This window comes from Panicum virgatum, chromosome 3N (genome assembly GCF_016808335.1).
Source record: "Panicum virgatum strain AP13 chromosome 3N, P.virgatum_v5, whole genome shotgun sequence".
NCBI lineage: Eukaryota > Viridiplantae > Streptophyta > Magnoliopsida > Poales > Poaceae > Panicum > Panicum virgatum.
Genome location: NC_053147.1, coordinates 39,710,626 through 39,782,037, shown reverse-complemented (window position 1 = coordinate 39,782,037; position 71,412 = coordinate 39,710,626). Strand labels below are relative to the sequence as shown.

Sequence of the window (71,412 nt, the reverse complement as noted above, 5' to 3'; positions counted from 1 at the left end):
GCACTCAGGGGAGGGGATTGGGGCGCGGGACGCCGTGCGCGGCGGCGATGGCGGGCGAACGCGGCAGGGCATCGCCGGGGTGAGTTCGCGCGGCCTCTGGGGTGCGCTACAGATTAAAGTAGCTAGCGCAAAAGTACGGCGGGGCCTTGGGGGTGCTCACCGAGGCTTGGCAAGGTCGGAGATGCGGCGTTGGTGGGTCGGCGGGAAGTCCGGCGGCGGAGGGTGCGGCGGATCCCGTGGAGCGGCCGTAGGGGTGCGGCTCCCGGCGTCCTGGTCCCGCGTACAGGTGCGCTGTCGGTCTGCGGAGGCGAACATCACCGGAGGTGTTGGATTGAGGCGGCGCAGGGGCTCACCGGTGTGGAGGTCGCTGCGGCGCTCCGCTCCGAGCAGAGGCAAGACGGCGGCTAGGGTTGTGGGTGGATGGGGGTGCGGAGGGCCACGGGCGGTATTTATAGGGCGGCGGAGCGCCCTTGGCGTGCGCGCTCGGGCGGGGAATCACAGCGAGATTCCCGGCCGGGAGTTGCGCTGCGCGGGGAAGACGGAGCCGCCATGCGGGACCGGGTCGTCAGCCAGAGGGGAGGGAACGCGTACGGGGAAAACGGGCCTGCCAAGCGGGCCCGGTTGGACAGAGAGACGGGGAGGGATGCGGGCGACGCGGTACGGGCGGCTGCAGGCGCTGGCGTGCGGGCACGGGGAGTGTGGGAGCGGGGCGAGCGGCCGTGTGGGGCGAGAGGGCGCTGGGCCAGCGCGGGGAAAAGCTGGGCCGCGGGGTGGACTGGGCTGCATGCGCGGCATGGGCCGGAGCGAGCCTGGGGAGAGAAAAGAGTTCGGGCCGAGGGGGGAAGGAGTGGGCTGCCTGCAGGGAAGGGAGAGAGTGGGCCGGGCTGGGTTTGCTTTCCTATTTATCTAGGTTTTTCTCTTTTCTATTTCTAAACTTTTCCATTCCTAATTGAAACAAGGTTTGAATTCAAATACAAATTTGAATTCAACCACACTCAAACATTGAAAGTATGCACCAGCATGAATGCATCATCAAAATTTAAAACCTATGATAAATTTTAATTACTTATAGAACAAAAATGTAGATTACATGCAAGTCTAACACAATAAACCTTAGAAATTTAAATAAAGCCAATTAAATTTATTAATAAATGCTGAAATTTAAATTAGGGTGTTACAGACCCTACCCCCTTAAAGAAATCTCGTCCCCGAGATTTAGCTGGGCTGGCTAGCAAAGAGATCTGGATAAGTCTTCCTCAGCTCATCTTCTCGCTCCCAAGTAGCCTCAGCTTCACTGTGGTGACTCCACTGAACTCTGCACATCTTGATGCGCTTGTTCCGAGTAACCCTCTCTGATGTCTCCAGAATCTTTACCGGATGCTCAGTATAAGTCAGATCTTCCTGTACATCTACACCATCCAGGGGTGCCTGCTCCTCAGGTACTCGCAGACACCGCTTCAGCTGGGATATATGGAAGACATCGTGAACTCCCGAGAGGCTGAGAGGTAACTCTAGGCGATAAGCAACTTCGCCTTTCCGCTCTAGCACCTTGAATGGCCCCACATACCGAGGTGCTAACTTCCCCTTGACATTAAATCTGCGGATTCCTCTCATCGGAGACACCTTCAGATACACATAATCACCGACACTAAAAGTCAGGTCTCTCCGTTTGCCATCTTCATAGCTCTTCTGTCTGCTCTGTGCAATCCTCAGATTTTCTCGCACAGCCTGAACCATCTGCTCTGCATCATCTATGATCTCCGGGCCAAAGAGCTGCTTCTCACCAATCTGATCCCAATAGAGAGGAGTCCTGCACTTTCTGCCATACAATGCCTCGAAAGGGGACTTCTTCAGACTGGCCTGATAGCTGTTGTTATATGAGAACTCAGCATAAGACAGGCACTTATCCCAACTAGTACCGTACTGAATAGCACAAGCTCTCAGCATATCCTCCAACACTTGGTTGGTTCTCTTTGTCTGCCCATCTGTCTGAGGGTGATAAGCCGTACTGAAACGCAGCTTCGTATCCAATGAGTCAAGGAGCTGCTCCCAGAATCGAGAAGTGAACTGAGACCCTCTGTCAGATATGATCTTCTTGGGCACACCATGCAAGCAGACAATCCGAGAGATGTACAACTCTGCGAGTCTAGCACCGGAGTAAGTAGTGTTCACTGGAAAGAAGTGAGCAACCTTCGTCAGACGATCCACTACTACCCATATGGAGTTGTACCCTTTCTGAGTACGAGGCAATCCAACAATGAAGTCCATAGTGATTTCCTCCCATTTCCACTCTGGAATCTTCAAAGGCTGTAACAGACCTGCTGGCCTCTGATGCTCAGCCTTGACACGCTGACAGGTGTCACAAATAGCCACGTACTCTGCCACTGAACTGCTTCATCCCATACCACCAGAAACGTTCCTTCAGATCATAATACATCTTCATGCTGCCCGGATGAATAGAATAAGCTGTATCATGGGCCTCACTCAGAATCAACTTCCGGAGATCCTTCACATCGGGCACACAGATCCGGTTCTTGTACCACAAGGTACCCTGATCATCCTCTCTGAAATGAGGAGCCTTGCCCTTCTTGAGCAACTCATGAATCTCCTGCACCTTTTCATCATCTTTCTGATGCTGCCTGATCTCTGACTCTAGAGTCGGTACTGCCTCAAATGCTGCACTGGAAGTATGATGCAAGAAGCCCAGACTCAACTGCTCGAACTCCTCGCATAACTCTGGAGGCATCTGGAAAGCCACGGCCATGTTGACATAACTTCTTCTGCTCAAAGCATCTGCTACAACATTGGCCTTGCCCGGATGATAGTGAATCTCCAGATCATAGTCCTTGACCAACTCTAGCCATCTTCTCTGCCGCATGTTCAGCTCATTCTGCGTGAAAATGTACTTGAGGCTCTTGTGATCAGTGTAGATATCACACCGCTGTCCATACAAGTAATGCCTCCAAATCTTCAGAGCATGCACAACTGCGGCTAACTCAAGATCATGAGTGTAACACCCTAATTTAAATTTCAGCATTTATTAATAAATTTAAATGGCTTTATCCTTTTTCTAAGGTTTATTGTGTTTAGTATGGCATTTAATTCAATTTTGTTCCTTAAGTAATTAAAATTTTGTCTAAAGTTAAAACTTTGGTGTTGCATTCATGCTGGTGCATAATTTTAATTATTTGAGTGTGGTTTGAATTCAAACTTTGATTTGAATTCAAACTTTGTTTGAATTAGAAATAGAAAAGAAAAAGAAATAGAAAGGAACCCATAACCCAAACCCAAAACAACTCGGCCCATTTTTTTTCCTTCCCCGCGGCCCACTCCCGAGCCCAGCCCGGTCCGCCTCCTCCTCTCTCTCTCCCTTTCACCCGGCCGGCCCAGCTCGCCACCCCGCTCCTCTCCCCGCGGCCCAAGTCCCCGCTCAGCCCGCTCGCGACTGCGTCGCCCCCCCCCTTCGCGCCTGACCCCACTTGCCAGCGCCCAGCGCCCACGTAAGCCCCCGCTCGCCTCGCGCCCACCGAGCGCCCGCCCCGTCTCACTGCCTGGCCGGACCCACTCAACGGGGTCATCCCCTTCCCCTCGCCGCGCGCATGCAACGGAAGCCCACGATCCCCGCCGGGGATCTCGCCGCGTCCTTCACGGGGCACGCACGCCCAGGTCACCCGCCTGCCTTTAATTAGCACCCCACGGACCGCCCTGCACCCATCCACCCCACGCACCGCCCCGCAAACCCTAGCTCCGCCCGCCTCGCCTGGCCCCGCCGCGCAGAGCCCCTGCTCCGCCGCAGCCTCGCCGCCCCGCCATACCCCGGTCCACTGCTAACCGCGCCGCAGCATCGCCAAGACCCCGTGGCACTCCTGGAAGCCTCAGCTCCGAGTTTGCACCACGCCCCGCGCCGGGATTTCGACCTGACATCGCCGCCGGTGAGCCTCTGCGCCGCAGCGATTCCCTGCCTCCAGTGGTTCCCCGACCGCCCTGACCCCCGTGAGGCCCTCGTAGGAACTCCCCGAAGCTGCCCGTGGATCCCAGGAGCCCAGAGCGCCCCCGCGTCCTCCCCGTCCGCGACCACCACGCCATCGCCGCCGCCGAGCCCGACGTCGACGCCTCTGCGCGCCTTCGCTGCTCAATCCCGGGCTTAGGTGAGCATGCCTTGATTCCCTGCTCCCTTTTTCGCCTTTTGCCGTAGCCCGTAGCCCTGGCGTCGCCCAGAACACTCGCGCCAGCGAGCCTCCGCCGCGCTGACCCGCCGTCGCCGGTGCGCCCTCCGCCACAGACCTCCCCGAGCCCAGTAAAGGCCACGGGTGGATCACGCATGACGCGTAGATCCTCCCCGATCCAAGCTCGCTCGGTTTTGAGCCCTGGAACACCGGATTCGAACTTCTCCGGCGATGCGCCGCCGCGGGAATTGGTTTCCCGGCGACCCGCGCCGCCGCCGTCGCCCGCGGAGCACTTGAGCCATCCGATTTAGAACCCGTGGCTGAGATTAGATCCATCGCCCTTAAAACCCAGGCTATCAGATCTGGATCCAACGATCCAGATTGGCGCGTACCCCTTCGCCCTGGCTTATTTGCTAAAGAGACCCTGGGGTCTTTCAGATTCAACCCGCAGTCCTGTGCAGTTCAAAACTAATTACAGATCGGCCCAAAACTTTGCACAGACCCCCCTGAGCTTTCTAGAAATCAAACCCGCCATCCAGGGCCGCCGGTTTTGCGTGTTAGCCCTTAGATTTAATGGTTAATTACGTTTTTGTCCTCGGTTTTTGCAGAAAACCCCCTGGAACCTTAGTTTTCTTACAGATAAGCCCCTAGAACTTGTTTTTAGCCTAGATTATGCGTTTTAGCTCCGTTTTTAGCGTTCTTTATATCCACGTGATCGTTGTAACGCATAGAACAGTATTAGAATAGTTTAGTGCGCTGTTTTTATGTATTGATGTACTGTTTCTTAGCTTTTTGTTAGTGTTTGCTTGTATGCTTATTTCGTGCAATGTTTTGGCCATGTGTTCGTGAGTAGACGTTGATCCATCTGAGGAGCCCCAGTACCAGTACCCAGAGCAGCCGTCTTCCAAGCACTTTGAGCAGCAGCAGGAGCAGTACGAGGAAGGCAAGTATAACATGAACAACCCATCACTTTTAAATACATTTTCATACTGCATTTTAATACTGTATGCCTATAAGGACTTTCCTAGCCACTTTATATCCTTTATATATACCTTTGGGTTGCATTTTGGTTAGTTGCGCTAGGTTGCTGCGCTATAACATACTCTGGTCCTTTTTAATTAATTTGATTAATGGTTTACTTGAACTTAATTCTGAGAGTGGCCCTCGGTGCTTCGTGCTTGAGTGGCTCACGTCTCGTTAAAATATGGTTTTTGTAGAAACATGGTTTAGGGGGCCAGCACGGTGCTTAGTGCTTGGTTGGCCACTCTCCATAAGGATCGGTTCATAGAGCGACAACCTGGGACAACAGCGCTACCACAAGGCTAGAATGGGATAGACTTGGCATAATAATTAGATCTTTTTGGTTTGGAGTAACTTACCTGCGGGGTAGGGGCGGTAAGCTTCTATGGCCCTCGTGCTGAGTGGCCTCGTCTGTGCTTCGTGTCTTGACGCCCACTAGACCTGCTCCATAGTCGCCGATCCACCCTCGCGGTTACTCCCTACCAACGAGTTTCTTTGTAAAGGCCTCGTAGTGAGTCGCTAGTCATCTCACCTAAGGAAGTGTGATGAACAACTGGCGTAGCTCACGACTTGTGGGTAAAGATGTGCAACCTCTGCAGAGTGAAAAACTGGTATACTAGCCGTGCTCACGGTTATGAGCGGCCCAGATCCTCCTTTTGATTAGTGGAGCTATCTCCTTCCGACGAGGGGGGTGCTCCTCGGGGTTACATTGGTGGCTTGGTTTCGGTTTGGTTCTCAGTAGTTTCTTAGTTAATTCTGATTAATTACTATGTAACTGGGTTAATGGTAAATCATCAACTCGTAGTAAATAGCTTTAATAAAATTTTGCCAACACTTAAAAGCTAATGCAGTTGAGTCAGCCAGCCTAGAGCCTCATAGTTTGTGTTATACTTGTTGAGTACAAGTTGTGTACTCACCCTTGCCTCTTGTCTATTTTTTCCTCTTGGCTACGCTACTGCTGCTCAGTTCCTGCCGACACGAGGGAGTTCGTCCAGCGCTACCAGGACTACGAGGGCTTCTAGGTGTTCGTCTCCCAGTCGACGTCCCTGTGGCGCCCTGCTTCAGCTTCAGAGAGCTTTATTCGTATTTTGTAGTTCGCTTCCGCTGTATCAGACATTTTTGTCATTATTGTAATAAATAACATTCGTATTCGCTTTATTATGTCTTTTACATGATATGTGCTATGATATACTGTTCATTCTGTTGTATATACGTGTGACTTGATCCTGGCACGTATATGGTTGCTCGGTTTATGTTCTTTTATAAACCGGGTGTTACAGAGTGGTATCAGAGCCGTATCGACTGTAGGACGAAGCCTAGATAGAACTGGTCGAGTTTTAGGACTCCTTCTCTCCAATCCTTATCTGCTGAAACTATTTTACTATTATACCCCTTGACTTCTATGACTTTTACCCGTCTTGCCTTGATTTCTCTCTCTGAAGAATAGTTTTCGTAGATTTTGGCCTGAATCAGTCATCTGACCACCATGAGTTAGCTAGGTGACCCTTTTATAATAAAACGATAGCACGTTCTGCGACGCGTTGTGTTAGTCGAGTCTTTTGTTAAACTCGGCTAAGTCGTGAAAATTGTCTGCTTGTTATTATGCTACATGTTTGATTTGGATTTTTGAATGATTGCATAGCTTAGTAGTTTAATTTTGTGTAAAGAAAATCACTCTAATGTTAAAGTTAACTAATTAATAAAATGAGTTAGAACGTTGGGGGTAAAACAGTCCACTCTATCCTGTCTACTTTATCATGGCTGAGTCTTTTTCCGCAAAGAGTTATCATATCCATCTGAATTTATTCCTGCAATATCCTTACTCGTGAAAACTTTTGTCCAAAATCAGATGGTGAACACCAGGCGTGGTTCTGACCAGCAGGGGCAGAACAACCAGGGTCAGAACACCCAGGGGACCGGGATCCCGACGCCGCCACCTTTGACTCCGGAGCAGTACTTCCAGCTCCAGATGCAGATGATGGCCACCCTGAACAACACTGTTTAGGCTCTTCAGCAGGCTCACACTCAGCCTCCGCCTCCTCCACCACCGCAGCCTCGCGACAGGCGTGCTGAGTTCCTGAGGGGTCACCCGCCGACGTTTTCTCACACGTCCGACCCTCTTCAGGCTGACGACTGGCTCCGTGCAGTGGAGCGTCAGCTGGACATCGCCCAGTGCGATGATCGGGAGAGAGTTCTGTACGCAGCAGGACAGCTGCGAGGGGCAGCTTTGGACTGGTGGGAGTCCCACCCAGTTCACGACCGCGAGGCTCTCACTTGGCTCCAGTTCAGGGAGCGTTTCCGCAGCCACAACGTCCCCGCGGGCGTTATGAAGATGAAACAGAAGGAGTTCCTTGCACTGAAGCAGGTAACCTTAAATATAATCATTCAGCGGTTTCTTTTGAGCTAATGCCCCTTGAATCTTGAGTTAATCTTTCGATATCTATCTGTCTTTGTCACTTCAGGGGACTATGTCGGTCACGGAGTATCGTGATCGCTTCTTGCAGCTCGCTCGCTACGCCCCTGCCGATGTTGCGTATGACCGCAAGAAGCAGGAGCACTTCATGGAGGGTCTTGAGGACTACCTCCTGTACGCGCTGCTCAACCTCCGCTTCGACGACTTCAACCATCTGGTTGACAGCGCACTCAACACTGAGCGCAAGCACCTGGAGATGGAGGACAAGAAGAGGAAGATTGTCCCCGTTGCTTCCGGCAGCAACACCCGTCCTCGCCTCCAGCCGCCCCAGCAGTACCAGCAGCAGTACCGGCCTCCCCAGCAGTACCAGCAGAGGCCACCGCAGCAGTACCCGCCTCGACAGCAGCAGCAGGCAGGTCAGGGCCCGAGGTTACCGGCACCTCCGGCTCGTGCTCCACCAGCTCCGCCAGCACCGCAGGCTCCACGTCCGGCAGCTCCTACCGGACAGCAGGCTTCGACACTCGCACGCGTCTGCTATCACTGCGGCCAGCCGGGGCACTACGCTAACACTTGCCCCCGGAAGGCGCAGGCGGGACAGCAGGGGCGCCCAGCTCAGCCCAGGGCACCAGCACAGGGCAGGGTGAACCACGTGACGGCCGAGTCAGCGGCCGAGGCTCCTAACGTGGTTATTGGTACGTTCATGGTCAACTCTCACCCCGCTACAGTGCTTTTCGATACCGGTGCTACCCATTCTTTCATTTCCAAGTCATTTGCCGAGCAGCATGGTATACCAGTTTCTTGTATGAGGACAGCTATGGTAGTTACCTCACCTGGGAGAAAGATTCGTACATGTTCTATATGCTCCAGAGTTAGTATTGTCATAAATGGGGTAGAGTTCCGCACTGGCTTGATAGTTATTGACTCCTCGGGGATAGATGTGATTTTGGGCATGGAGACTCTTACCAGATGGGGAGTCCGTATTGATTGTGCTCAGCGGACAGTTCACTTATCGGCATCTGGTGGCCAAGAGGTGACAGTCAGTGCTTCAGAGCCTTCTGGATTTCTTCATCAGATGGAGGCTAGACCCACGGACGGTATTCGCGTGGTGTCCGAATTCCCGGATGTCTTTCCGGATGATCTGCCAGGTATGCCGCCTGAACGCGCCATTCAGTTTTGTATTGATCTCTTGCTTGGCACAGCTCCTATTGCGAAGCGGCCCTACCGTATGGCACCTATAGAGCATGAAGAAGTTAAGAAGACTATTGATGAGTTGCTAGCCAAGGGCTATATCCGTCGCAGCTTCTCTCCTTGGGCTTTTCCATTATTGCTGGTAGATAAGAAGGATGGCTCGAAGAGGATGTGTGTGGATTATCGGGAGCTGAATGCAGTTACTATCAAGAACAAGCATCCACTGCCCCGTATTGAGGATCTCTTCGATCTGCTTCGAGGTGCTCGTATATTCTCGAAGATTGATCTTCGTTCGGGTTATTTTCAGCTGAGGATCCGTCCTGGGGATATTCCGAAGACGGCATTCACCAGCAAGTACGGGCTATATGAGTATATGGTCATGTCCTTCGGCTTGACTAATGCCCCGGCTTACTTCATGCATCTGATGAACATGGTTTTCATGGACTATCTGGATGTCTTCGTGGTGATTTTCATTGATGATATTCTGATCTTCTCCAAGACAGAAGAAGAGCATGAGGAACATCTGAGACTCGTATTGTAGAGATTGAGAGAGCATCAGTTGTATGCCAAGTTCAGCAAGTGCGAGTTCTGGATTGATGAGGTGCCATTCCTCGGTCATGTTATCTCTCAGGGAGGCATTGCTGTTGTTCCGAGCAAGGTGAAGGATGTGCTCGAGTGGGAGATACCGCAGACAGTGAAGGAAGTCAGGTCTTTCTTGGGCTTAGCTGGATATTATCGGAGGTTCATTGAGAATTTCTCCAAGATCGCAAAGCCTTTGACTTCTTTGCTAGAGAAGAATGTAGCTTTCGTGTGGACTGATGAGCGTCAGAGGGCCTTTGATGAGCTGAAGAAAAGGTTGACTACGGCGCCAGTCCTGACTCTGCCAGACCAGACCAAGAGGTTCACGGTGTATTGTGATGCTTCGAAGGATGGTCTTGGGTGTGTTCTGATGCAGGAGGGCAGAGTGAATGCTTATGCTTCACGGCAGTTACGTCGGCATGAGCTGAACTATCCCACTCATGATCTTGAGTTAGCCGCAGTTGTGCATGCTCTGAAGATTTGGAGGCATTACTTTTATGGGCAGCGGTGTGATATCTACACTGATCACAAGAGCCTCAAGTACATTTTCACACAGAATGAGCTGAACATGCGGCAGAGAAGATGGCTAGAGTTGGTCAAGGATTATGACCTGGAGATTCACTACCATCCGGGCAGGGCCAATGTTGTAGCAGATGCTTTGAGCAGAAGAAGTTATGTCAACATGGCCGTGGCTTTCCAGATGCCTCCAGAGTTATGCGAGGAGTTCGAGCAGTTGAGTCTGGGCTTCTTGCATCATACTTCGAGTGCAGCATTTGAGGCAGTACCAACTCTAGAGTCAGAGATCAGGCAGCATCAGAAAGATGATGAGAAGCTGCAGGAGATTCGTGAGTTGCTCAAGAAGGGCAAGGCTCCTCATTTCAGAGAGGATGATCAGGGTACTTTGTGGTACAAGAACCGGATCTGTGTGCCAGATGTGAAGGATCTCCGGAAGTTGATTCTGAGTGAGGCCCATGATATAGCTTACTCTATTCATCCGGGCAGCACGAAGATGTACTATGATCTGAAGGAATGTTTCTGGTGGTATGGGATGAAGCGTTCAGTGGCAGAGTACGTGGCTATTTGTGACACCTGTCAGCGTGTCAAGGCTGAGCATCAGAGGCCAGCAGGTTTGTTACAGCCTTTGAAGATTCCAGAGTGAAAATGGGAGGAAATCACTATGGACTTCATTGTTGGATTGCCTCGTACTCAGAAAGGGTACAACTCCATTTGGGTAGTAGTGGATCGACTGACGAAAGTTGCTCACTTCATTCCGGTGAACACTACTTACTCCGGTGCTAGACTTGCAGAGTTGTACATCTCTCGGATTGTCTGCTTGCATGATGTGCCCAAGAAGATCATATCTGACAGAGGGTCTCAGTTCACTTCTCGGTTCTGGGAGCAGCTCCATGATTCGTTGGATACGAAGCTGCGCTTTAGTACGGCTTATCACCCTCAGACAGATGGGCAGACAGAGAGAACCAACCAAGTGTTGGAAGATATGCTGAGAGCTTGTGCCATTCAGTACGGTACTAGTTGGGATAAGTGCCTGTCATATGCTGAGTTCTCATATAACAACAGCTATCAGGCCAGTCTGAAGAAGTCTCCCTTTGAGGCATTGTATGGCAGAAAGTGCAGGACTCCTTTCTATTGGGATCAGATTGGTGAGAAGCAGCTCTTTGGCCCTGAGATCATAGATGATGCAGAGCAGATGGTTCAGGCTGTGCGAGAAAATCTGAGGATTGCACAGAGCAGACAGAAGATTTATGCTGATGGCAAACGGAGAGACCTGACTTTCAGTGTCGGTGATTATGTGTATCTGAAGGTGTCTCCGATGAGAGGAATCCGCAGATTCAATGTCAAAGGGAAGTTAGCACCTCGGTATGTGGGGCCATTCAAGGTGCTAGAGCGGAAAGGCGAAGTTGCTTATCGCCTGGAGTTACCCCTCAGCCTCTCAGGAGTTCATGATGTCTTTCATATATCTCAGCTGAAGAGGTGTCTGCGAGTACCCGAGGAGCAGGCACCACTGGATGGAGTAGATGTCCAGGAAGATCTGACTTATACCGAGCATCCGGTGAAGATTCTGGAGACATCAGAGAGGGTTACTCAGAACAAGCGCATCAAGATGTGCAAAGTTCAGTGGAGTCACCACAGTGAAGCGGAGGCTACTTGGGAGCGAGAAGATGAGATGATGAAGACATATCCAGATCTCTTTGCTAGCCAGCCCAGCTAAATCTTGGGGACGATGTTTCTTTAAGGGGGTAGGGTATGTAACACCCTAATTTAAATTTCAGCATTTATTAATAAATTTAAATGGCTTTATCCTTTTTCTAAGGTTTATTGTGTTTAGTATGGCATTTAATTCAATTTTGTTCCTTAAGTAATTAAAATTTTGTCTAAAGTTAAAACTTTGGTGTTGCATTCATGCTGGTGCATAATTTTAATTATTTGAGTGTGGTTTGAATTCAAACTTTGATTTGAATTCAAACTTTGTTTGAATTAGAAATAGAAAAGAAAAAGAAATAGAAAGGAACCCATAACCCAAACCCAAAACAACTCGGCCCATTTTTTTTCCTTCCCCGCGGCCCACTCCCGAGCCCAGCCCGGTCCGCCTCCTCCTCTCTCTCCCTTTCACCCGGCCGGCCCAGCTCGCCACCCCGCTCCTCTCCCCGCGGCCCAAGTCCCCGCTCCGCCCGCTCGCGACTGCGTCGCCCCCCCTTCGCGCCTGACCCCACTTGCCAGCGCCCAGCGCCCACGCAAGCCCCCGCTCGCCTCGCGCCCACCGAGTGCCCGCCCTGTCTCACTGCCTGGTCGGACCCACTCAACAGGGTCATCCCCTTCCCCTCGCCGCGCGCACGCAACGGAAGCCCACGATCCCCGCCGGGGATCTCGCCGCGTCCTTCACGGGGCACGCACGCCCAGGTCACCCGCCTGACTTTAATTAGCACCCCACGGACCCCCCTGCACCCATCCACCCCACGCGCCGCCCCGCAAACCCTAGCTCCGCCCACCTCGCCTGGCCCCGCCGCGCAGAGCCCCTGCTCCGCCGCGGCCTCGCCGCCCCGCCATACCCCGGTCCACTGCTAACCGCGCCGCAGCATCGCCAAGACCCCGTGGCACTCCTGGAAGCCTCAGCTCCGAGTTTGCGCCACGCCCCGCGCCGGGATTTCGACCTGACATCGCCGCCCGTGAGCCTCTGCGCCGCAGCGATTCCCTGCCTCCAGTGGTTCCCCGACTGCCCTGACCCCTGTGAGGCCCTCGTAGGAACTCCCCGAAGCTGCCCGTGGATCCCAGGAGCCCGGAGCGCCCCCGCGTCCACCCCGTCCGCGACCACCACACCATCGCCGCCACCGAGCCCGACGTCGACGCCTCTGCGCGCCTTCGCTGCTCAATCCCGGGCTTAGGTGAGCACGCCTTGATTCCCTGGTCCCTTTTTCGCCTTTTGCCGTAGCCCGTAGCCCCTGGCGTCGCCCAGAACACTCACGCCGGCGAGCCTCCGCCGCGCTGACCCGCCGTCGCCGGTGCGCCCTCCGCCACAGACCTCCCCGAGCCCAGTAAAGGCCACGGGTGGATCACGCATGACGCGTAGATCCTCCCCGACCCAAGCCCGCTCGGTTTTGAGCCTTGGAACACCGGATTCGGACTTCTCCGGCGATGCGCCGCCGCGGGAATTGGTTTCCCGGCGACCCGCGCCGCCGCCGTCGCCCGCGGAGCACTTGAGCCATCCGATTTAGAACCCGTGGCTGAGATTAGATCCAGCGCCCTTAAAACCCAGGCCATCAGATCTGGATCCAACGATCCAGATCGACGCGTACCCCTTCGCCCTGGCTTATTTGCTAAAGAGACCCTGGGGTCTTTCAGATTCAACCCGCAGTCCTGTGCAGTTCAAAACTAATTACAGATCGGCCCAAAACTTTGCACAGACCCCCCTGAGCTTTCTAGAAATCAAACCCGCTGTCCAGGGCTGCCGGTTTTGTGCGTTAGCCCTTAGATTTAATGGTTAATTACGTTTTAGTCCTCGGTTTTTGCAGAAAACCCCCTGGAACCTTAGTTTTCTTACAGATAAGCCCCTAGAACTTGTTTTTAGCCTAGATTATGCGTTTTAGCTCCGTTTTTAGCGTTCTTTATATCCACGCGATCGTTGTAACACGTAGAACAGTATTAGAATAGTTTAGTGCGCTGTTTTTATGTATTGATGTACTGTTTCTTAGCTTTTTGTTAGTGTTTGCTTGTATGCTTATTTCGTGCAATGTTTTGGCCATGTGTTCGTGAGTAGACGTTGATCCATCTGAGGAGCCCCAGTACCAGTACCCGGAGCAGCCGTCTTCCGAGCACTTTGAGCAGCAGCAGGAGCAGTACGAGGAAGGCAAGTATAACATGAACAACCCATCACTTTTAAATACATTTTCATACTGCATTTTAATACTGTATGCCTATAAGGACTTTCCTAGCCACTTTATATCCTTTATATATACCTTTGGGTTGCATTTTGGTTAGTTGCGCTAGGTTGCTGCGCTATAACATACTCTGGTCCTTTTTAATTAATTTGATTAATGGTTTACTTGAACTTAATTCTGAGAGTGGCCCTCTGTGCTTCGTGCTTGAGTGGCTCACGTCTCGTTAAAATATGGTTTTTGTAGAAACATGGTTTAGGGGGCCAGCACGGTGCTTAGTGCTTGGTTGGCCACTCTCCATAAGGACCGGTTCATAGAGTGACAACCTGGGACAACAGCGCTACCACAAGGCTAGAATGGGATAGACTTGGCATAATAATTAGATCTTTTTGGTTTGGAGTAACTTACCTGCGGGGCAGGGGCGGTGAGCTTCTATGGCCCTCGTGCTGAGTGGCCTCGTCTGTGCTTCGTGTCTTGACGCCCACTAGACCTGCTCCATAGTCACCGATCCACCCTCGCGATTACTCCCTACCAACGAGTTTCTTTGTAAAGGCCTCGTAGTGAGTCGCTAGTCATCTCACCTAAGGAAGTGTGATGAACAACTGGCGTAGCTCACGACTTGTGGGTAAAGATGTGCAACCTCTGCAGAGTGAAAAACTGGTATACTAGCCGTGCTCACGGTTATGAGCGGCCCAGATCCTCCTTTTGATTAGTGGAGCTATCTCCTTCCGACGAGGGGGGTGCTCCTCGGGGTTACATTGGTGGCTTGGTTTCGGTTTGGTTCTCAGTAGTTTCTTAGTTAATTCTGATTAATTACTATGTAACTGGGTTAATGGTAAATCATCAACTCGTAGTAAATAGCTTTAATAAAATTTTGCCAACACTTAAAAGCTAATGCAGTTGAGTCAGCCAGCCTAGAGCCTCATAGTTTGTGTTATACTTGTTGAGTACAAGTTGTGTACTCACCCTTGCCTCTTCTCTATTTTTTCCTCTTGGCTACGCTACTGCTGCTCAGTTCCTGCCGACACAAGGGAGTTCGTCCAGCGCTACCAGGACTACGAGGACTTCTAGGTGTTCGTCTCCCAGTCGACGTCCCTGTGGCGCCCTGCTTCAGCTTTAGAGAGCTTTATTCGTATTTTGTACTTCGCTTCCGCTGTATCAGACATTTTTGTCATTATTGTAATAAATAACATTCGTATTCGCTTTATTATGTCTTTTATGTGATATGTGCTATGATATACTGTTCATTCTGTTGTATATACGTGTGACTTGATCCTGGCACGTATATGGTTGCTCGGTTTATGTTCTTTTATAAACCGGGTGTTACAATGAGTAGGATAGTTCAGCTCATGCCGACGTAACTGCCGTGAAGCATAAGCAATCACTCTGCCCTCCTGCATCAGAACACACCCAAGACCATCTTTCGAAGCATCACAATATACCGTGAACCTCTTCGTCTGGTCTGGCAGAGTCAGGACTGGCGCCGTAGTCAACCTTTTCTTCAGCTCATCAAAGGCCCTCTGACGCTCATCAGTCCACACGAAAGCCACATTTTTCTCCAGCAAAGAAGTCAAAGGCTTCGCGATCTTGGAGAAATTCTCAATGAACATCCGATAATATCCAGCTAAGCCCAAGAAAGACCTAACTTCCTTTACTGTCTGCGGTGTCTCCCACTCGAGCACATCCTTCACCTTGCTCGGATCAACAGCAATGCCTCCCTGAGAGATAACATGACCGAGGAATGGAACCTCGTCAATCCAGAACTCGCACTTGCTGAACTTGGCATACAACTGATGCTCTCTCAATCTCTGCAATACGAGTCTCAGATGCTCCTCATGCTCTTCTTCTGTCTTGGAAAAGATCAGAATATCATCAATGAAGATCACCACGAAGACATCCAGATAGTCCATGAAAACCATGTTCATCAGATGCATGAAGAAAGCCGGGGCATTAGTCAAGCCGAAGGACATGACCGTGTACTCATATAGCCCGTACTTGCAAGTGAATGCCGTCTTCGGAATATCCCCAGGACGGATCCTCAGCTGAAAATAACCCGAATGAAGATCAATCTTCGAGAATATACGAGCACCTCGAAGCAGATCGAAGAGATCCTCAATACGGGGCAGTGGATGCTTGTTCTTGATAGTAACTGTATTCAGCTCCCGATAATCCACACACATCCTCTTCGAGCCATCCTTCTTATCTACCAGCAACAATGGAAAAGCCCAAGGAGAGAAGCTGCGACGGATATAGCCCTTGGCTAGCAACTCATCAATAGTTTTCTTGACTTCTTCATGCTCTATAGGTGCCATACGGTAGGGCCGCTTTGCAATAGGAGCTGTGCCAGGCAAGAGATCAATACAAAACTCAATGGCGCATTCAGGCGGCATACCTGGCAGATCATCCGGAAAGACATCCGGGAATTCAGACACCACGCGAATACCGTCCATGGGTCTAGCCTCCATCTGATGAAGAAATCCAGAAGGCTCTGAAGCACTGACTGTTACCTCTTGGCCATCAGATGCCGATAAGTGAACTGTCCGCTGAGCACAGTCAATACGGACTCCCCATCTGGTAAGGGTCTCCATGCCCAAAATCACATCTATCCCCGAGGAGTCAATAACTATCAAGCCAGTGCGGAATTCTACCCCCTTTATGACAATACTAACTCTGGAGCATATAGAACATGTACGAATCTTTCCCCCCAGGTGAGGTAACTACCATAGCTGTCCTCATACAAATGACTTGGAAATGAAAGAATGAGTAGCACCGGTATCGAAAAGCACTGTAGCGGGGTGAGAGTTGACCATGAACGTACCAATAACCATGTTAGGAGCCTCGCCCGCTGACCCGGCCATCACGTGGTTCACCCGACCCTGTGCTGGCGCCCTAGGCTGAGCTGGGCGCCCCTGTTGTCCCGCCTGCGCCTTCCGGGGGTAAGTGTTGGCGTAGTGCCCCGGCTGGCCGCAGTGATAGCAGACGCGTGCAAGTGTCGAAGCCTGCTGTCCGGTAGGAGCTGCCGGCGTGGAGCCTGCAGTGCTGGCGGAGCTGGTGGAGCACTAGCCGGAGGTGCCGGTAACCTCGGGCCCTTACCTGCCTGCTGCTGTCGAGGCGGGTACTGCTGCGGCCTCGGCTAGTACTGCTGAGGAGGCCGGTACTGAGGCTGCTGGTACTGCTGGGGCGGCTGGAGGCGAGGACGAGTGTTGCTGCCGGAAACAACGGGGACAATCTTCCTCTTCTTGTCCTCCATCTCCAGGTGCTTGCGCTCAGTGTTGAGCGCGCTATCAACCAGATGGTTGAAGTCGTCAAAGCGGAGGTTGAGCAGCGCGTACTAGAGGTAGTCCTCAAGACCCTCCATGAAGTGCTCCTGCTTTTTGCGGTCATCCGCAACATCGGCAGGGGCGTAGCGAGCAAGCTGCAGAAAGCGATCACGATACTCCGTGACTGACATAGTCCCCTGAAGTGACAAAGACAGATAGATATCGAAAGATTAACTCAAGATTCAAAAGGATAGAACAAGGGGTATTAGCTCAAAAGAAACCGCTGAATGATTATATCTGAGATTACCTGCTTCAGTGCAAGGAACTCCTTCTGCTTCATCTTCATAACGCCCGCGGGGACGTTGTGGCTGCGGAACCGCTCCCGGAACTGGAGCCAAGTGAGAGCCTCGCAGTCATGAACTGGGTGGGACTCCCACCAGTCCAAAGCTGCCCCTCGCAGCTGTCCTGCTGCTTACAAGATGCGCTCACGATCATCGCACTGGGCGATGTCCAGCTGACGCTCCACTGCACGGAGCCAGTCGTCGGCCTGAAGAGGGTCGGATGTATGAGAAAACGTCGGCGGGTGACCCCTCAGGAACTCAGCACGCCTGTCGCGAGGCTGCGGCGGTGGAGGAGGCGGAGGCTGAGTGTGAGCCTGCTGAAGAGCCTGAACAGTGTTGTTCAGGGTAGCCATCATCTGCATCTGGAGCTGGAAGTACTGCTCCGGAGTCAAGGGCGGAGGCATCGGGATCCCGGTCCCCTGGGTGTTCTGACCCTGGTTGTTCTGCCCCTGCTGGTCAGAACCACGCCTGGTGTTCACCATCTGATTTTGGACAAAAGATTTCACGAGTAAGGATATTGCAGGAATAAATTCAGATGGATATGATAACTCTTTGTGGAAAAAGACTCAGACATGATAAATTAGACAGGATTGAGTGGACTGTTTTACCGCCAACGATCTAACCCGTTTTATTAATTAGTTAACTTTAACATCAGAGTGATTTTCTTTAAACAAAATTAAACTGCTAAGCTATGCAATCATTCAAAAATCCAAATCAAACATGTAGCATAATAACAAGCAGACAATTTTCACAACTTAGCCGAGTTTAACATACGACTCGACTAACACATCGCGTCGCAGAACGGGCTATCGCATTATTATAAAAGGGTCACCTAGCTAATACTCATGGTGGTCAGATGACTGATTCAGACCAGAATCTACGAAAACTATTCTTTAGAAAGAGAAATCAAGGCAAGACGGGTAAAAGTCATAGAATTCAAGGGTATAATAGTAAAATAGTTTTAGCAGACAAGGATTGGGGAGAAGAAGTCCTAAAACACGACCAGTTCTATCTAGGCTTTTGTCCTACAGTCGATACGGCTCTGATACCACTCTGTAACACCCGGTTTATAAAAGAACATAAATCGAGCAATCATATACATGCCAGGATCAAGTCACACGTATATACAACAGAATGAACAGTATATCACAGCACATATCACGAATAAGACATAATAAATCGAAATACGAATGTTATTTAATATATAAATGACAAAAATGTCTGATACAGCGGAAGCGAAATACAAAATACGATAAAGACTCTCCGAAGCTGAAGCAGGGCGCCACAGGGACGTCGACTGGGAGACGAACGCCTAGAAGTCCTCGTAGTCCTGGTAGCGCTGAGCGAACTCCCTCGTGTCGGCAGGAACTGAGCAACAGTAGCGTAACCAAGAGGAAATAGTAGAGAAGAGGCAAGAGTGAGTACACAACTTGTACTCAACAAGTATAACACAAACTATGAGGCTCTAAGGTTGGCTGACTGACTGCATTAGCTTTTATGTCTTGGCAAAATTTATTAAAGCTATTTACTACGAGTTGATGAATTACCATTAACCCAGTTACATAGTAATTAATCAAAATTAAACATGTTACTATTGAGAACCCAACCAAAACCAAGCCACCAAGGTAACCCCGAGAGGCACCTCCCTCGTCGGAAGGAGACAACCCCACTAATCAAAAGGAGGATCTGGGCCACTCATAACCGTGAGCACGGCTAGTATACCAGTTTTACACTCTGCAGAGGTTGCACATCTTTACCCACAAGTCGTGAGCTATGCTAGAGGTTCATCACACTTCCTTAGGTGAGATGACTAGCGACTCACTACGAGGCCTTTACAAAGAATCTCGTTGGTAGGGAGTAACCGCGAGGGTGGATCGGCGACTATGGAGCAGGTCTAGTGGGCGTCAAGACATGAAGCATAGACGAGGCCAGTCAGCACGAGGGCCATAGAAGCTTACCACCCCTGCCCCGCAGGTAAGTTACTCCAAACCAAAAAGATCTAATTATTACGCCAAGTCTATCCCATTCTAGCCTTGTGGTAGCGCTGTTGTCCCAAGTTGTCGCTCTATGAACCGGTCCTTATGGAGAGTGGCCAACCAAGCACTAAGCACCGTGCTGGTCCCCTAAACCATGTTTCTACAAAAACCATATTTTAACAAGACGTGAGCCACCCAAGCACGAAGCACAGAGGGCCACTCTCAGAATTAAGTTCAAGTAAACCATTAATCAAATTAATTTAAAAAGGACCAGACTGTGTTGTAGCGCAGCAACCTAGCACCACTAAACAAAATGCAACCCAAAGGATATATAAAGGATATAAAGTGGCTAGGAAATCCTTATAGGCATACAGTATTAAAATGCAGTATGAAAATTTATTTAAAAGTGATAGGTTGTTCATGTTACACTTGCCTTCCTCGTACTGCTCCTGCTGCTGCTCAAAGTGCTCGGAAGACGGCTGCTCCGGGTACTGGTACTGGGGCTCCTCAGATGGATCAACGTCTACTCACGAACACATGGCCAAAACAAAGCACAATAATAAGCATACAAGCAAACACTAATAAAACTAAGAAATAGTACATCAATACATAAAAACAGCAAGAAAAACTAAGCTAAAACTATTCTACGCATTACAACGATCGCGTGGATATAAAGAACGCTTAAAACGGAGCTAAAACGCATATTCTAGGCCAAAAACAGGGTTAAGGGGCTTATTTGTAATAAAAACAGGGTTCCAGGGACTTTTCTGCTAAAACCGAGGACTAAAACATAATTAACCCTTAAATCTAAGGGCTAGCATGTAAAAACAGCAGCTATGGACGGCGGCGCTCGCGGAGGAGGGTGCTGCAGTGGAACTCCGGCCTTCAGATCCCCTTGGTTCGACTCCTGGAGATGCTGCGGATATGATACAGTGGTCAGGGCGGGCTGTGGTGCACCGGCGGCGAGCAATTGCGCAGGCGGCGCAACTTACCGGTGGCGGGTCGCGGGTTGAATTCCGGCGCTGGCATTGGTCGAACCGGGGCAAGCGAGCTCCAGTGGGGCTTGGGCGCGGCGGAGCGTTGTACCCGCGGCGGCGCAGAGGTTCTGCGCGGGGGAGCAGAGGCGTGGCGTGGGGGTTAGGGTTGCAGGCGGCGGAGACGGCGGCTACGGAATGGGATGATGGGCGCAGGAGGGTCTGCGGGGTGTTTAAAGGGGCGCCGGGGATCTCGGCGTGCGCACCCGAGATGGAAGGGCGTGGAGATCTCGGCGAGGTCAGCGGCTTCTGTTGCGCGAGTGCGTCGCGGGGAAGATGGAGCTGACCAGCGGGCCCGGCTGGTCAGTGATAGGAGACGGGGACGCGAGCTGGGCCGGGCGCGCGGCGCTGGCGCAGGAGAGAGCTGGGCTGAGCGCTGGAGGGTGGGCCGCGGGGAGAAGAAAACGGGCCACGCGTTGGGTTGGGCCAGGGAAAAAGGGAAGGTGGGCCAGGAGACAGAGGAAGGAATGGGCCACGGGAAAGGAGGCTTGGGCTCGGTCGGGTTGGCTGTTGGGCTGTTCCTTTTTCTCATCTATTTCCTTTCCTATTCTATTTCTAACCAAACTCCTATACAATCAAACAAAAGAAAACCATGCACCAGCATGAATGCAACAACAAGATTTTAAACTTAGACAAAAATTTAATTACTTGTGATGAAAAATTAGATTAAATGCAAGACTAAGCATATAAAACCTTAGAAAATTAAATAAAGCCAATTAAATTTATTATTAAATGCTGGAATTTAAATTAGGGTGTTACAGACCCTACCCCCTTATAGGAATCTCGTCCCCGAGATTCAGCTGGGCTGGCTAGCAAAGAGATCTGGATATGTCTTCCTCAGCTCATCTTCTCGCTCCCATGTAGCCTCAGCTTCACTGTGATGACTCCACTGAACTCTGCACATCTTGATGCGCTTGTTCCGTGTAACCCTTTCTGATGTCTCCAGAATCTTCACCAGATGCTCAGTATAGGTCAGATCTTCCTGCACATCTACTCCATCGAGTGGTGCCTGCTCCTCGGGTACTCGCAGACACTTCTTCAGCTGAGATATATGGAAGACATCGTGAACTCCTGCGAGGCTGGTGGGCAACTCTAGGCGATAAGCAACTTCGCCTTTCCTCTCTAGCACCTTGAATGGACCAACATACCGAGGTGCTAACTTCCCCTTGACATTAAACCTGCGGATTCCTCCCATCGGAGACACCTTCAGGTATACATGATCACCAACACTGAAAGTTAGGTCCCTCCATTTGCCATCTGCATAGCTCTTTTGCCTACTCTGTGCAATCCTCAGATTTTCTCGCACAGCTTGTACCATCTGCTCTCCATCTTCTATAATGTCAGGGCCAAAGAGCTGCTTCTCACCAATCTGATCCCAATAGAGAGGAGTCCTGCACTTTCTGCCATACAATGCCTCAAAGGGGGACTTCTTCAAACTGGCCTGGTAGCTGTTGTTGTAGGAAAACTCAGCATACGACAGGCACTTATCCCAACTAGTACCATACTGAATAGCACAGGATCTAAGCATATCCTCCAACACTTGGTTGGTTCCCTCTGTCTGCCCATCTGTCTGAGGATGATAGGCGGTACTGAAGCGCAGCTTCGTATCCAAAGAATCATGAAGCTGCTCCCAGAACCGTGAAGTGAACTGAGATCCTCTATCTGATATAATATTCTTGGGCACACCATGCAAGCAGACAATCCAAGAGATGTACAACTCTGCAAGTCTAGCACCGGAGTAAGTAGTGTTCACTGGAATGAAGTGAGCAACCTTCATCAGACGATCCACTACTACCCATATGGAGTTGTACCCTTTCTGAGTATGAGGCAATCCAACGATGAAGTCCATAGTGATTTAAACCCATTTCCACTCTGGAATCTTCAAAGGCTGTAATAGACCTGCTGGCGTCTGATGCTCATCCTTGACACACTGACAGGTGTCACAAATAGCCACGTACTCTGCCACCGAACGCTTCATCCCATACCACCAAAAGCGTTCCTTGAGATCATAATACATCTTCGTGCTGCCCGGATGAATAGAATAAGTTGTATCATGAGCCTCGCTCAGAATCAACTTCCGGAGATCCTTCACATCTGGCACACAGATCCGGTTCTTGTACCACAAGGTACCCTGATCATCCTCTCTGAAATGAGGAGCCTTGCCTTTCTTGAGCAACTCACGGATCTCCTGCACCTTCTCATCTTCCTTCTGATGCTGCCAGATTTTCCTTCATTATTCTGCATTATTCTCCTGTAGAATCAGGCTGAGGGTCACTTCAGTCTTTTTCCTTCATTATTTTCCAAAAAATTTGAAAAATAAATCTCTGATGTACGTATCCCGCAGCCCCCGAGCCTTAAATCAAAATCCCTTATTCTGCGGGTAGCCCTCGAGCAAAGATTTGGAATTAAGGATCTAAGACATGGCATCAGATTTTATTCTTAAGAATATCTGCAGGTTTAATCAGATTCGATATCCGAAAAGACCCCTTTTCGGGTAAAATCCCAGAAAAATGATTCGATTGGATATGCCACACTGATTGCACCCGAAATATCCTCTGAAATAAAACCCAGAATGTTTATCTCTTTACTGTACGCTCACATGGGATTGGACTGTATGGAGAATCTGCATTATTGCATCTGTGAGTGCTACCATTGTAGCATCTTGGGTTGTCCTCCAGTAAGATCCTTTGTGGCTATAAAAGGTGGGTGAGAGGTCTTTGAAAGAAGCACCAGCATTCTGAAACTATGGCTTGCGTTTGGTGTTCTTTCTCTCGCCCTCCTTAAATTTGTGTAGTCGTTTCCAGCAAAAGATGCCAGAAGAGGACTTGCGATTGACAAGAGAAGTCTCTGCTGCCAAATCCTGCAACCCCAGTGCTTTCATTGGATCCATGCTGGACATCATGTCCTTGCATATTCCAATGAGGCAGGGTTTTAGGGGATGAGTGACATCTAGTTGTGTAATACTCTTGGGGTTGCCTATTTCTGGGTGCCCAGGAACTTGCATCTCTGGTGAGGAGACTTAATCTTGTCACAACGTATTCAGGGAGAAGGAGAAATTCCTTTGCAAGATGCTACAAGAGATCTTGTGAGGTGATTACTGTAATCTTCCTCCAAAACTCTTGAAATGTTTCTCCTAGAATACGAGTATCATTATTCCCTTGATGCGAATAACAAGTTTGTACTTTGTCACGGCTTCAGGCCGATCTAGCTGCAGCAGGCTTCGCTCAGGATGCCAAGAAGTGTGTGCGCAGACCCGAGTCGTTGTAAAGTTTTTAGAAGAAAATACTCGAATTGTAATATCGAGTAGTTGTATTGTGTCGAGTACTTTTCCTTTATTCTGGAATGTAATCCCAGTAGAAGGAAGATGAGTCGAGTAGTTGTCAAGGAATGTGAGTGTTTTCTTTTTCCAGAATGTAATCTTAGAAAAAAGAAATATCTCAAAAAACCCCATTTTTTCCGCATTTGGTAACTGACTGTTAGCCATCTAGGTATTTTTCCGCGTTGCCACCGCTACTATAAAATAGAACGGTAACTAGGTCTTTACCCCACCGGTCGCCATTCCCCTTTTTACTATTTAGATCTGTTCTTGCTTTTTGCCTCAGGCTTCTAGATCTAAAACTCCTTGTTCTCCTTTACTTCCGAATCCATTAGGGTTTTAGCCATTGTATTCGCATGAAGCACCTTGTGAATTTTTGGATGGCTCCCAAGAAATCGAGCAAAGGCAAGGGTGTGGAGTTGGGGTCGTCCCACGAGGAAGGATGGGAATCTAGTAAGTGTTCAGAATCTGACTTAGAATCCCTTGTTAAGCAGGGTTTTTTTGCCATTGAAATTCGTAATCCAATGGCATCCCACGCTAGGTGACGTCCGTTCGTATGAAAATACGGGTGAGATTGTTGGATTTCTTCCCTATTTTGGGCGAGGGTTGGGTCTTCCTTGCTCTAGTTCTTTTCTGGGCTCCTGTATTATTACAGGATCCAGCTTCATCACTTACACCAAAATATTTTGTTCATATTTCTGTCTTCGTACATTTGTGCGAAGCTTTTCTGGGCATCGAGCCCCATTTTGAACTCGTCCGCCACCTTTTTCATCTTAAGCCCCCACCTTTTTCAGCTGAGGCAGAGGATGGATAGGGTTTATATCCCTTACAAGTTGTCACAAAAAGTAGTCGACTAGAAACCAAAATGGTTTTATGTCGAAAATCATGGAAATAGTCTTCCATCCATCCTAGCTGGTCCCCCCATCAACAGAGTTGAATGGTTGAAGAAACCTCTTGATACAAGCCAAATTCCAGAATTGTTGGAAAAGATTGCAAGTTTAAAGCAAAAAGGAATAAGCAGAGAGGCTGTGGCCTTTGACTGGATGAAGTGTAGAATCTAGCCTCTCCAAGCTCGAGTAACTTTTTGCTTCGAGTATCAATGGAAAAATGATCCATCACGATGCTCGAAAAAAGAGATCTCCAACGGAGAGGCTCTACGTCGAGTGCAGCGATTGTTCGAGAAGATGGAACATGTGCCTCATCTTCTCGACACGTTTTCGGTATTGAATCCTCCAAAGGAGGTAAGTGATAAGTAGTCGATTCGAGTACTTACAGTTGTAAATATAGTATATCTAACAACTTTTGATCCATTTGCAGGATGATGTGAATGTATATAGGAGCAGTCCTCCTCTGCCAGGCATTATTCGCCCCTCTCACCTTGTTCCCAATGCTCACGCCCAGCCCTTGCCTGGTTCTAAAGATTCATCAAAAATTAAAGGCTTTAGTTCTGACGACGAAACTGCTGATGGAGAGGCCGAAGAAGCATCTGGTGATGATGGTAGAGAGCATAGTGCCAGCCCGAGCGACAATACGCAGGCAGGACACCCCAAGGGTACTCGATCGGTTGCGAGGAAGCATCGTAGCTCCTCGCAAACTACCAACGACATGTGAGTAGTTAGTTGGTCGCAATCGATTGCTTTTGCCAAGTTTATCCATTTGTTTGTTCTGATTTGAAACCTTTGCTTTTTAAGTCCGGCGGCTAAGATGCCGCGGACTGCAGCATCTGGGGATGATTATGTGGTGGGACAAACCGTTCCTTCCACCACAGCAGACCCATCAAAGGGGAGTGGGACTACTCCACCGGCGAGTAGTTCTAATGCATGTGATGCCGGTAATATGGGTGGCAAGGCTGTAATTGTTAGGCCGCCCCCTAAGTTCGGTGTGAGAAAGCTTGCAGTCGTAAGGGCGTCTACGTAAGTTCTTTGAACTTGTTTGTAGATTTGATTATATATCAAGTGCATTGCTGACTGCTTTGTCTTTGCAGTGATGCACACCTGGATGCAAGTGGAGAAATTGACGGCGATTGAGTCCCCAAATTAGCAATGGAGAAGCCCCCGAGCACTCCAGATATGGATGCTCGTGAAACTGAGGAGATGGCGAATTCTGTGCTTCTGAATTGTCCACTCCCTAATGCTGAGAGGAACGATGAAAGACTCCCAGAAGGGGATGGTAGCGACAAGCTTCCAAAAGAGGGAGGCGACGAGAAGCTTCCTGAGGAGACCCCAACAGGTAGACTTATAATGCCTTGTATAGAGAGAGTACGATCCTTTGTTTTCCTTTTGTTTGGTTGTGATTGGTTTTTCCTCTAGATTCCCAAAATCCAGGGAATACAGTGGGAAGAGTCGAGGATGTGCCGCAAAAGGTAGTCTCTGAGGTGCAGGCGACTACTTCTCAGGTTTCATCGGGAAGTGCCATGCCTCAGGAGAAGGTGAAGCTTGCTTACAAGCTGTTGGGGGTAAGTAGTCGAATATATCAAGTACTTGTTTTCTTAGATCGAGTAGTGTATACTGATCCTTTTATTTTATATCTTTTGGCAGGAGGTATTAGAGCAGGAGAGCAGCCAGCCCCAGGACAATTCAGAGCTAAATGCTCTGAGAGAGCAGGTGAAGAAGCTATCGTCCAAGAAGGCTGCCTTCCAAGAGAAAATCAAGAAACTCTCCAAGGCCAAAAAAGGTTAGTCTGTAGCATATAGGATGCAGTAGACTAGGTTGTTCTGCCTAGTATTTAAAAGTTTTTCTTTTCCATCGAGTAAAAAGCTTTGTCAAAATCATTAAAGATTGAGGAAAGCCTGGTACTAGATTTAAAGTTTCTTATGTACCGAAACACAGATGAAATTGAAAAGCTCAAAAAGATAAAGGTGGATTCTGACCAGGAGATGGCGACAATCCTCAAGCAACTTAAGGACCTGTCAAAATACCGAGACTTGATACAGCAGGAGCTCGAAGAACTGAGAGATGTGAAGGATGCTGCTCAAGACGTGGCAGGCCTTGTGGAGATCCCAGAGGGGAATGAAGACGAACCACTCATGTTGGTGGGAAGGCTTCGTAAAGTACCTGAAAACTTTGAAAGGTATGTCTCCACGACCACTCGACAGTACGTGGGACCCATACTTGGGTTGGTAAAGTCCTACTGGCCACGTACTCCACTTGATCTGCTTGGGCAAGGCGCGAAGGTTGATTGCGGTGATGACCAATCCAATCAGTATCTGGAAGAGACCTCCGCTGTTGAAGATAAGATAGTGGAGACCTTGAACAAGTCCAGATCTCCTTGAACTGTTAGTAAAATTGTTTGGTGTTTGGTGCCACAGGTACTTTGTCTTGCACAAATGTTTAAATTTGTGTATCGTCGAGTACTTGATTTATGGAAGGATTGTGTGATCCTTTGATTTGTACAATCTTGCGATCTATCGAGTAGTAATACTTAGAAAGTATCGCTTAGAGAGCCTCACGGGCTTAGGCGTGTAACACCCTAATTTAAATTTCAGCATTTATTAATAAATTTAATTGGCTTTATTTAATTTTCTAAGGTTTATTGTGTTTAGCTGGCATTTAAATCCAATTTTGATCCTCAAGAAATTAAAATTTATCATAGGTTTTAAATTTTGATGATGCATACATGCTGGTGCATATTTTGTTTATTTTGGTTGAGTGCTAGGGAGTTTGAATTCAAATTTGTTTGAACTCAAACTTTGTTTGTTTTGGAAAAGAAATGGAAAAGGAACCCCACCCAGCCAACCCCAGATCCCGGCCCAAAGCAAACCCAGGCCCAGTTTGTTTCCCTCTCGGGCCGATCCAGCCTCTTCCCCGCTTGGGCCCGCTTCCACCCGCACCCACTCGGCCCACGCCGCAGGCCTGCCTTCCCCCCCCCCCCCCCCCCCCCCGCGAGCGCCCAGCAGGCCCGCACCGCGGCCGCTCACTGCCAGCGCGCCGCCTCTCCCCCGCCTCACCCCGCTGACCGCCCGGGCCCGCTCGTCAGTGGCCTCCCCTCCACCTTCCTTCTTCAACCTCGCGACAGCCGCACCCCCGCTGCTCGCTGGACCAGCCGCGCCTGAACCCGCTGCCCGTGGACCATCCCAGCCCTTTAGGCCCACCGACCAGCCGCAACGCGCACGCCTAGACCTTCCAGAAGCTGCGCCCAAGCCGGATTCAGCAGAAACCGGTGCTCGATCCGTTTTCCCCGGGCGGCACCGATCCCGGCCGTGATCCTCGCGAACTCCTGCCGGGCGCCCACGCCGCAATCACCGTCCCGCCCTCTTTAAACCCCCTCCGCGCACCCACCTGTCCCCTCGGCAGCCCCAACGCCGAGGCCCAGAGACCCCGCCACAGCTCCGCCACGCCGAGACCCCCTGCGCCACCGGGGTTCCACTGTTCCGCCGCCTCTCCGCCTCCGCAAGCCGCAGGAGGAGCTCCGCCCGGTGGCCAGGAACGCCCCAGAACCCACAGTCACCGACCTCGACCCCTGCATCTACTCCTCTACGAACTCCGCCCCACCTCCACCGCCGGTCACCGCCGTCGACGCCCCGCACGGCCACACAACTCGAATTCGAGCCTTGGTGAGCACCGCTGGAACCTCCTCGTCCTTTTTCTCTAGTTGCTTTCGGCTGTGGTGCACCCCAATTGCCCAGGCACCCCACGCCGGCAAGAGCTCCCACACAGAGCCGCCATCACCGTTACGCTCGGCGTCCAGAGCCTTCCCGTGCCGCACTTAGGTCGCCAGTGCGTCCCGAATGCCACGACGGTTCTCCCTGACCCAAATCCTGGTTGTTTTGACCTCTAGATGGCCGGAAACGGCAAAGTCCAGCGAGCTCCGCGCGGCGCCGCCGCGGAGCAGAGAGCTCCGGTACGTTCCGCCGCCGCCGTCGCCCGCTTTTATCCTGAGCCGTCTGATCAAGAATGAACACGCAGGATTAGATTGAATCCCCATCAAATCCTAGCCCTCCGATCCAGATCCAAGCGCCCAGATTCAAAGATACCCCTTCGGCCTGGCTCTTTTTCTAAAGAGACCCTCATCTTTTGCCAAATCAACCCGCAGCCCATGCTTATTCAAAAGTAATTACGCAGAGGTCCTGTTTTTAGCGTTTTACCCCCTGAGCTTCTTTAAAATAGGACCCACCGTCCAGGTTCGCTCTTTTTACGAATTAGACCCTGAAGCTTTGGTTTAATTACGTTTTAGTCCTCAGTCTTAGCAGAAAAGCCCCTGAAACTTCAGTTTTCTTACAAATAAGCCCCTAGAACTTGTTTTTGGCCTAGTTTATGCGTTTTAGCTCCGTTTTTAGCGTTCTTTATGTCCACGCGATCGTTGTGACGCGTAGAATAGTTTTAAACTAGTTTAGTGTGCTGTTTTCATGTATTGATGTACTGTTCTTTAGTTTTTGTTAGAGTTTGCTTGTATGCTTATTTTTTGTGCATTGTTTTGGCCATGTGTTCGTGAGTAGACGTTGATCCATCTGAGGAGCCCTAGTACCAGTACCCGGAGCAGCCGTCTTCGGATCAGTTTGAGCAGCAGCAGGAGCAGTACGAGGAAGGCAAGTATAACATGAACAACCTATCACTTTAATTACAATTTCATACTGCATTTTAATACTGTATGCCTTTAAGGATTTCCTAGCCAGTTTATATCCTTTAAATATACCTTTGGGTTGCATTTTGGTTAGTTGTGCTAGGTTGCTGCGCTATAACACACTCTGGTCCTTTTTAATTAATTTGATTAATGGTTTACTTGAACTTAATTCTGAGAGTGGCACTCTGTGTGGCTTGAGTGGCTCACGTCTCATTAAAATTGGCTTTTGTTAGAAACATGGTTTAGGGGGCCAGCACGGTGCTTAGTGCTTGGTTGGCCACTCTCCATAAGGACCGGTTCATAGAGCGACAACCTGAGACAACAGCGCTACCACAAGGCTAGAATGGGATAGACTTGGCGTAATAATTAGATCTTTTTGGTTTGGAGTAACTTACCTGCGGGGCAAGAGTAGTAAGCTTCAATGGTCCCTGCTCCTCCGGCTGGTCTGTGCTTGGTTTGCGTACCTGTGCTTGTACCCCCGTGAGGTGGGCCCCATCGTCGCCGACCTAACTCTCGCGGTTACGCCTTACCAACGAGATTCTTTTTAAAGGCCTCGTAGTGAGTCGCTGGCCATCTCACCTAAGGAAGTGTGATGAACAACTGGCGTAGCTCACGACTTGTGGGTAAAGATGTGCAACCTCTGCAGAGTGTAAAACTGGTATACTAGCCGTGCTCACGGTTATGAGCGGCCCAGATCCTCCTTTTGATTAGTGAAGTTATCTCCTTCCGACGAGGGAGGTGCTTCTCGGGGTTACCTTGGTGGCTTGGTTTTGGTTTGGTTTCTCAGTAGTATCATACTTAAATCTGATTAATTACTATGTAACTGGGTTAATGGTAATTCATCAACTCGTAGTAAATAGCTTTAATAAAATTTTGCCAACACTTAAAAGCTAATGCAGTTGAGTCAGCCAGCCTAGAGCCTCATAGTTTGTGTTATACTTGTTGAGTACAAGTTGTGTACTCACCCTTGCCTCTTCTCTACTTTTTCCTCTTGGCTACGCTACTGCTGCTCAGTTCCTGCCGACACGAGGGAGTTCGTCCAGCGCTACCAGGACTACGAGGACTTCTAGGTGCTTCGTCTCCCAGTCGACGTCCCTGTGGCGCCCTGCTTCAGCTTCGGAGAGCTTTATTCGTATTTTGTACTTCGCTTCCGCTGTATCAGATATTTTTGTCATTATTGTAATAAATAACATTCGTATTCGCTTTATTATATCTTTTTACGTGATATGTGCTATGATATACTGTTCATTCTGTTGCATATACGTGTGACTTGATCCTGGCACGTATATGATTGCTCGGTTTATGTTCTTTTATAAACCGGGTGTTACAGAGTGGTATCAAAGCCATATCGACTGTAGGACGAAGCCTAGATAGAACTGGTCGAGTTTTAGGACTTCTTCTCACCAATCCTTGTCTGCTGAAACTATTTTACTATTATACCCCTTGACTTCTATGACCTTTTACCCTTCTTGCCTTGATTTCTCTCTCTGAAGAATAGCTTCGTAGATTTTGGCCTGAATCAGTCATCTGACTACCATGAGTATTAGCTAGGTGACCCTTTTAAAATAATACGATAGCACGTTCTGCGACGCGTTGTGTTAGTCGAGTCTTTTTGCTAAACTCGGCTAAGTCGTGAAAATTGTCTGCTTGTTATTATGCTACATGTTTGATTTGGATTTTTGAATGACTGCATAGCTTAGTAGTTTAAATTTGTTTAAAGAAAATCACTCAGCTGTTAAAGTTAACTAATTAATAAAATGAGTTAGATCGTTGGGGGTAAAACAGTCCACTCTATCCTGTCTACTTTATCATGGCTGAGTCTTTTTCCGCAAAGAGTTATCATATCCCTCTGAGTTTATTCTTGCAATATCCTTACTCGTGAAATCTTTTGTTCAAATCAGATGGTGAACACCAGGAGCACCGGTTCAGGTTCTGGCCAGCAGCAGGGTCAGAACAACCAGGGTACTGGGATCCCGATGCCGCCACCTTTGACTCCGGAGCAGTACTTCCAGCTCCAGATGCAGATGATGGCTACCCTGAACAACACCGTTCAGGCTCTTCAGCACGCTCACACTCAGCCTCCGCCTCCTCCACCGCCGCAGCCTCGCGACAGGCGTGCTGAGTTCCTGAGGGGTCACCCACCGACGTTCTCTCACACGTCCGACCCTCTTCAGGCCGACGACTGGCTCCGTGCAGTGGAGCGTCAGCTGGACATCGCCCAGTGCGATGACCGTGAGCGCGTCTTGTACGCAGCAGGACAGCTGCGAGGGGTAGCTTTGGACTGGTGGGAGTCCCACCCAGTCAATGACCGCGAGTCTCTCACTTGGCTCCAGTTCCGAGAGCGTTTCCGCAGCCACAACGTCCCCGCGGGCGTTATGAAGATGAAGCAGAAGGAGTTCCTTGCACTGAAGCAGGTAACCTTAAATATAATCATTCAGCATTTTCTTTTGAGCTAATGCCCCCCCTTGTTCTATCCTTATGAATCTTGAGTTAATCTTCCGATATCTATCTGTCTTTGTGAATTCAGGGGACTATGTCGGTCACGGAGTATCGTGATCGCTTTCTTCAGCTGGCACGCTACGCCCCTGCTGAGGTTGCGGATGATCGCAAGAAGCAGGAGCACTTCATGGAGGGTCTTGAGGACTACCTCCAGTACGCGTTGCTCAACCTCCGCTTCGACGACTTCAACCATCTGGTTGACAGCGCGCTCAACACTGAGCGTAAGCACCTGGAGATGGAGGACAAGAAGAGGAAGATTGTCCCCGTTGCTTCCGGCAGCAACACTCACCCTCGACTCCAGCAGCCCCAGCCGTACCAGCAGCAGTACCGGCCTCCTCAGCAGTACCAGCAGAGGCCACCACAGCAGTACCCGCCTCGACAGCAGCAGGCAGGTCAGGGCCCGAGGTTACCGGCACCTCCGGCTCGTGCTCCACCAGCTCCACCAGCACCGCAGGCTCCACGTCCGGCAGCTCCTACCGGACAGCAGGCTCAGGGACCTCCTCGCACCTGCTTTCACTGCGGCCAGCCGGGGCACTACGCCAACGCTTGCCCCCGGAAGGCGCAGGCGGGACAGCAGGGGCGCCCAGCTCAGCCCAGGGCGCCACTTCAGGGCAGAGTGAACCACGTGACGGCCGAGTCAGCGGCCGAGGCTCCCAACGTGGTTATTGGTACGTTCATGGTTAATTCATATCCAGCTACAGTGCTTTTTGATACTGGTGCTACGCATTCCTTCATTACTCAGTCTTTTGTCGAGCATCATGGTATTCATACTAGCACATTAAAGAGGTGCCTGTTAGTATCTTCACCGAGAGGACAGTTGAGGTCTCACACTTACTGCCCGAGAGTCAGTGTTTCTTTGAGGGGAGTAGAGTTCTGTACTGATCTGATGGTGCTAGACACCAAGGGCATTGATGTCATTCTGGGAATGGAGACTCTGGCCAAATGGGGAGTTCGGATAGATTGTGCTCAGAGGACAGTCTTGTTATCAGCTTCCAGTGGCCAAGAGGTTGTCATCAGTGCAGTAGAGCCTTCTGGGTTTCTTCATCGGATGGAGGCTAGACCCACGGACGGTATTCGCGTGGTGTCTGAATTCCCGGATGTCTTTCCGGATGATCTGCCAGGTATGCCGCCTGAACGCGCCATTGAGTTTTGTATTGATCTCTTGCCTGGCACAACTCCTATTGCAAAGCGGCCCTACCGTATGGCACCTATAGAGCATGAAGAAGTTAAGAAGACTATTGATGAGTTGCTAGCCAAGGGCTATATCCGTCACAGCTTCTCTCCTTGGGCTTTTCCATTATTGCTGGTAGATAAGAAGGATGGCTCGAAGAGGATGTGTGTCGATTATCGGGAGCTGAATGCAGTTACTATCAAGAACAAGCATCCACTGCCCCGTATTGAGGATCTCTTCGATTTGCTTCGAGGTGCTCGTATATTCTCGAAGATTGATCTTCGTTCGGGTTATTTTCAGCTGAGGATCCGTCCTGGGGATATTCCGAAGATGGCATTCACCTGCAAGTATGGGCTATATGAGTATACAGTCATGTCCTTCGGCCTGACTAATGCCCCGGCTTTCTTCATGCATCTGATGAACATGGTTTTCATGGACTATCTGGATGTCTTCGTGGTGATTTTCATTGATGATATTCTGATCTTCTCCAAGACAGAAGAAGAGCATGAGGAGCATTTGAGACTCGTATTGCAGAGATTGAGAGAGCATCAGCTGTATGCCAAGTTCAGCAAGTGCGAGTTCTGGATTGACGAGGTTCCATTCCTCGGTCATGTTATCTCTCAGGGAGGCATTGCTGTTGATCCGAGTAAGGTGAAGGATGTGCTCGAGTGGGAGACACCGCAGACAGTAAAGGAAGTCAGGTCTTTCTTGGGCTTAGCAGGATATTATCGGAGGTTCATTGAGAACTTCTCCAAGATCGCGAAGCCTTTGACTTCTTTGCTGGAGAAAAATGTGGCTTTCGTGTGGACTGATGAGCGTCAGAGGGCCTTTGATGAGCTGAAGAAAAGGTTGACTACGGCGCCAGTCCTGACTCTGCCAGACCAGACGAAGAGGTTCACGGTGTATTGTGATGCTTCGAAGGATGGTCTTGGGTGTGTTCTGATGCAGGAGGGCAGAGTGATAGCTTATGCGTCACGGCAGTTACGTCGACATGAGCTGAACTATCCTACTCATGATCTCGAGTTAGCCGCAGTTGTGCATGCTCTGAAGATTTGGAGGCATTACTTGTATGGGCAGCGGTGTGATATTTACACTGATCACAAGAGCCTCAAGTACATTTTCACGCAGAATGAGCTGAACATGCGACAGAGAAGATGGCTAGAGTTGGTCAAGGACTATGATCTGGAGATTCACTATCATCCGGGCAAGGCCAATGTTGTAGCAGATGCTCTGAGCAGAAGAAGTTATGTCAACATGGCCGTGGCTTTCCAGATGCCTCCAGAGTTATGCGAGGAGTTCGAGCAGTTGAGTCTGGGCTTCTTGCATCATACCTCTAGTGCAGCGTTTGAGGCAGTACCGACTCTAAAGTCAGAGGTCAGGCAGCATCAGAAAGATGATGAGAAGCTGCAGGAGATTCGTGAGTTGCTCAAGAAGGGCAAGGCTCCTCATTTTAGAGAGGATGATCAGGGTACCTTGTGGTACAAGAACCGGATCTGTGTGCCAGATGTGAAGGATCTACGGAAGTTGATTCTGAGTGAGGCCCATGATACAACTTACTCTATTCATCCGGGCAGCACGAAGATGTATTATGATCTGAAGGAACGTTTCTGGTGGTATGGTATGAAGCGTTCAGTGGCAGAGTACGTGGCTATTTGTGACACCTGTCAGCGTGTCAAGGCTGAGCATCAGAGGCCAGCAGGTCTATTACAGCCTTTGAAGATTCCAGAGTGGAAATGGGAGGAAATCACTATGGACTTCATTGTTGGATTGCCTCGTACTCAGAAAGGGTACAACTCCATATGGGTAGTAGTGGATCGTCTGACGAAAGTTGCTCACTTCATTCCAGTGAACACTACTTACTCTGGTGCTAGACTTGCAGAGTTGTACATCTCTCGGATTGTCTGCTTGCATGGTGTGCCCAAGAAGATCATATCTGACAGAGGGTCTCAGTTCACTTCTCGGTTCTGGGAGCAGCTCCATGATTCGTTGGATACGAAGCTGCGCTTCTGTACGGCTTATCACCCTCAGACAGATGGGCAGACAGAGAGAACCAACCAAGTGTTGGAGGATATGCTGAGAGCTTGTGCTATTCAGTATGGTACTAGTTGGGATAAGTGCCTGTCATTTGCTGAGTTCTCATATAACAACAGCTATCAGGCTAGTCTAAAGAAGTCCCCATTTGAGGCATTGTATGGCAGAAAGTGCAGGACTCCTCTCTATTGGGATCAGATCGGTGAGAAGCAGCTCTTTGGCCCTGAGATCATAGATGATGCAGAGCAGATGGTTCAGGCTGTGCGAGAAAATCTGAGGATTGCACAGAGCAGACAGAAGAGCTATGCTGATGGCAAACGGAGAGACCTGACTTTCAGTGTCGGTGATTATGTGTATCTGAAGGTGTCTCCGATGAGAGGAATCCGCAGATTCAATGTCAAAGGGAAGTTAGCACCTCGTTATGTGGGGCCATTCAAGGTGCTAGAGCGGAAAGGCGAAGTTGCTTATCGCCTGGAGTTACCTCTCAGCCTCTCAGGAGTTCATGATGTCTTCCATATATCTCAGCTGAAGAGGTGTCTGCGAGTACCCGAGGAGCAGGCACCCCTGGATGGAGTGGATGTCCAGGAGGATCTGACTTATACTGAGCATCCGGTGAAGATTCTGGAGACATCAGAAAGGGTTACTCGGAACAAGCGCATCAAGATGTGCAGAGTTCAGTGGAGTCACCACAGTGAAGCTGAGGCTACTTGGGAGCGAGAAGATGAGTTGAAGAAGACCTATCCAGATCTCTTTGCTAGCCAGCCCAGCTAAATCTCGGGGACGAGATTTCTTTAAGGGAGTAGGGTCTGTAACACCCTAATTTAAATTTCAGCATTTATTAATAAATTTAATTGGCTTTATTTAATTTTCTAAGGTTTATTGTGTTTAGCTGGCATTTAAATCCAATTTTGATCCTCAAGAAATTAAAATTTATCATAGGTTTTAAATTTTGATGATGCATACATGCTGGTGCATATTTTGTTTATTTTGGTTGAGTGCTAGGGAGTTTGAATTCAAATTTGTTTGAACTCAAACTTTGTTTGTTTTGGAAAAGAAATGGAAAAGGAACCCCACCCAGCCAACCCCAGATCCCGGCCCAAAGCAAACCCAGGCCCAGTTTGTTTCCCTCTCGGGCCGATCCAGCCTCTTCCCCGCTTGGGCCCGCTTCCACCCGCACCCACTCGGCCCACGCCGCAGGCCTGCCTCCCCCCCCCCCCCCCCCCGCGAGCGCCCAGCAGGCCCGCACCGCGGCCGCTCACCGCCAGCGCGTCGCCTCTCCCCCGCCTCACCCCGCTGACCGCCCGGGCCCGCTCGTCAGTGGCCTCCCCTCCACCTTCCTTCTTCAACCTCGCGACGGCCGCACCCCCGCTGCTCGCTGGACCAGCCGCGCCTGAACCCGCTGCCCGTGGACCATCCCAGCCCTTTAGGCCCACCGACCAGCCGCAACGCGCACGCCTAGACCTTCCAGAAGCTGCGCCCAAGCCGGATTCAGCAGAAACCGGTGCTCGATCCATTTTCCCCGGGCGGCACCGATCCCGGCCGTGATCCTCGCGAACTCCTACCGGGCGCCCACGCCGCAATCACCGTCCCGCCCTCTTTAAACCCCCTCCGCGCACCCACCTGTCCCCTCGGCAGCCCCAACGCCGAGGCCCAGAGACCCCGTCACAGCTCCGCCACGCCGAGACCCCCTGCGCCACCGGGGTTCCACTGTTCTGCCGCCTCTCCGCCTCCGCAAGCCGCAGGAGGAGCTCCGCCCGGTGGCCAGGAACGCCCCAGAACCCACAGTCACCGACCTCGACCCCTGCATCTACTCCTCCGCGAACTCCGCCCCACCTCCACCGCCGGTCACCGCCGTCGACGCCCCGCACGGCCACACAACTCGAATTCGAGCCTTGGTGAGCACCGCTGGAACCTCCTCGTCCTTTTTCTCTAGTTGCTTTCGGCTGTGGTGCACCCCAATTGCCCAGGCACCCCACGCCGGCAAGAGCTCCCACACAGAGCCGCCATCACCGTTACGCTCGGCGTCCAGAGCCTTCCCGTGCCGCACTTAGGTCGCCAGTGCGTCCCGAATGCCACGACGGTTCTCCCTGACCCAAATCCTGGTTGTTTTGACCTCTGGATGGCCGGAAACGGCAAAGTCCGGCGAGCTCCGCGCGGCGCCGCCGCGGAGCAGAGAGCTCCGGTACGTTCCGCCGCCGCCGTCGCCCGCTTTTATCCTGAGCCGTCTGATCAAGAATGAACACACAGGATTAGATTGAATCCCCATCAAATCCTAGCCCTCCGATCCAGATCCAAGCGCCCAGATTCAAAGATACCCCTTCGGCCCGGCTCTTTTTCTAAAGAGACCCTCATCTTTTGCCAAATCAACCCGCAGCCTAGGCTTATTCAAAAGTAATTACGCAGAGGTCCTGTTTTTAGCGTTTTACCCCCTGAGCTTCTTTAAAATAGGACCCGCCGTCCATGTTCGCTCTTTTTACGAATTAGACCCTGAAGCTTTGGTTTAATTATGTTTTAGTCCTCAGTCTTAGCAGAAAAGCCCCTGAAACTTCAGTTTTCTTACAAATAAGCCCATAGAACTTGTTTTTGGCCTAGTTTATGCATTTTAGCTCCGTTTTTAGCGTTCTTTATGTCCACGCGATCGTTGTGACGCGTAGAATAGTTTTAAACTAGTTTAGTGTGCTGTTTTCATGTATTGATGTACTGTTCTTTAGTTTTTGTTAGAGTTTGCTTGTATGCTTATTTTTTGTGCATTGTTTTGGCCATGTGTTCGTGAGTAGACGTTGATCCATCTGAGGAGCCCCAGTACCAGTACCCAGAGCAGCCGTCTTCGGATCAGTTTGAGCAGCAGCAGGAGCAGTACAAGGAAGGCAAGTATAACATGAACAACCTATCACTTTAATTACAATTTCATACTGCATTTTAATACTGTATGCCTTTAAGGATTTCCTAGCCAGTTTATATCCTTTAAATATACCTTTGGGTTGCATTTTGGTTAGTTGTGCTAGGTTGCTGCGCTATAACACACTCTGGTCCTTTTTAATTAATTTGATTAATGGTTTACTTGAACTTAATTCTGAGAGTGGCACTCTGTGTGGCTTGAGTGGCTCATGTCTCGTTAAAATTGGCTTTTGTTAGAAACATGGTTTAGGGGGCCAGCACGGTGCTTAGTGCTTGGTTGGCCACTCTCCATAAGGACCGGTTCATAGAGCGACAACCTGGGACAACAGCGCTACCACAAGGCTAGAATGGGATAGACTTAGCGTAATAATTAGATCTTTTTGGTTTGGAGTAACTTAACTGCGGGGCAAGAGTAGTAAGCTTCAATGGTCCCTGCTCCTCCGGCTGGTCTGTGCTTGGTTTGCGTACCTGTGCTTGTACCCCCGTGAGGTGGGCCCCATCGTCGCCGACCTAACTCTCGCGGTTACGCCTTACCAACGAGATTCTTTTTAAAGGCCTCATAGTGAGTCGCTGGCCATCTCACCTAAGGAAGTGTGATGAACAACTGGCGTAGCTCACGACTTGTGGGTAAAGATGTGCAACCTCTGCAGAGTGTAAAACTGGTATACTAGCCGTGCTCACGGTTATGAGCGGCCCAGATCCTCCTTTTGATTAGTGAAGTTATCTCCTTCCGACGAGGGAGGTGCTTCTCGGGGTTACCTTGGTGGCTTGGTTTTGGTTTGGTTTCTCAGTAGTATCATACTTAAATCTGATTAATTACTATGTAATTGGGTTAATGGTAATTCATCAACTCGTAGTAAATAGCTTTAATAAAATTTTGCCAACACTTAAAAGCTAATGCAGTTGAGTCAGCCAGCCTAGAGCCTCATAGTTTGTGTTATACTTGTTGAGTACAAGTTGTGTACTCACCCTTGCCTCTTCTCTACTTTTTCCTCTTGGCTACGCTACTGCTGCTCAGTTCCTGCCGACACGAGGGAGTTCGTCCAGCGCTACCAGGACTACGAGGACTTCTAGGTGCTTCGTCTCCCAGTCGACGTCCCTGTGGCGCCCTGCTTCAGCTTCGGAGAGCTTTATTCGTATTTTGTACTTCGCTTCCGCTGTATCAGACATTTTTGTCATTATTGTAATAAATAACATTCGTATTCGCTTTATTATATCTTTTTACGTGATATGTGCTATGATATACTGTTCATTCTGTTGCATATACGTGTGACTTGATCCTGGCACGTATATGATTGCTCGGTTTATGTTCTTTTATAAACCGGGTGTTACAAGGTGGCATCGCGCCTTCTCGATTTTAGAAGTAGACACAGAGAGTTGAATCCATAAATGCCTTATGAGGCGGAGTATCCTCGAGTAGAGTCGAAAATCATGATTGTCATTCAGAACTCTAGTGCTGACCGGTTAGGATTGAATCCCGTAGGATTAGCCAAGTGAGAAAAGAACTTTGCAGGAGGGTTTTTGAGCTGTAGCTTGATTCTGATTTCTTGTTGAAAAGAAATGCTTGGGTTAGAGCGATGCTCTTATGGACTCAATGGTCCAATCAAACGGGAAGACTCTTATCGGGTACTTGGAGAATTAAGAGCTTGGGTGATGTTCTTTGATACTTAGGTGAACAGGAGACTCTCAGCAACCACTCGGGATACCGAGAGAAAATGGGACACTTTATGAACTTAGTGTCTCGAGCAAGCAGGTAAAACCCGTCAAGTACTCGAGGCAGCAAGCTCCGTAGTGTAAATCCTTCGGTGGTCCAAGCAAGTGTTGATTTATTCAAAGTACCAAGAACTTGTTTTATGCTCCTCTATTTTGGAATATTTTTCAAAGTTGATAGGTTAGGATGGACCTCATCTGGTTACCCAAGTGGGAAAAACTTTTTATGAAAATATCCACAAACTACTCAAACCAGCGAGTAGTGTGTCCTATATAAGGACTAGATTGATTTCTAAAATAGACCTTTTAGGATGAACTCTGTTGTAACACCCGGTGAAGATACTAACAGGCACCTCTTTAATGTGCTAGTATGAATACCATGATGCTCGACAAAAGACTGAGTAATGAAGGAATGCGTAGCACCAGTATCAAAAAGCACTGTAGCTGGATATGAATTAACCATGAACGTACCAATGACCACGTTGGGAGCCTCGGCCGCTGACTCGGCCGTCACGTGGTTCACCCTGCCCTGTGCTGGCGCCCTGGGCTGAGCTGGGCGTCCCTGCTGTCCCGCCTGCGCCTTCCGGGGGCAAGCGTTGGCGTAGTGCCCCGGCTGGCCGCAGTGAAAGCAGGTGCGAGGAGGTCCCTGAGCCTGCTGTCCGGTAGGAGCTGCCGGACGTGGAGCCTGCGGTGCTGGTGGAGCTGGTGGAGCACGAGCCGGAGGTGCTGGTAACCTCGGGCCCTGACCTGCCTGCTGCTGTCGAGGCGGGTACTGCTGCGGTGGCCTCTGCTGGTACTGCTGGGGAGGCCGGTACTGAGGCTGGTACTGCTGGGGCTGCTGGAGTCGAGGACGAGTGTTGCTGCCGGAAGCGACGGGGACAACCTTCCTCTTCTTGTCCTCCATCTCTAGGTGCTTACGCTCAGTGTTGAGCGCACTGTCAACCAGATGGTTGAAGTCGTCGAAGCGGAGGTTGAGCAGCGCGTACTGGAGGTAGTCCTCAAGACCCTCCATGAAGTGCTCCTGCTTCTTGCGGTCATCCGCAACCTCGGCAGGGGCGTAGCGTGCCAGCTGAAGAAAACGATCACGATACTCCGTGACCGACATAGTCCCCTGAATTCACAAAGACAGATAGATATCGGAAGATTAACTCAAGATTCATCAGGATAGATCAAGGGGGCATTAGCTCAAAAGAAAACGCTGAATGATTATCTTAAGATTACCTGCTTCAGTGCAAGGAACTCCTTCTGTTTCATCTTCATAACGCCCGCGGGGACGTTGTGGCTGCGGAAATGCTCCCTGAACTGGAGCCAAGTGAGAGACTCGCGATCATGGACCGGGTGGGACTCCCACCAGTCCAATGCTGCCCCTCGCAGCTGTCCTGCTGCGTACAAGACGCGCTCACGATCATCGCACTGGGCGATGTCCAGCTGACGCTCCACTGCACGGAGCCAGTCGTCAGCCTGAAGAGGGTCGGACGTGTGAGAAAACGTCGGCGGGTGACCCCTCAGGAACTCAGCACGCCTGTCGCGAGGCTGCGGCGGTGGAGGAGGCGGAGGCTGAGTGTGAGCGTGCTGAAGAGCCTGAACAGTGTTGTTCAGGGTAGCCATCATCTGCATCTGGAGCTGGAAGTACTGCTCCGGAGTCAAAGGTGGAGGCATCGGGATCCCAGTACCCTGGTTGTTCTGACCCTGCTGCTGGCCAGAACCGGAACCGGTGCTCCTGGTGTTCACCATCTGATTTGAACAAAAGATTTCACGAGTAAGGATACTGCAGGAATAAACTCAGATGGATATGATAACTCTTTGCGGAAAAAGACTCAGCCATGATAAAGTAGACAGGATAGAGTTGACTGTTTTACCCCCAACGATCTAACTCATTTTTATTAATTAGTTAACTTTAACATCCGAGTGATTTTCTTTAAACAAATTTAAGCTACTAAGCTATGCAATCAGTCAAAAATCCAAATCAAACATGTAGCATAATAACAAGCAGACAATTTTCACAACTTAGCCGAGTTTAGCAAAAGACTCGACTAACACAACTCGTCGCAGAACGTGCTATCGTATTATTATTAAATAGGTCACCTAGCTAACTCATGGTGGTCAGATGACTGATTCAGGCCAAAATCTACGAAACTATTCTTCAGAGAGAGAAATCAAGGCAAGAAGGGTAAAAAGTCAAAGAAGTCAAGGGGTATAATAGTAAAATAGTTTCAGCAGGCAAGGATTGGTGAGAAGAAGTCCTAAAACTCGACCAGTTCTATCTAGGCTTCGTCCTACAGTCGATATGGCTCTGATACCACTCTGTAACACCCGGTGAAGATACTAACAGGCACCTCTTTAATGTGCTAGTATGAATACCATGATGCTCGACAAAAGACTGAGTAATGAAGGAATGCGTAGCACCAGTATCAAAAAGCACTGTAGCTGGATATGAATTAACCATGAACGTACCAATAACCACGTTGGGAGCCTCGGCCGCTGACTCGGCCGTCACGTGGTTCACCCGTCCCTGTGGCGCCCTGCTTCGGTTTCAGAGAGCTTTATCGTATTTTGTACTTCGCTTCCGCTGTATCAGACATTTATGTCATTATTGTAATAAATAACATTCGTATTCGCTTTATTATATCTTTTTACGTGATATGTGCTATGATATACTGTTCATTCTGTTGTATATACGTGTGACTTGATCCTGGCACGTATATGATTGCTCGGTTTATGTTCTTTTATAAACCGGGTGTTACATCTGTCGAGTTAACCAAGATAAAAATATTTTAGAAATATCCCGATCTTACTCGAGCAAGGCAAGTAAGGTGTTCTACCCAAGGACTGGAGTAATTCCTAGGATAGATCTATTAGGATGAACCCCGTCGGGTTACCCAAGACGAAACCATCGTAAGAATATCCAAAACCTACTCGAGCCAACGAGTATGGTGTCCTAACCAAGGACTGGAATAATTCTTAGGATACATCTATTAGGACGAACCCCGTCGGGTTACCCAAGATGAAAACATCGTAAGAATATCCAAAACCTACTCGAGCCAGTGAGTAGGGTGTCCTAACCGAGGACTGGAGTAATTCTTAGGATAGATCTGTTGGGATAAACCATGTCAGGTTACCCAAGACGAAACCATCGTAAGATTACTCGAGGTAAACCATAAAGAACTACTCGATTGTTGCTCTATGTTGAGCAGGGCTTTTGGAGTAGTATTAATGATGGGGTATAGATTAGATGAGCGAGAGCAAAGTAGTCGATTTATATGGGAATCAACTATTATTGAAGACTTGTCGAGATTACAGCGATTGTAAACTGATAGAGTCTGACTCTTAAGACCTACCCCTTGCTCGTAAAGATGAGCAATGATTTACATGACTCAATAAGAAATATTCGGGGGTAATAGAAGTCGGTATGGTAGTCGACTAGATTTTTGGTAAAGTATCCTTTACCAACGGTGCCCCAAGGGCCTTGCGGAGTGAGTTGCACTCGAAGATCGTGTGAGAGCTCTTTGGGTGCATGAAGCACTTGTGTAGGAGCGTTTTGTTGATCTTGTCTCCGCCAGGAGATGTTTCTCCATGGTGTTGAGTGCGAGGCTTACCCTGAAGGATGCGCTTCTTGAAGGATGCGAAAGCATGTGCTGGGATGTGGTAGTTGGAAGTAGGGTCGTAAGCCTCTATTTCCTCAAGTTCCTTTCTCCTTGAGATGATGACGTTGCGTGCATCACGACCAATGTTGATCACATTACGGAGGTCGCTGTTGGAGTAGTCATAGTTGTCGCCTTGTTGTTCTTGCTGGCGGTTGGCGAGGCGCTGGCGCCTGAACGCCCTTTTCTGGTTAAGCAGGCAACGACGCTCGTAGAGATCTTCTGCTGCATGCTGCTCTTCCACTTGGACAGTAATTGTTACTTCTGGAGGAGGTGCAGGCGGGTCTTGCTTGGTAGCAGTTTGGGCTTCTTTGACTGGGGGGAAAAATACTCGTCAAAGTCATCAGAATTGTAGTTGTCGAGGTTAAGACGCTCTGTGGAGTCATCCTGTAGTTCATGGACTTCAGAGATGCGAACCATGAGGATTTCACGGCAAAGATCTTGAATTTCTTGGTCTTGTTTGCTTGTCAACGGGTCTAGCAGGGTGCTCTGCTGAAAGGGAAGGTATGTGGCTGGGTGCTCAAAGCCTTAGGATCTTGTGTCTCCTTCAAGCGCACTGTCCGTCCTTGCGGCATTGTATATATGACCATGTTTGGGAGGGAGTCCTGATCGGACTTGGGATTCTTTGTCGAGTTGGATTCGACTTCCTTATTGTGCTGGATTAGGTCGTCCATTTCATCCTCCGGGTCAGAAGAGTACTCGGAGTCGGAATCGATTAGGCCGCCGATTTTGGAGAAGTGTGCTTTGGGTGAGCGAGAAGTGGAATGCCCATCTCTACGCGGAGAGCGTTCTTGTTCATCCAATGTAGCCTTGATTGAGTGGGAGTTAATCCTTCGGGTTCTTTAATCCAGGGTTTGTCGAAGATCGACTTGTTGGATTGTTCAGGAGCTTTGGATTTTCCCTTTTTAAGCTTGACTAATTCCTAGAGGGCATCTGCCATCTGGGGTGGATGGTGTCGGTGTTTACCGCCAAGCCTGCTCAGGGATACCCTTAGCAGTAGGGTTTGTAGGTAGGGATCGACTGCTCTAGAACTCGATGGTACAAGGAACACAAATATTTAGACAGGTTCGGGCCGCAAGTTTGCGTAATACACTACGTACTGTGTGGTTTGTATTGCCTTTGGTATTGATTATTGTTTGGAGGGGGTCCCTGCCCGCCCTTATATATCCGGGGGGTGGGACAGGGTTACATGGAAAGTCCTAGCCGAGTACAGTTGGAGTCCTACTACAACACAATCGGGGTAGTGTCGGTGTTTACCGCCAAGCCTGCTCAGGGATACCCTTAGCAATAGGGTTTGTAGGTAGGGATCGACTGCTCTAGAACTCGATGGTACAAGGAACACAAAGATTTAGACAGGTTCGGGCCGCGAGTTTGAGTAATACCCTACGTCCTGTGTGGTTTGTATTGCCTTAGGTGTTATGATTGTTTGGAGGTGGTCCCTGCCCGCCCTTATATATCCGGGGGGATAGGGTTACATGGAAAGTCCTAGCCGAGTATAGTTCGAGTCTTACTACAACACAATCGGGTAGTTTTCTTTGTACTGCAGCTAGTTCTATGCCTATTCGGGTAGTTACAAAAGAGATAAGGTACATCCATGAGCTATCCCTTACTCTAGAACATTCTATGTCTATAAGCAGTCCCGCTATCCCGGGTTTGACAAGCCCCCGAGCTCTTCGTAGCCGAGTCCTGCAGGCCTCGAGTACTTGGCTGGGCGTCTTCGAGTACTTCAAGTAGTCAGAACATCCTTTTGGTTGCTTCTGGTCCTTCCTTCAGATACGTCGAGTAGTCCTTCAAGTACTTCTGTTTGCTTCGAGGCTGTGAGGTGCTCAAGCCCTGAAATCTTGATCATATATGGTGCGCGAAGTACTCGCGCTCCATATGGAGTAGCCCCCGAGCCTTAGGTTGAATCTCAGAATCAGGCTAAGGGTCACTTTAGACTATTTTCCAAAAAAATTGAAAAATAAATCTCTGACGCCTATATCCAGTAGCCCCCAAGCCTTAAATCAAAATCCCTTTTGCTGCGAGTAGCCCCCGAGCGTAGATTTGAATTAAGGATTTAAGTCGTGGCATCAGATTTTATCCTTTAGATTATTTGCAGGATTTATCAGATCCGGAATCCGAAAAGACTTCTTTTTCGGGTAAAATCCCAGAAAAATGATACAATTGGATCCGCCACACTGATTGCACCCGAAATAATTTCAGGAATAAAACCCGGGATGTACGGCTCTTTATTCAGTGCTCACATGAGACGTTACTGTTTGGAGAATCTGCATTAGTGCAACTTTGACTGCATTCGTGAATGCTGCCATGAATGCGTTCGTAAAATGTGCACTGTTGATTCACGAGTTCTCCTTCAGCAAGTCTCCTTGTGGCTATAAAAGGCAGGGGAGAGGTCCTTAGCAAAAGCACCAAAGTGTAGCAGCCATGGCTTTTCCTTGGTGTTCTTGCTCTCGCCGTCCTGAAGTTTGTGTAGTCCTTTCCAGCAAGAGATGCTAGAAGAAAACTTGCGAGTGACAAGAGAAGTCCCTGCTGCCTCCTCCTGCATCCCCAGAGCTCTCATCGGATCCATGCTGGACATCATGTCCTTGCATCGTCCAATGAGGCATATTTGGGGTCGCTGGGTTGGGTCTTGTTGTGCCACATCCTTGGGGTTACCTGTTTATGGGTGCCCAAGAACTGACATCTCTGGCGGGGAAGCTTGATCTTGCCACAAAGTGTTCGGGGAGAAAGTGAAATTTCTCTGCAAGATGCTACATGAGGACTTGCGAGGTGATTACTGTAATCTGCCTCCATGCTCTTGTAGCTTATCTCCCTAAATAAAAATATCTTTATTCCTGAAATGGGAATAACAAGTTTGTACTTTGTCATGGCCTCGGGCCGATCTAGCTGCAGCATGCTTCTCAGCATGCTTGATCTTTTGGAATGTAATCCTAGTTAAGGAAAAGGGTGTCGAGTAATCGACTAGGGATGTGAATGTTTTCTTTTCCAGAATGTACTCTCAAAAAAAGGTATGTCTCTTGAAAATCCCGTTTTTTCCGCGATTTGCAACGGACTTTTGGCCTATTGGGTGTTTTTACCATGTTGCCACTGCCATTATAAAATAAAGCGGTAACTTAGGTTTTACCCCACCGGCCGCCACTTGTTTTTACTGCTTCAGATCTGTCTTTTCACTCTCGAGCTCCCAGATCTAAAGTTCTTGTTTCTCTTTAATCCCCACTATCGCCCTAGGGTTTCTGCCAGTGCATGCGCGTGAAGCGATCCGTAGATTTCCGGATGGCCCCCAAAAAAACAACCAAGGGAAAGGGTGTGGCTGCAGAGCCAACTCGTGATGAGGGTTGGAACACAAGTAAATGTTCTCAATCTGACTTAGATTCTCTGGTGTCGCAAGGTCTGTTAGTTCCCAAATCTGTTATCCAATGGCGTCCTGCCTTGGGTTCAGATCATCCGTATGAAAATATGGGGGAGATCGTTGCTTTCACCTCATACTTGGAACGAGGATTGGGGTTTCCTTGCTCTTCTTTCTTTTCTGGACTCCTGCGCAACTACAGGATCCAGTTGCATCATCTGACCCCAAATTCCTTTTTCCATATTTCCATCTTCGTGCATTTATGCGAAGCTTTTCTGGGCATTGAGCCCCATTTTGAGCTCTTTCGCTTTCTTTTTCATTTGAAACCACAGCCCAACAGATTCGTCTTAGATGTAGTAGGGGGCGCGGGTCTCCAACTTAGGCAAAGGAAGGATAGAGTGTATATCCCTTATGACCTTAGTAATAAAGTAATCGAATGGAAAACCCAAGTGGTTCTATGTCAAGAACCAATCGAGAAGTTTTCCATCCATTACTCCCGGCCCTCCAATCCAATGGCCCGAGCGGAATAAAAAACCAGTCGACGAGAGCCAAATCTCTAAACTACTCGCGCGGATTGCCATTCTAAGGCAAAATATGTTGACTGGGGAAACAGTCATGTTTGACTGGATGAAGCGAAGAATCCAGCCATTGCAGGCTCGGGAATCGCTTGGATTCCATTATCAAGGAACAACTGATCCGTCAAGATTCTCGAAGGAAGAGATCTCGGATGATGTAGTTTTTAGTCGAATACAACGACTTCTGAAGAATGTAAATAAAATCCCAGTTGTTCTTGGTACATTTTCTGCTACGAATCCACCAAAGCAGGTACTTGATAAGAGTAGTCGATTCATAGAAATCGAGTACTTTACCATAGTGTAAATCTGATAGGTTTTGCTTTTTCTGTAGGAGGACGTGGATCGCTTTAAGAGTAGTCCTTCGCTACCAGGCATTTATTCGCCCTTTTGTTCTTCTAATTTCCTGATTTGTTAATCAAATCTTAGTATGCTCATATGAGGTTTCATATAAATAGTTCTGATATCCAGACTAGGTTGTGCAGATGAGGTAGCATATGGGGAAAGGAGTGATGGGGAGCACGGCCCCACTCCAAGTGCTAATGCCCAGACCGAGCGCCCAAGGAGTACTCGGTCAGTGGCGAGGAAGCGTAGCAGCTCCTCCCATACCACTAGCGACAGGTAAGTAGCTAGTTATTTTGCAATCGAGTACTTTCTATTTGTCGATTTGAAAGTTTTGATTTGTGTTTTTGCTTTTCTCAGTCCGGCTGCTAAGATGCCACGGACCTCACCATCTGGGGATGATACTACGGTGGGACAAACTGTCGCCTCCACCACAGTGGACCCATCAAGTGGGATCGGGGCTACTCATTCAGTGAGTGGTTCCGATATAAATAAGTCCGTCGATGTGGGTAAGCTGGCCATGATCGCAAAGTCTGCCCGCAAATTTAGCATCAAGGGGTTTGCCCTAATAAGAGCTCCTACGTAAGTTCTTTAGAACTTGTATGTGTAGGATCTGTTTTGAACCTAGTAGTTTGTAACTACTTTGTCTTTGCAGAGATGCAATCCTGGGAGAGGACGTGGGGGCTGAGAGCCACTCGGATTATCAGCTGGGGCTGGAGAAGCCCCCGAGTACTCCTGAGATGAGTACTCATGATGCAGAGGTGATGGCCAATAGTATGCTTCTGGATTCTCCATTGCCTAATCCTGAGAGGGCCAATGAGGAGATCCCGGAGGATGGTGGAAGCAGCAAGCTTCCAGGAGAAGGAGAAGGCGAGAAGCTTCCTGAGGGAGGCGATGATAAATAGCCTGCGGAGACCCCTGCAGGTAAGCTTGTAGTGCCTTGTAGAAAGGTATCCTTCTATTTGCTCTTAGTGTGATTAAGTAGCATGTTCTTCCTTTAGATTCCCAAGTCACGGGGAATACTGTAGGAAGGATTTAAGAAGTGCCCAAGATGGCTGTTGTTGTGGCGAGTACTTCCCAAGTCATATCGGGAAGTGACTTGCCAAGAGAGAAGGTGGAGCTAGCTTTCAAGCTGCTAGAGGTAAGTAGTCGAATGCTTCGAGTACTTTTAGAGTAGATCGAGTAGTATGCTGATCTTTTTGTTTTGCAGGAGGCACTGGGATGAAAGGGTGTCCAGTCGCCAGATGAGACAGAGCTAAATGCTCTCAAGGAGAGGGTTAAGACGCTCTCATCTGAGAAGACTGCGCTTGAAAGGGAAGCTGAAAAAGCTTTCCTAATCTAAGAAAGGTTAGTCTTTAGCATTTGATATGTACTCAACTAGTAGATCCGCTTGGTGTTTAAAAGATTTTCTTGTTAATCGAATACACAGCTTGTGCCAAATCTTTAAAGATTTAGGAAAGCTTGGTACTGGATTTAAAGATTCTTATGTACCGAAACACAGATGAAATAGAGAAACTTAAGAAGATCAAGGAGGACTCTGACCGTGAGGCAGCGACGGTGCTGCAACAGCTCAAGACTCTGTCACAGTCTCGAGACTCGATGCAGCGTGAGCTCGTGGAGCTGAAAGAAGTCAGAGATGCCGCCCTGGAGGTAGCCGAGGCCATGGATATCCCAGTTAGAGATGGAGATGAACCGCTCACACTAGCAGGGAGGCTTCGCAAAGTTCCCGGAGCTTTTGAGAGGTTTGTTTCAACCATCACCCACCAGTACGTGGGTCATGTACTTGGGTTGATGAAATCTTATTGGCCAACCACTCGTCTAGATGCTCTTGGACGAGGAGCCAAGGCTGATTGTACTGATGATTAGTTCCGTCAGTATTTGGTGAAAACTTCTGGGGTGGCTGATCAGATTGTAGAAGCCTTGAGCAGAGCAGAGTCTCCTTAAGCTTTTCTTGTATTTGAGTTGGCGTGTGAGCCAGAAGTACTTTGAACAAATGCTGGATGTTTGTGTAAAGTCAAGTACTTGTTAGGATTGTGGAATCCCTTAATGTGTCGAGTAGTTGTACTCATGGGTCCTGAGTGTTGGCAGCATTGGGCCCACTCAGTCATAATAGTAGATACGATGCATTGTATCTGTGGGTGCCTTAGGAGGCAACATATTCTCGAATCAAATCGAGTTTGTATGGTTCTAAATCATAACCATAGTGCTGACCGGTTAGGATTGAATCCCGCGGGATTAACCAAGTGGGAATAGCACTTAAAGGAGTGAGAAGCCGTAGCTTAGTATGAATTTCCTTTTTGGAGGAAAAAATTTCAATTAGCACGTGGCTAATATGAACTTTGTTGTCCAATCGGGGGGGAACTCTTATTGAGTATTTTAGGAGGTATAATAAGTTTCTTGATAGATAAGAAGACAAGCAGCTCTCGACAACTACTCAGAGTACTAAGGGAAAACAGGAGTTCTTTTTGTATCTCAAGCAAGCGAGTAGTACCCGTCAAGTACTCGAGGCAAAAAGATTCTGTAACGGAGACTCACATAGTAAACCAAGCAAGCGGGAAACTTGTGTCAACTTATTTTAGAGTATCAAGGGCTTATCTATACTCTTTGAGGGGTTTTCGTAGTTGACCATTTAGGATAGATCTTGTTTGGTTACCCAGATAGCATGAAGCTTTTTACGAAAATGGCCCGAACTACTCGATCGTATCAAGTAGTATGTCCGATTAATGGACTGGATTGATTTCTAGAATAGGACTGTTAGGATTGAACTCCGTCGAGTTAACCAAGACGTGAATATTCTAGAAACATCCCAAACTTACTCGAGCAGAGCGAGTAAGGTGTCCTACCTAAGGACTGGAGTAACTCTAAGGCAAGTCTGTTAGGTACTAACCCCATCGGGTTGTCCAAGATGAAGGTGCCGAAAGAGTATCCAAGACCTACTTGAGCCAGTGAGTAGGGTGTCCTTTAACCAAGGACTGGAGTAATCCGTAAGATAGAACTGTTAGGTACGAACCCTGTCGGGTTGCCCAAGACATAAATGTCGAAGGGATATCCAAAACTTACTCGAGCAAGGCGAGTAAGTTGTCCTTTAACCAAGGACTGGAGTAATCCTTAAGACAAAACTGTTAGGTACGAACCCCGTCGGGTTGCCCAAGACGTAAATGTCAGAAAGATATCCAAAACTTACTCGAGCAAGAGAGTAAGGTGTCCTTTAACCAAGGACTAGAGTAATCCTTAAGATAGAACTGTTAGGTACGAACCCCGTCGGGTTGCCCAAGACATAAATGTCAGAAAGATATCCAAAACTTACTCGAGCATGGCGAGTAAGGTGTCCTTTAACCAAGGACTGGAGTAACTCTTAGGGCAAGTCTGTTAGGTACTAACCCCGTCGGGTTGCCCAAGATGAAGGTGCCGAAAGAGTATCCAAGACCTACTCGAGTAGGGCGAGTAGGGTGTCCTACCGGAGGACTAGAGTGTCTTTTAGGATAGAACTGTTAGGTACAAACCCCGTCGGGTTGCCCAAGACGTAAATGTCAAAAAAGCACTCGAGTGAGAACCATAAAAACTACTCGATAGCTGCTCTAATGCTGAGCAAGAGTTTCGAGGTGGGGTATTGGTCGTGTGAGCGAGAGCCAAGCAGTCGATATAGGAGAAATCAACTTTATTTGGATTTGTCGAAATTACAATAACTGTAAAGTGACAGACTCTGACTCTTAAGACCTACCCCTTGCTCGTTGGACATGAGCAATGGTTTACATAACTGAATAAAACTTATTCGAAGATAGTACTAGTCGGTATGGGGGTCGACTAGATTTGGGGTAGAGCTAGTCGATGCAGAGGTCGACTGGATTTATTGGTTGGGTCTCCTTCAGGAGAGGTGCCCCAAGGGCCTTGCGGAGTGAGTGACACTGGAAGATCGTGTGAGAGCTCTTTGGGTGGATAAAGCACTTGTGTAGTAGTGCTTTGTTGATCCTGTTTCCGTTCTGAGATGGTTCAGCATGATGCTGGGTGCGTGGTTTACCCTGAGGACGGGTAGTGAAAGTTGCCGGCTTGTACTTCTTGAAAGATGCAGAAGCCTTTGGCAGGATGCGGTAGTTGGAAGAAGGGTTGTATGCCTCGACTTCCTCCCGTTCCTTTCTTCTTGAGATGATGACATTGTGCGCATCGCGTCCAACGTTGATAACACTATGGAGGTCGCAGTTGGAGTAGTCGTAGTTGTCGCCTTGTTGTTCTTGTAGGGTGTTAGCGAGGCGCTGACGCCTGAACGCCCTCTTCTGGTTGAGCTGGCGGCGATGTTCATAGAGATCTTCTGCTGGATGCTGCTCATCCGGTTGGACCGTGACGGTCACCGCTGGAGGTGGAGGAGGAGCAGGTAGATTCGCCTTGGTAGTAACTTCTGCTTCTGTGATTGTAGGAGTAGTTTCCGTGTTGTCGGAAAGGTACTCATTGAAATCATCAGAATTGTAACCATTGAGGTTAAGACGCTCCATGGGATCGCCCTCAGGTTCTTCGGCGATATGAACCATGAGGATTTCATGGCAGAGGTCTTGAATTTGTTGGTCTTGTTTGCTTGAGGACGGGTCTAAAGGAGTGCTCTATTGGTAAGGCAGATCCGCTAGCTGTGAGGCAGAAGCGTTGGGATCTTGTGCCTTCCTGAGGTGCACTATCCATCCTTGCGGCGTTGCACATATAATCAAATTAGGGAGGGAGTCCTGATCGGACTTGGAGTTCTTAGCCGAGTTAGACTCGACTTGTTTACTATACTGGATTAGGTCGTCCAGCTGTTCCTCCGGATCGGAGGAGTACTCGGATTTGGAATCGGTTAGCCAACCGATTTTTGAGTATGTATGCTTTGGGTGAGCGAGAAGCGATATGCCCATCTCTACACGGAGGGTGTTCTCGTTCATCCAGTGTAGCCATGATTGAGTAGGAGTTAGCTCCTCAGGCTCCTTAATCCAGGGTTTGTCAAAGATTGAGTCACTGGATTATTCTGGGGCCTTGGCTTTTCCTTTTTTAAGCTTGGCCAGTTCCCAAAGAGCGTCGGCATGCTCGGTTGGTTTGGCCATGGCGTCCATGAACAGCTCGACAATGTCTGACCACTCTTCAAGATCGTCAAATGGTTCAAAGTTCCCGAGACCGTTCATGAAGCGATCAATGTCCTGATCGAACTTGGACTCGACTGGTTTCGGAGTTCGAGTGTGAGCAGGTTTCGGTGAAGGGCTCTAATGTATCCTGGAGATAGACGGTCCCATCCGAACAAGCCGGGGGTTTGTCTCACCAGCTCCCCTGCAGATTCCTCCTCCCGATTTCTGCTCTTTGTTTTGCAGAGTGCTTTCAACCACCTTAATGCAGTTAGCAAGCTTTGAATTTACCCGATCGATCCCTGAGAGCATGTCGCCCGACCTCTTCTGTGGTGGGTTTAGTGCTTTAGGGTTCTGCTATGGCGCAGATGAGCTGAGAGCGGTTTCTGCAAGTTTGATGCAGCCCTCAATTGATTGTCTTCTGATGAGCCAGGTATTTTCCAAGAGTTTTGGAAAAGTAAGGCTTTTCGGAATCAGAATTTGTGTCGAACTCGACCAAAACAAGAGTTCGGTTTTGAGTTGTCATGTTTCCTAGGTTGTCCGAGGCGAGTTGGGAGCGGGTTTTCGATTTAGGCGAGTTAGGCGTGACAAGGTGGCTAGAAAAGCCTCCCGTTCCATCAGCCGTGCAAGCCCAGGAACCGAAAATAAAAGTCGTGCCTTCTAGCACGCTGTTGGCGTTGCTTGATCCGGCCATCGAATTCGTTGGTGAACTCGCCGAATCCCCTACCTGGCGCGCCAGTTGTTGGTGTTTACCGCCAAGCCTGCTCAGGGATACCCTTAGCAGTAGGGTTTGTAGGTAGGGATCGACTGCTCTAGAACTCGATGGTACAAGGAACACAAAGATTTAGACAGGTTCGGCCGCGAGTTTGCGTAATAACCTATGTCATGTGTGGTTTGTATTGCCTTAGGTGTTGATGATTGTTTGGAGGGGGTCCCTGTCCGCCCTTATATATCCGGGGGGACAGGGTTACATGGAAAGTCCTAGCCGAGTACATTTGGAGCCCTACTACAACACAATCGGGTAGTTTCCTTTGTACTGCAGTTAGTTCTACGCCTATTCGGGTAGTTACAAAAGAGATAAGGTACATCCATGAGCTATCCCTTACTCTAGAACATTCTATGTCTATAAGCAGTCCCGCTGTCCCGGGTTTGACAGGTAGTTTCCTTTGTACTGCAGCTAGTTCTACGCCCAGTCGGGTAGTAATAAAAGAGATAAGGCACATCTATGAGCTATCCCTTACTCTAGAATATTCTATGCCTGTAAGCAGTCCTGCTGCCCCGAGTCTGACAAGCCCCCGAGCTCTTCGTAGCCGAGTCCTGCAAGCGTCGAGTACATAGCTGGGCGTCTTCGAGTACTTCAAGTAGTCAGAACATCCTTTTGGTTGCTTTTGGTCATTCCTTCAGATACGTCAAGTAGTCCTTCAAGTACTTCCGTTTACTTCGAGGCTGTAAGGTGCTCAAGCCCCGAAATCTTGATCATATATGGTACGCGAAGTACTCGCGCTCCATATGTAGTAGCCCCCGAGCCTTAGGTTGAATTGCAGAATCAGGTTGAGGGTCACTTCAGTCTTTTTTCTTCTTTATTTTCCAAAAATTTGAAAAATAAATCTCTGATTCCTATATCCCGTAACCCCCAAGCCTTAAATCAAAATCCCTTTTGCTGCGAGTTGCTCCCGAGCATAGATTTGGAATTAAGGATTTAAGACGTGGCATCAGATTTTATCCTTCAGATTACTTGCAGGATTCATCAGATCCGGTATCCAAAAAGACCACTTTTTCGGGTAAAATCCCAAAAAAAATGATGCAATTGGATATGCCAGACTGATTGCACCCGAAATAACTTCAGGAATAAAACCCAGGATGTACGCCTTTTTATTCTGTACTCATGAGAGACGTTATTGTTTGGAGAATCTGCATTATTGCGTCTTTGACTGCACCTGTGAATGCTGCCATGAATGCGTCCGTGAAACATGTACTGTTGAGTCACGGGTTCTCCTTTAGTAAGCTTCCTTGTGGCTATAAAAGGCAGGGGGAGTCCTCTGCCAGAAGCAAGTGTAGCGACCATGGCTTTTCTTTGGTGTTCTTGCTCTCGCCCTCCTGAGATTTGTGTAGTTCTTTCCAACAAGATATGGTAGAAGAGAACTTGCGAGTGACAAGATAAGTCTCTGCTTCCTCCTCCTACATATCTACTACTCTCATCGGATCCATTTTGAAAATCATGTCCTTGCATATTCCAATGAGGCAGGGTTTCAGGGGATGAGTGGAGTCTTGTTGTGACACATCCTAGGGATTCCCAGGTTGTGAGCACCCAAGAACTGCATCTCTGGTAAGGAGACTTAATCTTGTCACAATCATATTCTGGGAGAAGGAGAAGTTTCTCCAGAAGATGCTACAAGAGGACTTGCGAGGTGATTACTGTAATCTGCCTCCATACACTTGAAAATTTTCTCCCAGAGTACGAGTATCATTATTCCCTTAATGGGAATAACAAGTTTGTACTTTATCATGACCTCGGGCCAATCTAGCTGCAGCAGGCGTCGACTAGATGCTCCAAGAGATCTAGGAAATATGCATGCAGGCCCGAGTCGTTTGTAAAGTTAGGTAGAAAGAAGTACTCGAGTTGTAATATCGAGTAGTTGTACTGTAGCAAGTACTTTTCCTTTGTTCTGGAATGTAATCCCAGTTAAGGAAAGGAGAGTCGAGTGGTTGATTAGGGATGTGAGTGTTTTCTTTTTCCAGAATGTAATCCTAGAAAAAAGAATGTCTCTTAAAATCCCATTTTTCCTGCAGTTTGCAACAGACTGTTGGCCCGTTGGATGTTTTTACCCTGCTGCCACTGCCATTATAAAATGAAACGGTAACTTAGGTTTTACCCCACCGGCCGCCTCTTGTTTCTACTGCCTTAGATCTGTTTTCGCTTTCAAGCCCCCAGATCTAGAGAACTTGCTCCCCTTTACTCCCCACTTTCGCCCTAGGGTTTCCGCCAGTGTATGCGCGTGAAGCAATCCGTAAATTTCCGGATGGCTCCCAAAATGGCGACCAAGGGGAAGGGTGCGGCTGCGGAACCAACTCGCGATGAAGGCTGGAATACTGGTAAGTATTCCCAATCTAACTTAGAATCCTTAGTGAAACAAGGCTTTTTGGCTCCCAGATCTATTATCCAATGGTGTCCTGCCTTAGGGAGAGATCATCCGTATGAAAATACGGGGGAGGTTGTTGCTTTCACCTCTTTCTTGGAACGAGGATTGGGGTTTCCTTGATCTTCTTTCTTTTCTGGGCTCCTGCGTTACTACAGGATCCAGCTGCATCATCTAACCCCCAATTCCTTTGTTCATATTTCTATCTTCGTACATTTATGCGATGCTTTTCTAGGCATCGAGCCCCAATTTGAACTCTTCCGCTTTCTTTTCCATTTGAAGCCGCAGCCCGACTCCTTTGTTTTAGATGTAGTAGGAGGTGCGGGTCTCCAGCTTAGGCAAAGAAAGGATCGGGAGTACTTTCGTATAGTCTTAGCAATAAAGTAATCGAGTGGAAGCCCAAGTGGTTCTATGTCGAGAACCAGCCAGGAAGCTTTCCATCAATTACCCCAGGCCCTCCGATTCAATGGCCTGAGTGGAATAAAAAACCAGTCGACGAGAGTCAGATCCCTGAACTGCTCGAGCGAATTGCCGTTCTAAGGCAAAATATGTTGACTGGGGAAGCAGTCGTATTCAACTGGATGAAGAGAAGGATCCGGCCATTACAGTCTTGGGAATCACTTGGATTCCAGTATCAGGGAACAGCTGATTTGTCAAGACACTCGAAGGAAGAGATCTCGGATGATGTAGCATTTAGTCGAGTACAATAGCTGCAGAGGAACGTAAAGAAAGTTCCAGTTGTTCCTGACACTTTTTCTGCTGCGAATCCTCCGAAGCAAGTACTTGACAAGAATAGTCGATACGTAGTGATCGAGTACTTTGCCTTAATGTGAATCTGATAGGATTTGCTTTCTGTAGGAGGACGTGGAGCGTTTTAAGAGTAGTCCTTCACCGCTAGTCATTTATTTGCCCTTTTATTCTTCCAGACTTTTTCAATCTATTAACCAAGTCTTAGTATGATCATATGAGGTTTCATATAAACAGTACTGATGTCTAGCCTTGGTTGTGCAGATGAGGCAGCATCTGGGGAAAGGAGTGATGGGGAGCACAGCCCCACTCCGAGTGCTAATACCCAGACCAAGCGCCCAAGGAGTACTCTGTCAGTGGCGAGGAAGCATAGCAGCTCCTCCCACACTACTAGCGATAGGTAAGTAGCTAGTTGTTTTGCAATTGAGTACTTTCTAGTTGTCAATTTGCATGTTTTAATTTGTGTTTTTTGCTTTTCCAAGTCCGGCGGCAAAGATGCCACAGACCTCAGCATCTGGGGATGATACTGCGGTGGGACAAACCGTCCCTTCCACCACAGTGGACCCGTTAAAGGGGACTAGAACTACTCTTCCGTCGAGTAGCTCCAATATAGATAAAGTTGATGATGCGGGTAAGCAGACCTTAGTTGTGAAGCCTGCCCGCAAGTTTGGCATCAAGGGGCTTACTCTGATAAGAGCTCCTATGTAAGTTCCTTAGAACTTGTAGCCATAGGATCTGATTTTAAGTCTAGTAGTTTTTAACTACTTTGTCTTTGCAGAGATGTAATCCTGGAGGGGAACGTGGAGGCTGAGGATAGTTCGGCCTCCAAATCAGAGCTGGAAAAGCCCCCGAGTACTCCAGACATTAGTGCTCAAGATGCGGAGGTGATGGCCAACTCCATGCTTCGAGATTCTTCATTGCCGAACTTGGAGAGGGGCAATGAGGAAATCCCGGAAGGTGACAGAAGTGGCAAACTTCCTGAAGGGGGAGAAGGCAAAAAGCTTTCTGAAGGAGGCACTGATGAACAGCCCGAGAAGACCCCTGTAGGTAAGCTTGTAACACCTTGTAGGAAAGGCATCTTTTTATTGCTCTTAATGTGATTAAGTAGCATGTTCTTCCTTTAGACTCCCAAACCACAGGGAAGGCTGCAGGGAGAGCTGAAGATGTGCCCAAAAGGGTCGTAGCTGAGGTGCTGGCGAGTACTTCCCAGGTCACATCGGGAAGTGTCTTGCCATGAGAGAAGGTGGAGCTTGCTGTCAAGCTGCTGGAGGTAAGTAGTCGAATACTTCGAGTACTTTTTGTAGTAGATCAAGTAGTATACTGATCTTTTTGTTTTTGCAGGAAGCGATGGGACGGAAGGGTAGCCAGACCCAGGATGAGGCAGAGCTGAATGCCCTGAAAGAGAGGACGCTCTCGTCTGAGAAGACTGCTCTTGAGGGAAAGCTGAAGAAACTCTCCCAGTCTAAGAAAGGCTAGTCTTTAGCATTTGATATGCATTCGACTAGTAGATCTACTTAGTGTTTATAAGATTTTCTTTCTATCGAGTACACAGCTTGTGCAGAATCTTTAAAGATTCAGGAAAGCTTGGTACTAGATCTAAAGATTCTTATGTACCGCAACGAAGATGAAATAGAGAAACTCAAGAAGATCAAGGAGGACTCTGATCGGGAGGCGGCGTCGACTCTCGAGCAGCTCAAGACCTTGTCAGAGTCACGAGACTCGATGCACCGAGAACTCATGGAGCTGAGAGAAGTCAAGGATGCCGCCCTGGAGGTAGCCGAGGCCATGGATATCCCAGTTAGGGATGGAGATGAACCGCTCACGCTGGCAGGTAGGTTTCGCAAAGTTCCCGGAGCCTTTGAGAGGTTTGTCTCCACCATCACCCGCCAGTACATGGGTCACGTACTGGGGTTAGTGAAGTCTTATTGGCTAATCACTCGTCTGGACGCCCTTGGACAAGGAGCCAAAGCTGATTGTACGGAAGACAAATTTCGTCAGTATTTGGCAGAGACTTCCAGAGTGGCCGATCAAATTGTCGAGTCCTTGAGCAAGGTAGAGTCTCCTTTAACTTTTATTGTAATTAAGTTGGCGTATGGGCCGGGAGTACTGTTGAACAAATACTGGATATTTGTGTAATGTTAAGTACCCATTTTGTATTCGGATTGTGGAATCCTTGGGTATGTCGAGTAGTTGTAGTCAAAGATCCTGAGTGTAGGAAGCATCGGGCCCACTCAGTTATGGTAGTAGATACAAGGATTGTATCCGTGGTGCCTTGGTAGACAAAGTATTCTTGAATAGGATCAAGTTTGTATGGTTCTGGACTGAAACCATGGTGCTGACCGGTTAGGATTGAATCTCTCGGAATTATCCAAGTGGGAATAGCACCGTAAGAGTGAAAAAGCCGTAGCTTTAGTGAGGATTTCCTTTTTGAGGGAAATTCTTTATTAGCACGCAGCTATTATGGACTTTGTTGCCCAATCGGGGGGAGAACTCTTATTGAGTATTTGGGAGGTATAAGAAGTTTCTTGATAGATAAGAAGACAGGCAGCTCTCGACAACTACTCAGAGTACTAAGGGAAAACAGGAGTTCTTTTTGTATCTCGAGCAAGCGAGTAGTACCCGTCAAGTACTCGAGGCAAAAAGATTCTGTAACGGAGATTCCCATAGTAAGCTAAGCAAGCGGGAAACTTGTGTCAACTTATTTTAGAGTATCAAGAACTTGTCTGTACTCCATGAGGGATTTTAATAGTTGACCAGTTAGGATAGACCTTGCATGGTCACCGAGATAGTGTACAACTGTTGCGAAAATATTCCCAAACTACTCGATCAGATCGAGTAGTATGTCCTATACACGGACTGGATTGATTTCTAGAATAGGACTATTAGGATTGAACTCTGTCGAGTTAACCAAGACGTAAATATTCTAGAAATATCCCCAACTTAGTCGAGAAAGGTGAGTAAGGCGTCCTACCTAAGGACTAGAGTAACTCTAGGGCAAGTGTAACACCCTAGTTTAAATTTCAGCATTTTATAATAAATTTAATTGGCTTTATTTAATTTTCTAAGGTTTATTGTGTTAGACGGGCATTTGATCTAAAATTTTGTTCCTAAGTAATTAAAATTTTATCATAGGTTTAAAATTTTGTTGTTGCATCATGCTGGAGCATTTCTTTATTTGTTTGAGTGAATAAGGTTTTGGATTCAAATTTTGTTTGAATTCAAATAGGTTTGTTTGAGCTAGAGTAGAAAAGAGAAGGAAAAGAAATAGAAAGGAAAACCCTTACCCAAACTCAACCCAACCCAAAACCCAAAACCGGCCTAGCCAGTTTTTCCCTTCTCTCCCTCAGCCCAGCCCGCGGAGCACAGCAGCCCAGCCTCCAATCTCGCGGCCCAGCTCCCGCATCTGCCCGACCCCACCTCACCCCGCTCGGCCTGCAGCTCGCGCGCGCCTCCGCTCACGCCCCGGCCCACCTGCCCGCGCTGCGTCGCGCTCCCCGCTCCCCTCACTGACTACGCTGGCCCACCGTCAGCCTCGTCTTCCTCCTCCACCCGCTTTCCCCGCACACGCCTCTGCTCCGCCCAGCCGAGCCCGCTCGCCCCGTCTTTGCCCGTGGACCGACCCCGACCCCCACCTGACCCACTGGCCAGCTGCACCCAGCACCCCTTCCCCCTTCTAGAAGCTGCACCAGTGCTCGGATCACGCCGAGATCCTATTTCCCCGAGCCCCATCAACCGCCCGCGATCCTCGGCCGTGATTGCCGCCGTGCTTGCACCGGGCACGCTCGCCCAAATCCACGGACCTGCCTTTAATTGGCACCGCCACACACCCTGCGCATCCATCACACCCAGAGCCAAACCACGCCGCGCCACGCCCTGCTCCGCCGGGCCGACGATCTGCGCCGCCGTGAGCACGCCGCCCCGTCGCACCTCAGGCCGCCAGGACTCCCGCACCTGCTACGCCTCGGCGTCCAGAATCTCACCGAGCTTCCGGTCCCACGAGTTCAGCCACGCCAGCGCCGAGATTTTGCCTAGCATCCGTCGCAGGTGAACTCCGCCGCTGCCGAAATTTCTCGCCGCCACTGGTGCTCTGGCCGTCCTGAACCCCTCTACCCCTTTGCAGTGCCCGCGCAGACCTCCTCGACGCTCCCGCAGACCCGGAGACTCTCTGCGGCGGTTCATCCTCGAGCTCCGTCCGCGACCGACGCCGACCTCGCCGACGACTCCATGCTGCGCATCATCTCCGGCCTGTTTTAATCCTCGGTGAGGACCCCCTCTGCTCCATCTCCCTTTTAGACCTGCTAGCATAGCCGTAGTGCACCCCAGCCCGTACAACCCCGCTCGCCAGCGAGCTAGCGCCGCCCCACGCCGTGGCGAGCCCCAACAGAACCTCCCCGAGCCCCGCCGTAAGCCCAGGTGCATTACGCACGCGGCGCACTCCACCCTCGGCCAAACCCCGGCCCAAACCGAGTCCGGTAGCCCCCAGTTCACTTTCTCCGGCCGGGCGCCACCGCGGAGCCTAACTCCGGCGACCCAGCGCCGCCGCCCGCGCCCCCAAAAGCCTGTGACCGCCCGATCTGAAACCTAGGGCCCAGATTAGATCGTAGTCCGGACAGATCTGACCCGCTAGATCCAAATCCTACGGCCGAGATCTGTAGATACCGGTTCGTTGTGGCCATCTTGCTAAAGAGTCCCTCCCCTTCCTTGAAATCAACCCGCGGTCCTGATCTATTCAAAAATAATTACGGTTTGGTCCTGTTTTTAGCACATAACCCCCTGGCCTTTCTGGAAATAGAACCCGCCGTCCTTTGCTGCTGATTTTGTGAGTTAGACCCTGGAGTTAATGTTTAATTGTGTTTTAGTCCCTCTGTTTTAGCAGAAAAGCCCTGGAACCTCAGTTTTTCTTACAAATAAGCCCCTGAACCTTGTTTTAGGCCTAGTTTATGCGTTTTAGCTCCGTTTTTAGCGTTCTTTATATCCACGCGATCGTTGTAATGCGTAGAATAGTTTTAGACTAGTTTAGTGTGCTGTTTTTTTTGTGTTGATGTACTGTTTCTTAGTTTTTGTTAGTGTTTGCTTGTATGCTTATTGCTGTGCTTTGTTTTGGCCATGTGTTCGTGAGTAGACGTTGATCCATCTGAGGAGCCTCAGTACCAGTACCAGGAGCAGCCGTCTTCGGAGCAGTTTGAGCAGCAGCCAGAGCAGTACGAGGAAGGCAAGTATAACATGAACAACCTATCACTTTTAAATACATTTACATGCTGCATTTTAATACTGTATGCCTATAAGGATTTTCCTAGCCACTTTATATCCTTTATATATCCTTTGGGTTGCATTTTGGTTAGTTGTGCTAGGTGCCGCGCTATAACACACTCTGGTCCTTTTTAATTAAATTGATTAATGGTTTACTTGAACTTAATTCTGAGAGTGGCCCTCTATGTGGATGAGTGGCTCACGTCTCGTTAAAAGATGGTTTTTGTAGAAACATGGTTTAGGGGGCCAGCACAGTGCTTAGTGCTTGGTTGGCCACTCTCCATAAGGACCGGTTCATAGAGTGACAACCTAGGACAACAGCGCTACCACAAGGCTAGAATGGGATAGACTTGGCTTACTAATTAGGTCTTTTTGGTTTGGAGTAACTTACCTGCGGGGCAAGAGTAGTAAGTTTCAATGGTCCCTGCTCCTCCGGCTTGGTCTGTGCTTGGATTGCGCTCCTGTGCTTGTACCCCCGGAGGTGGGCCCCATCGTCGCTGACCTAACTCTCGCGGTTACGCCTTACCAACGAGATTATTTGTAACGGCCTCGTAGTGAGTCGCTAGTCATCTCACCTAAGGAAGTGTGATGAACCTCTAGCGTAGCTCACGACTTGTGGGTAAAGATGTGCAACCTCTGCAGAGTGCAAAACTGGTATACTAGCCGTGCTCACGGTCATGAGCGGCCCAGATCCTCCTTTTGATTAGTGGGGTTGTCTCCTTCCGACGAGGGAGGTGCCTCTCGGGGTTACCTTGGTGGCTTGGTTTTGGTTTGGTCCTCAGTAGTATCATGATTAAATTTGATTAATTACTATATAACTGGGTTAATGGTAATTCATCAACTGGTAGTAATTAGCTTTAATAAAATCTTGCCAACACTTAAAAGCTAATGCAGTCGGTCAGCCAACCTTAGAGCCTCATAGTTTGTGTTATACTTGTTGAGTACAAGTTGTGTACTCACTCTTGCCTCTTCTCTACTTTTTCCTCTTGGCTACGCTACTGCTGCTCAGTTCCTGCCGACATGAGGGAGTTCGTCCAGCGCTACCAGGACTACGAGGACTTCTAGGCGTTCGTCTCCTAGTCGACGTCCCTGTGGCGCCCTGCTTCAGCTTCGGAGAGTCTTTATTGTATTTTGTACTTCGCTTCCGCTGTATCAGACATTTTGTCATTAATGTAATAAATAGCATTCGTATTTCGATTTATTATGTCTTATTCGTGATATGTGCTGAGATATACTGTTCATTCTGTTGTATATACATGTGACTTGATCCTGGCACGTATATGATTGCTCGGTTTATGTCCTTTTATAAACCGGGTGTTACAGCAAGTCTGTTAGGTACTAACCCCGTCGAGTTGCCCAAGCCGAAGGTGCCGAAAGAGTATCCAAGACCTACTCAAGCCAGCGAGTAGGGTGTCCTTTAACCAAGGACTGGAGTAATCCTTAAGACAGAACTGTTAGGTACGAACCCCATCGGGTTGCCCAAGACGTAAATGTCGAAGGGATATCCAAAACTCACTCGAGCAAGGCGAGTAAGGTGTCCCTTTAATTTAGGACTGGAGTAATCCTTAAGACAGAATTGTTAGGTACGAACCCCGTCGGGTTGCCCAAGACATAAATGTCAGAAAGATATCAAAACTTACTCGAGCGAGGCGAGTAAGGTGTCCCTTTAATCAAGGATTGGAGTAATCCTTAAGACATAACTGTTAGGTACGAACCCCGTCGGGTTGCCCAAGACGTAAATGTCAGAAAGATATCCAAAACTTACTTGAGCGAGGCGAGTAAGGTGTCCTTTTAACCAAGGACTGGAGTAACTCTTGGGCAAGTCTGTTAGGTACTAACCCCGTCGGGTTGCCCAAGATGAAGGTGCCAAAAGAGTATCCAAGACATACTTGGGCGGGGCGAGTAGGGTGCCCTACCTGAGGACTAGAGTGTCTTTTAAGACAGAACTGTTAGGTACAAACCCCATCGGGTTGTCCAAGACGTAAATGTCGAAGAAGCACTGGGGAAAAAACCATAAAACTACTCGCTAGCTGCTCCAATGCTGAGCGTAGCTTTCGAGATGGGGTATTGGTTTGAGTGAGCGAGAGCCAAGTAGTCGATATAGGAAAATCAACTTTATTTGGATTTGTCAAAGTTACAATAACTGTAAAGTGACAGACTCTGACTCTTAAGACCTATCCCTTGCTCGTTGGACGTGAGCAATGTTTTATATGACTGAATAAAACTTATTCGAAGATGGTACTAGTCGGTATAGGGGTCGACTAGATTTGTGGAAGGGTATCCTTCAGGGGAGGTGCCCCAAGGGCCTTGCAGAGTGAGTCACACTGGAAGATCGTTTGAGAGCTCTTTGGTTGGATAAAGCACTTGCATAGTAGTACTTTGTTGATACTGTTGACACCCTGAGACGATTCACACTGGTACGGGGTGCGTGGTTTACCCTGAGGACGGGTACTGGTGGTTGCCGGCTTGTGCTTCTTGAAGGATGCGGAAGCCTTTGGCAGGATGCGGTAGTTGGAAGAAGGGCTGTACACCTTGACTTCCCCCCGTTCCTTTCTCCTTGTTATGATGATGTTGCGCGCATTGCGCCCAATGTTGATCACGCTGCGGAGGTCGCAGTTGGAGTAGTTGTAGTTGTCTCCTTGTTGTTCTTGTAGGGTGTTAGCGAGGCGCTGACACCTGAACGCCCTCTTCTAGTTGAGCTGGCGACGATGTTTGTAGAGATCTTCTGCTGGATACTGCTCATCCAGTTGGACGGTGACGATAACTGCTGGTGGGGGAGGAGCGGGTAGATCTTCCTTGGTAATAGCTTGGGCTTCAATGATTGTGGGAGTAGTTTCCATGTTGTTGGAAAGCTACTCGTCGAAGTCCTCAGAATTGTAGTCGTCGAGGTTGAGACGCTCCGTGGAATTGCCCTCAAGTTCTTCGGAGATACGAATCATAAGGATTTCATGGCAGAGGTCTTGAACTTCTTGGTTTTGTTTGCTTGAGGATGGGTCTAAAGGAGTGCTCTGTTGGTAGGGCAGATCCGCTGGCTGTGAGGTGGAAGCGTTGGGATCTTGTGCCTTCCTAAGATGCATTGTCCATCCTTGCAGCGTTGCATATATAACCAAGTTAGGTAGGAAGTCCTGATCGGACTTGAGATTATTAGCCGAGTTGGACTCGACTTGTTTACTGTACTGGATTAGGTCATCCAGCTAGTCCTCCAGATCGGAAGAGTACTTGGATTCGGAGTCGGCTAGCCCACCGATTTTAGAGTATGTATGCTTTGGGTGAGCGAGCGAGAAGCGGGATGCCCATCTCTACACGGAGGGCATTCTCATTCATCCAGTGTAGCCATGATTGAGTGGGAGTCAGCCCCCAGGCTCCTTGATCCAAGGTTTGTCATAGATTGAATCGCTAGATTATTCTGGAGCTTTGGCTTTTCCCTTTTTAAGCTTGGCCAGTTCCCAAAGAGCGTCAGCATGCTCGGTTGGTTTGGCCATAGCATCCATGAACAGTTCGACATTGTCTGACCAATCCTCGAGATCGTCGAATGGTTAAAAGTTCTCGAGACCGTTCATGAAACGATCAAAGTCCTGATCGAACTTGGACTCGACTGGTTTCGGAGTCCAAGTGTGAGCAGGTTTCGGTGAAGGGCTCTGAGGTATCCTGGAGATAGACGATCCCATCCGAACAAGCTGGGGGTTTGTCTCACAAGCTCCCCCACAGATTCCTCCTCCCGCTTTCTGCTCTTTGTTTTGCAGAGTGCTTTCGGCCACCTTAATGCAGTCGGCAAGCTTCGAATTCGCCCGATCGATCCCTGAGAGCATATCACCCGACCTCTTCTGTGGTGGGTTTAACACTTCAGGGATCTGCTGCGACGTAGATGAGCCGAGAGCAGTTTCTACAAGTTTGATGCAGCCCTCAATTGACCGCGAAACTTGATCTACTCCAGCGAGTAGTCCTGAGTTTTTGATCTTGGGGCGTTTGATCGTCTTGAGATGAGTCAAGTATTTTCCAAGAGTTTTGGAAAGATGTGGTTTTTTGGAGTCAGAGTTTGTGTCGAACTCGACTGAACCGAGAGTTCGGGTCGGAGTTGGCACATTTTCTAGATTATCCGAGTCGAGTTCGGGTGGAACTCTTTTTTCGTCGAGATCCGCAGACTCACGGATGCCGGCGAGTTGGGAGTGGGTTCCTGGTTTAGGCGAATTGGGCGTAACAAGGTGGCTGGAGAAGCCTCCTGTTCCGTCAGCCGTGCATGCCCAGGAGCCAAAAACGAGGGTTGTGCCTTCCGTCACGTTGTTGGCATTGCTTGATCCGGCCATCGAATTCGCTGGTGAATTCACCGAATCCCCTACCTGGCGCGCCAGCTGTCGGTGTTTACCGCCAATCCTACTCAGGGATACCCTTAGCAGTAGGGTTTGTAGGTAGGGATCGACTGCTCTAAAACTCGATGGTACAAGGAACACATAGATTTAGATAGGTTCGGGCCGCAAGTTGTGTAATACCCTACGTCCTGAGTGGTTGTTTGTATTTCCTTAGGTGTTGATGATGTTTTGAGGGGGTCCCTACCCGCCCTTATATATCCGGGGGGACATGGTTACATGGAATGTCCTAGCCGAGTACAGTTGGAATCCTACTACAACACAATCGGGTAGTTTCCTTTGTACTGCAGCTAGTTCTATGCCTATTCGGGTAGTTAAAGAGAGGTAAGGTACATCCATAAGCTATCCCTTACTCTAGAACCTTCGATGGCTATAAGCAGTCCCGCTGCCCCGGGTCTGACACCAAACGAGTTGTCTCATGACAGCCTGGATTTCATCACTAATGCGTTGGCAAAGTTTCAACCCAAGTCCTGCAAGGATCACTCACTCGCAGAACTACTCGACAACCTCCGAGAAGTTGCTAGTATGGATGATCTCCTGTTCCAACACGGTACTCCCCTCACAATTGAGCGGGAAACCGGGTCTAGGGGAACTGAGCTAGCTGATTACGGATCAGACTTGGAGAGTTACACTCAAGAATGCCTGGTCTCTGTGATCAACCAGCAAAACAGGGGTGCTCTCAGTCAGCACGACCCTAATGAAACTACGGATTAGATCTCAGATGATATTTGACACAAGATGCCCTGCAAGATGAAGTTGAGGCTACTCACACAGCCCGCAGAGCGAGAAATCAATGCAGGGGAGAGCGCAGGCCCCGAGCCGCCCAGCGCGCCTGCCTCCCTCCGTGCAATCTCAACCAGGAGTTCAACAATGCGGCGGACCCAGTCTTCACGACCCCAATTGCGGCGATGACTGAAGCTACCTTGCACCTCATGCAGATGCCACAAAACGAACAAACGGAGTGCATCATACAGCTTACTCACCATGCCGTCGAGCAACTCGAGAGGCAAAATCCCTTGTCCTTGCTCCATGGCAATCGATCCAGGGCTACTGCAACAGTTATACCTCAAGCAAGACGTACCCCTGGAGGCCATCATCGTCAACTACAGCAGCAAAACCAAAGAAACCAAGAGGACCAGGAAGTCGCAAGCAATCATTATCCCAGGGGTGTGTTGGTATTTCTTAATGTTCACAAAAAAGATCCGCAAGCGCACGGAAGATACCATTGTGGCACTTCACCCGGAGAGTATTCAGGGTATCGAGATTTCACAGGGAATGGAGGTGTAACGACCTTCTGGCTAGTTTAACCCAGGAGAACAAGAAGTAAGAGAGCTTTGGGTAGTGTGATTTATCTAAGGTTAAGGATCAAGGCAAGGTAAACTTAGGCTCATCACTTGTTTACTTCGGGCACTGGTCTGACCCAAGTACTGTTAGGGACCTCCGACTTGTGGCTCTATGCCGTACTCGGACAGGGGGGAGTGCACTAACCACGAAGCAGCTTCGTAGCGGACCGACAGGGTTGTCACCATCTATGGTCTACCCCGCAATACTGTGGAGCACGAGGCAAATAAAGGAAATCTAGGACCTAAGCACCACGCTTAAGCCTTCGACTACTTACTCTAGCATTGCGCAGGGTTACCCGTCTTTATCAGGGGCCCTCTACCAGAGCAACCATTACGAGAACGGACGATGAACCCGTAAACAAATGAATAGCTTAAGAATACTGAACTAAGAACTTAACAAAAGATGAACTCCGGATACTTACTCAAGTGATTCGTACCCGTCGAGGTACAAGACGAAGAGAGGCCGACACGTCCGGCTCTTCTCCGATCCTCCTCCTCGCACACTCCCTCTACTCTAATGATACAAGTGGAGTCCTACTACTACTCCTCCTCCTTGTGGAGTAAATGTTGTTGAATGGTGTGTATTTGAGAGGGTGTGTGGAGGCTCTTTATATAGCTCCAAAGGTCGGTTTCCGCCTTCAACAAATATGGGAACGTGCCAAACCATCATTAGAAGGATAAGATCAACCTTCCCGCCAAATTTCACCTGGAGACACCTCCATGTAGGGTCGGCCGACCCCCTATGGCCGCCTCTGGCCACCGCCTTCGTCTGGGTCTCTGCTTGGTGGGTTCTGATGTCAGATGGTCGGTGCCGGGGCTTGCTTGGTCAGTTTGGTCTAGTTTGTGGGCTCCTTTGCATGTGTGACGTAGCATTGGGTATTCTGTGCAGTCGTGTTGCGTCTTTTGTTTGTTTTTGCCTTATTCTGTGTATGGGTGCCTACAATCCAAGAATCACCAAAACTCATGGAAATGGTTAGAAATAAGCTCTATAACTACTTTTGGTGTTTGAAAGTTATGAAAAGATGCAGGAGTTGACGGCTTTATTTCTGACTTAAGGACCGTCAACAACACCCCCACACTTAGCCTTTGCTCGTCCTCGAGTAAAGAGGCAAAGAATAAGGTGGATGCAACCCCCTTTGAGGAGACCTGCATACAAGTTATTCTAAGTTTTCTCCCAGACTTGTGAACTTTTTAAGTGTCTACCTATTGACACCAGAATTTGGTAATTCTATTGCCAATGGAGTATTCAAGGGAAAGCTGATGACTTGACGAACAATGAGTTGTGAGACGGCAAATTCAAAGACGGATGACCATGATTTGGAAGGTGTTGTCATCGTATTTTGATCTAATCCAGTCAAAATGATAATCGATAATGACAAAGCAAATCGGCAGAAAGTCACATGAGATATTTTGCATGCAAGTGTGTATGTGAAAGCGACAGCTCTTACTATAATATATTTAAAAAGGAAACATGCAAGCATTGGGTGCTGATTGTTGCGGCTTGATATTATAAGGAAAGGAAGAAGTCGTGATGATCACGTGGAGGTATTTCGGTCTATTGAAAGTAAAATATTTTCTAATCTGAGTATTGTGGCCGAGATAGATCCAAGGAAAAAGGGGCTTCGTCAGCAAGTATTCTACACAAGGGAATTTAGAGTCCATGTATCCTAGTATTTCCTTTTATTTAAATATTTCTTCATTATCAAGTTTGATGTGCCGTAACCGGCTAGGTTGTCTAGGCTATAAATATGTACCTCCATCTATTGTAAAAAGTTTTGTCACATGACCAATACAAACACATTTACTTTCTCAAGTACCTTACCTTTCTGCCCTAGGAGTAGTAGTAATGTAGATTTCTGATGAGTTCTTCAGCAAGTTGGGCTGCATCGCTTCGATCTCCAGTTCGCCGCAGTCTTCGTCTACCAGGAGTTCTAGGCTTTAACCACCGGGCGCATCGTTGTCATTGAATCTGGTTCTTATCCACGAGTACCTTGGATCTTCGGCCGACGGCACAATCGCTTCTATCTGGATCTACGGTATTCACCAGTTATCGATTTTGCCCTATCTTGTGAGCGTTATCTCTTGCTAGATGTGGTAGAATCATAATTATTCTAGCCTTGAGTAAGATTGCATTGGCTGATTTATTTTTAATCTATCGTCTTGTTGTTCAGATTGATTTAATTAGCTTTATCTTGATAAAATAGACGACAGATTGTCCAACAGCCTATTGCATCTTAATCTTGGCTGCTTCTCAAGTGTTGTCGGGAACGAGTTCTATTGGGGATAGATCTATTGGCTGGTGAGATTAGAATGCAACTTCCGGGCGCATCGCTATCGTTTCATCTAGAAATACTGGTGGCAATGTTAGTCGAAGTATCATTGGCTTATGGTCCTATTCATGGTGGATTAAAAGCTCAATGGCATTCTGTTTTCTATCGGCTTCCTAGCCGATAGCTCCTGAGCTTTATTATCATTAATTGCATAAATGTAATTCGGAGAATCGATGAGTTGTTTATACTCATTAGGATGTTGGAAATCAGCCCCATGGCGAACTGTGCTGTTATTCATTTATCATGGCCAATTATTCATTTATTATGTTTTATTTTGCTATGCTGTTATCACTACTGTTGCCTGGATGAAATCGGCCTGATTGGCCGATCCCCTTTGACCTTAGAAGAATTATTTTCACCTTGTCAGTTGAATGGTCAAACTGATTGGCACGCTTGGTCTGCATTCTGAAGCTTGGCGAACAGTGCCTTCAGATTCCAGTGTGTTGATTTTTGCGTCAACACTACCACGCTTACCCTTGATAATTGAAACTTGGAATGGTTTAAACTTCAGGTTTCTTAGTCTCCCGAGCTTAGATACTTAGGTTTTATGAATTTTCAAAATCAAAACATGGCTTAGCTCCTCAGCTTGTACTATCAGATCTCTCTTTTTGCTTTTTGAATTCCTCACCAAGGCAAATTAATGCCTTCTTTTTCTCCTACCTTTAGAAAGGCTTATGTGGAGCTCAGGGTAGGGAAACGTTGGAGGCATACTTGTTCCTCTCGTGTTGCTAAGTCAAAGACCGGATCCTTGAGGAGAAACAAGTCATAAACCTTGATCAAGATGTGCAAGTGTGTAGAATTTTTGTGGATAGTATATGAACTCCTTTCATGAGCTATTTCTCTCTTATTTCTTTGGACATGAGCTGTCTTTCTTTTGAAAAACATTGGACCTTCATGTGTCCATATTTCTTTTCTTTCCCTTTTGAATACCTTGGACCTTCATGTGTCCAATCTCTTTCTCTCTTTTTTTTAACAGCCCATGTCGTTGCTACTTGGAGACAATAGCCATGAATAACATCGAGTTTTTATTTTGTGGAATGGAATGGATAAAGTGTTCTTGCACAACTTCCAGTGTAGAAGTTGGCAGAATATGTGGAGTGTACGTGATCTTGATCATGGGAGTATGAAGTGCATCTCTCAAAAGGATCACAATAATTTGACAAAGCTCAAAGAGATAACAAGTTGCATATGTTGAAGATTTTAAGTTTGAACAATATATGGCCTTGGATTGGAATTTTATAAACAAACGAGGAGCCATGCTATCAAATTTTTATTATTATTTTTTTATAGAAATTCCAAGTACTTTGCAAGGGAGAACTAGGTTCCCGTAATTTTAACCATATCGCAAAAGTCAATTACTAGATTAGCATGGGGTCCCTATCATTAATTGGTTCACAAGAATGAGGTAAACACAAGGAATAAAGAGTATGCAAATTTTATCGTGAAGTGCATGGAGTGCATGGTTCTTTTTAATTCTTATTTATTTGTGCAAGATTTTCATTAGAACATAGGGGAAACAGGAGTAAAGATACAAACCGAGGTCCAGGAGAAAGCATGGCCGAGATGGGCTCTCCTTGGGCTCGGCCGAACCCATGGGTCGGCCGGCCCAAAGGTGGCCCCTTTGGCCTTGTCCTTTTCGTGTGTGGCCCGTCTTGGTGTTGTTTGTTGTGTTAGGTACGTGCTGCTTTCCCACACTGGATTTTTGCCTGT

The 71,412-nt window shown here is 48.6% G+C and overlaps 1 protein-coding gene across 1 annotated transcript; it reads left to right on the top strand.

The window, feature by feature from the left end:
• The first annotated feature begins 25,726 nt into the window (after nt 1-25,726).
• LOC120667803 (HIV Tat-specific factor 1 homolog) lies at nt 25,727-57,891 on the top strand. The gene is made up of 7 exons (XM_039947798.1): nt 25,727-25,913; nt 26,009-26,139; nt 26,222-26,357; nt 26,513-26,753; nt 57,194-57,462; nt 57,540-57,625; nt 57,757-57,891. Exons 1-7 carry the CDS (start codon nt 25,727-25,729, stop codon nt 57,889-57,891), a joined length of 1,185 nt encoding a protein of 394 aa, XP_039803732.1.
• The last annotated feature ends 13,521 nt before the right edge of the window (nt 57,892-71,412 follow it).

Coding starts and splice junctions, on each gene's coding strand:
- LOC120667803 (XM_039947798.1), top strand. CDS start 25,727: ATGGAGAAGCCCCCGAGCACTCCAGATATGGATGCTCGTGAAACTGAG. Junction 26,358..26,512: donor ACTCTCCAAGGCCAAAAAAG/GTTAGTCTGTAG, acceptor ACCGAAACACAG/ATGAAATTGAAAAGCTCAAA. Junction 57,626..57,756: donor TGCTGGCGAGTACTTCCCAG/GTCACATCGGGA, acceptor TTGTTTTTGCAG/GAAGCGATGGGACGGAAGGG.